The sequence below is a fragment of the Cucumis sativus genome, chromosome 3 (assembly GCF_000004075.3).
Source record: "Cucumis sativus cultivar 9930 chromosome 3, Cucumber_9930_V3, whole genome shotgun sequence".
Classification (NCBI taxonomy): domain Eukaryota; kingdom Viridiplantae; phylum Streptophyta; class Magnoliopsida; order Cucurbitales; family Cucurbitaceae; genus Cucumis; species Cucumis sativus.
Window position 1 is genome coordinate 35,626,440 of NC_026657.2, and position 71,007 is coordinate 35,697,446.

Below are 71,007 nucleotides of genomic sequence, written 5' to 3' on the forward strand. Positions count from 1 at the left end.
CTAATTACACCTCACCTAGAAACAATAAATTTAATATATAATATTTGAATTTAAACATAACTTAAAAAAGTAACAAGGCTTATATATGAAAATGGTCAAGGGACTTAGAAGACCCTCAAAATATTTATAGGCTCAAAAGATAGTCGATACACATTTATGATAAGTGTTGTCCTAAAGATAATTATTCGCTATTCACAAGTTGCAACCAGACTTCAACGATCGTCTCAGCAAGATTCAACGACTAACTTCGATAGATTGCAACTTCAAATTATTAAACTATGACATAACTATTAAATACTTGCTCTCAACTAACTCAAGAACAAAATAAATAAAGAATGACACGACATAACTTTCAATTTGGAGTTGAATGCTACAAATTAATAACTAAGTTGCTATTTATAAACTAGCAACTTAGTAACTCCTCAAGATACAAAATAAAATCAAATAAATACAAAACTTGAACACATTTATCAAATCTAATTCAACTTATTTGTTACTTGATTAAAATCAAAACATAACTCATTCAAATTGAATAAATTTTCATTTCAAATTGAATAAATTTTCATGTTTCAAATATTCACACAACTTTCTTTTCCTATATATATCTATCAAGAAGAAGAATAGAACTTTGACTTTCTTTTCCATTTGCTACATATAGTGTATGTTGATTCCACAATGTCAAATATATTTTTTTTTAAAAAAAGTACAATGAATACGTGCTTTTTGTTAGTTTTAAAAATAGATATGTTTAGTTTTCAGATTTAAAAATATATATATTAATATTGGAGGTTTCAAAATATAACTTTAGTTTATAGTTTCTAAAAATAGGTTTAAAATATATCTCAAATCACTTTATATTTCTAATTTAAAATAATTATGTAACATTTTAAATTAGAAGAATAATTTTTAAAAACCATATCCTCTCTACAATTGTTTTTTTTATTTTATTTTAAATATTATACCATTAATTTAAAAAAAATCAAACATAAAATACTTTTAGGATCTCATAAATCTACTTTTTAAAACTTAGTAACTAAAAAGATACATTTTGAAAACTCAAACACCAAATGAGTCTATTGTTATAGACTTTGGGACTAAAAATATTCATTTTTAAAATTCAAGGACTAAAAAGCACATATTCATCAAAATTTGAGAACTAAAAAGATATATTTTTCTATATTTAATTTTTTGTATTGAATTGTGTACAATTCTTAAATTCTTTCACCAACCATGTATAATATGAAACGGGAATGAAAATTATTTCCTACTGAAATTTATCCATCGTAGGAAAAGAATAAAACAAATCTGTTTTTTATGTTTTGATTATTCTATTTTTAGAATTTATTAGATGTCCGTAACCTCCTTAGTTACACCTTACAAATTCATTCACTAACCTCTTCATTCAATCTCCATAACTTTCTTGTCCATCTCTGTGTTTGATTGTGTAACCATTATTCTCGTAACCCTCTAAATAGAAGGTTTGGAGATCATTTGTAGACACATCAGAATTGAGGTAACTCATTATTCCTTCTTTTCTCTCCTATCTTATTTTACTTTATTGTTATTTTTGTTCATTATTTTATAACATTTTTTATTATTTTAGGATTTATATGTGAACTTTTTTTAGGAGTGTGCAATCCAAACAAGCAGCTAAAATAATTTTTGTTCATTTAAAGAAAAACTAAAACAAATTTTAGATAAAATAATAACGTAAGCCCCAAATTGTTTGAATCTATATTTAAATATTCCAACTTTAAACTATTAATTTAAAATTTAAAATTTTACAAATGTATTATACTCTCGATTGTATTTTCGACTAAATAGCACGTTAGACTTATACATTTTTATCCCATTAATTCGTTAACTTTTAATAACCAAATTAATTTAAACTCTTAATTAAAATTTTTCAAAATTATCCATACATATCAGATTTGAAACACATTTTGGAAGCATGAACCATTTTTAAATCAAGTTTAATAAAGAGTTGAAATTGATTTTCTTATAATAAATTTAGAGCTTTATAATTTTCATGGTGAAAATAACTTTTATTTCATAAAATGATTGAAAGGGTCAAAGAATTTAGACAATGAGAAAATGAAAATGGTAGGGTATGTCATCGTCCAGAAGGGATAACAATTATTTGGCTCACCGATGCTGTGAAATGTGAAGGATAATAAAATGTAAAAGTATATTTCAAATGTATTTTTTAAGAAAATATTAAATATTTCTCAAAATATTTGTTTGTAACTTTGACAACAAAAACTTAATTCAACTTTGAAGAAAGTTTAAATTCAAATTATCTTATCTTCCATTTATACTAACAAAAACAAATAATCATTAAAATTTTGAACTATTATTATATTAATTTAAATGAATTTGTGATAAAATTGATTTTATTTAATTTAAAGGAGCCAATTTTGTTAATTTTAATATTTCGTTATTTTAAAGAATGTGTCCAGCATTGTAGTTAAATTCGAAAAATAAAATAAAATAAAATTGTAAAAATATTTTAATTTTTTTTAGAACAGATAAAATAAATCATGGAAATAAGAAAAAAAAAAGATACACGGATTCTTTTACCTAAGAATTCAAGAAATTGTACATAAAAGAAAATACAAATCTAGAGATGAGCTTAATTAACTAACATTTGTACATTTCTAAAAACAAAAAAGTTATTCAAATTCAAATCTTCCCGTGAAAGTTTTACATTTTTAAAAGGAAAGTATGTAAAGTTATGAAACGACATGTCGTCAGGCGCTCGGTGGGCTACACGTCGTGTGGAACAGCTTGAAGACACCGGTCGGCTACGGCGGCGCCAAAAACAGAACGTTTCCGAAATTTTAGCTTTCAAATCCTTTAGAAGCGGCATTTAAGCGATGGAAATCACCGGCGAAGACGGTTCAAAGTTAGTTCTACGAGAGCCAGTGACAGTATTCGGAAGAGGCTCAGGATTTGCTTCCAAAGATCGAACAATATCTCGTCGTCACATTTTAATTGAAGCTAAAACCTCAGAGAACACTAATGGAGCTCCCATGGAGCCTAAAGTTTCCTTCGAGGTCATCGGTAGGAACCCTATCTGGGTTCGGAGCAGCAAAAATGGCGAAATCAGAACATTTAAAAGATCGGAAAAGGGCGAGATGGCGCCTGGTGAGTCGTTCTGCGTGGGTGGGCAAGAACCAATTTGGTTCGAATTAAACAAGATCGCTGAATTCGAAGAAGGGAAGCAAGTTTTTTCGCGTTCTTCTGATTCAGATGATATCGATGTTTCTGGCATTGATCCCGTCAAAGGTTTTTTCCCGAAAACCTATATAATTTTCCTTATTAACTTTGGAGAAAAGTAATCGAAATCGTCACTTTTCCAGGTTGTTACCAAATTACGCCTAGGATTTTGATATCGAAAAGTAAAATTAGGCGATACTACTAAGTAAACAAACGATATAACTGTTTTAGGAGTTTCAAATTGCGAGTCAATGATACTGATTGTTCTTACTTTGGTTTTCTTGTAATGGGACACGAATTTGAATCCTGACTAATGTTTGCTCTCGAAAATCTTTCTAGTTTTCCTTAGAGAATTTAGAGAAAAATAATTGGAATCATCACTTTTCCAGATTGTTGCATATCCTGCGTAGGATTTTAATAGAATTAGCAGATACTTTAGAGAACAAACGAAACATTGTTTTCGAAGTTCCAAATTTTGAATCAATGATACTGATTGTTCTTACTGTTCTCATGTCAGAATTTGGTTTTCTTGTCATGGGACACGAGTTTGAATGTTATGGCAATCGGGTGATTCGTGATGTGAAAAAATGGGACTGGTTTCTGGATGGGCCGAGTAAAGACAGTGATGATGACAATGAAGATTATGAGAGGAAAAAGAAGAGAGGAGTAATCGGAAAGAGAAAAAAAGGAACAAACAGTGACGATGAAGATTGGACAGATGAGAATGAAGATGCTGTTGAAATGATTACGAAAGTACAAAAGTCTCAAAGACCCAAATACTCCACAAGATCAAAAGATCGCAATAAGATTTCTAATGATCAAAGAAAGGCTGCTAAATCTAATAAGAACTATAATGGAGAAGTTGAAGAAGATGAAGATGATGAAACTTTAGGAGGCTTTATTGTAGATGATGAAGTAGATAATGTAGAACAGATGGACGAAGATGAAGAAGAAGAAGAATTTTTAGATGATGAGGAAGATGAGGAAGATTGATGAAGCTAATTGTTATTGGCTGCTCTAACTTAGGCTTGTTCTAGAGAGTTTTGTCTTTGTACATTATTTACCTTTAGTTTCATGTTTGTGAAATATACAAGGATCAGTTTTGTGTTGTATCTCAAATTGTAGTTTGATAATCATCTTCAGAGGCCTTCTTGTAAGTTGTAGTACTCTTTTGTCTCGTGTTGTTAAGAAATTATTCGAGGAGGCCATGCGAGAGAAACCGTGAAAGTATCTTAAATTTATACTCAATAGTTAAGTATTAGCATGCAGATTTTCTTCATCAGACTTCATATTCCCAAACTCCCATTTATCTGAATTCTTGTTGTTTGCCCCTAAACTTTGATTGTATTTCTTTTTAGCTTCCATTATGTGCATTAGTTCTGGGAAATGGAGGGAAGGTATGCATAATTCGGATGTTTTAGGACTATTCATTTTTTTGGCATCTACTCTTCCTTGACCCTAGTTTACCCACATGGATCACTGGGGCGTGTGCCATTTGGGAAAGAGGAATGATCCGGTGTTTTGTGGTAGGGGAATGGATCATAGTAAGGTTTGGTCTTTGATTAGATTTCATGTTTCCTTTTAGACTTTAATTTCGAAGACCTTTTGTAATTATTCCATTGGAGGCAATCTTCTCATTGGTCCCCTTTCCTTTAGTTGGGGGTGTTTTTGTGGGTCGGTTTTTTTAGGTTTTTTCATTAAAAATAAAGTTCACCAACATGAGTACAACTTACCAGTAATTGACATCTACTCTTCTCTTGATTGGTGATTATTGGTCATGGCTCATCCATTGTTTATTAACATGAGTTGGATGTCGGTAGTCGTATTAAATGTTGAAATCGCTAGCTCCCTAATTTGCCAATATGAGTATAAGTTAGCCGTAATTGATAGGCATGACAACTATTGTTCCTTGAGGTGGTTGAAAGTTCAAATTTTTATTCTTTCACGTTCATATTAATCGTCTGAGATTTAAACTTAGAAGTGGTGGCTTTAATTCCATGTTGAAGTTGGTATGTTAGTGTTTGTTAAAATGAAAGGCTATAAATTTGTATAGCCTTTTTTGCCCTACATATTTTCATATTTGAATTCATGTGACACAAAGAACTTTTAGGCTTTTGAGCAATTATTTAATGATTTGAATCATGAACATCCTCTTTTCTGACCATAGTTAGAAGCATCTTGAGTGGAGTCAGTAACTTCTATTTAGAGATTCTGCATAAGCATGACAAGCTTTTTTGACTGGTTTGAATCCATTATGTCACCAACTGTAGAGTGCTCCGTTGAAATAATTGCTATAACTTTTGTGTAAATAGGAAAGGTGGTGACTCAAGCACAGGTTAAAGACCTTTCCTAGGAAACACTCTTGAATTTGAAAACAAACAAATGATGATAATTCACATTCAGAAGTTGATCAATTATTTTACTACAACACTACCAAATAATAGCACCTGCATCTTTTAGGATCTTTTCATAGTTACATGTGAAATATGAGAAGGGTCTTTTTCAATTTTCGTCCCTCTTTCCATTTCCTTCTACTTTTTTTTTTTTTTTTAATGTTTTGACTTTGATTGAATTGTAAGTAACTTCATATTTGTATTAGGTCATTAAATTTTTCATAAACTTTCATTTGTACTTTTGTATGTCCTTCAACTTTACAATAGTGTTCTTGCGAGAAAAAAAATGGTAACATAATATAGATAAATAATTATCATTAAGACAATTTTAAAGTAGCAAAATATATTAAAATATTTATCAGTAAAATTTTAAATTTTAATATAAACTAATAAACTTTTATTAACGTCTATCAACACTTATAAAAGCATTAGAGTGTCTATCAATATTTATTAACAGTAAAATCTGAAAATTTTGTTATATGTTACAAATATTTTGTCAAATTTGTTATTTTTGACAATTTCTCTAATTATAAAGTTAAAATATTGATTTATTGAAATTAATTTTCATAAATATAACCAACCGTCAAAATATGTATGACCCGTGTAACAGAATGAAAAGTCGATTAAGCTAGCCATTCTTTTAAAAGATTTCTCATTCCTTTTGTCTTTTTTCTCCTCTTTAGCGATTTTCTCTCTCTTCATTGTGTTTCTTCTCTTCTTGTGTCATTTTTCTTTTATTTTTTCCAATCAAACTGTTGTTCAAGATCATGTACACAATTTTTTTTCAATTGGTTGATTGTTCAAGATCGTCCCCCAAATCTAAACGATTGTATAAAAAATAGCCAAATCTAACATCTTGTACCAAATTTTTTTGAAAAATGTGTACAAAAAAAATATTGAGATTTAGTTAGTCAAATTTAAACGATCAAATCTAAATACCAAATATAAAAAATTAATATATCAAATATAAACTATCGTATATCCAAATTTAAATGATTAAATCTAAAAGATCATGTACAGACAATTCTAAAGATTCATATGAAAAAATTGTCGTATAAAAAGATTAAAAATAGTAGTCCAATCTAAACGATCGTATATATTATGGACTAAATGTCAACTAATCACGCATTTTTTGTATTTTTCATTGCAGGTGTACGAGTTTTTTTTTCATCTTTGAAATTGTTCTAAATATTTTAGTTTTGTTATATTTTTGAATGACCCTATTTATTAATTTTAATAGATTTTTACTATTTTGTTTTTCCAATATATATTTTTAAAAGAACACCCACCCACATTTTATTGATCTTTTCATAAAATTAGGAATTGGACCGTTTTGTGAATGTTATAAATAATTTTGTAGTTATGAAAACAATGAAGAGATAAGAGAGACGAAGTTTTCTTTAGAAAAGTTACCTTATCCCAAACGAATCAAAGACGTGTAAGAAATAAACTCAAGTAAGGGAGTGTTGAAAAATGGGTGAAGCGATTTGGTCATCTAGCTCAAACACTAACCAAACTTGCTCATCTTCTAGGGGTTGCCTTTTACAAGCATGTAGCATGAGGTAATTGAGTCATTTTTTACTTAAAAATGTTAGCCTTTGACCTTGAAATTGAGGTCGAGAATAACCGATCCAACTTTACCTAAGTTTATTTGTAAAAAGATGGAGGAACCCCTATGGTTAGTCCTGCTGTTTGTCTGTCTATATATATATATAAGCTTTCATTTTTCTTAAAATCTTACTTTGACTCTTGTGTCGAAAGTTCATTTAATAGTATTTGGGATATGAATGGTCATTGGTGTGTTGTTATTGTTTTACGAGCAACTTTATCTCTAAAATTTTTGTTTTTGCAAAGATGGTGTAAGTTATTACCGACTCACTCGGGTGTAAGTCACTATTAGTAACGCACCGTTAATTAGTATGGGTGATATTCGTCGAGCCCAACGGATCATGTCATGGACATGGAACGGATAGCGGCTTCGTGCTCATGCTTCACCATTTTTATTTCTTTTATCTTTATCTTCTGATACGCTCCAAAAATTTCACCTAGAAGAGCGTGCTTCTTCTCAGCCATCGAATTAGCACACTATAGCACTGAGTTCTCTGTTCCCCTGAGATGACATTCTTGGTCAGAGCTCCCTATAGTCATCATCTCTCTTCAACTGCCATCGCAATGTCCTCGAGCTTTTGCCCTCACCTTCCACTCCATTTTGGAACCAGACCCATTTTCTACTTCCCCACCAAACCCTCCTTTTCTCTCTCTTTCAAGCCTTTCTCTGTTCAAGCAACCAATGCTTCTTCTGGTAAAGGTAATAGTATGCCCAATCTTCTTTTTATACTTTCTTTGTTTAGTACTTTTAGCACATTGGTTTCTTTTTGGTTCCGCATTAGTAGAATTCTCTGATTTTCTTATGAATCGACCTGTCTGGTTTCAATTACCAAAGAATGTTGATGTAGTTTTCTTTGAAGAGGCTAGGGATAGGAGACTATTGAACTAAAAATGGAGGTAGCTATGCAAGGTAGAAGAAATGTACTGCAATTCAATCTGAGATATTCACTATATAAAATTTGTTTAATTTCTAGTAAATTAACTTCTGACTATCTTTAAAGACATGTTTAAATTTTCATTGTGTATATAAGGTTGAAAAACTTAATTTGGTTCTAGTACTTCATTATGGTAACAATTTAGAGTTTGAAAAGAATTAGTTCATGGAATTGTAAATTTACTCCCTTTACTTTCTAAATTTGTAATGATCTATCTCAATCATTAGAAATATTGTTAAGATTTAATGGAGATTGCTTACACGTGATTCATATACTAATTAAGGACTAAATATGTTTATAAAACTGCATAATGAAAATTGAACTTCATTTTGATGAGATTTGTTACGGTAGGACTAATTTGTTCATAACTTAAAATTATAGTGAGTAAATTGTTGTTTGTACTCATGAATTGGCTATGAGTATATTTTCTGTTGCCTATTAGATAATCCTTGCATTACTTCTTAGTTCTTAAGTATAAATGTTTGATGGTATGAGGTTCCATCTCCAAATCAATTGACAATGAGAGGAGTAGTCCATCTATATTATATTGAGTGTGAGTCTCTTTGGTATTTTCAATGTGAGACTCTTAACATCTCCAACATGCCACCTCAAGATGGTGCCTCTTTGTGTTCACCTATCTTGGACTGAATACCCGTTTGGGTTTAATGAGCTCGGTACCATATTGAAAATAGACACAAAGAATACACAAATTTACGTGAAAACCAGAGTACCGGGAGAAAAACCATAATATTTTTCTTCTTATTATTTTATGATAACTTTTACAATAGGTATAATAATGAGAATAAATAGAATACACAAGGGAATAAAAAAGGGAAAAGATTTAGGAATTAGGGTAAGTATTTCCATAAATTTTCCATAAATACCCTAAGGGCCAATCCCATTAGTTCCAACAATAACTTCAAAATCAAATGTCTCCAGAGAAAGCTATACTCGAGTTGACGTTTTTTTTACTGGACACGAGCCTTGTGTTTCTTTAGGAATCTCACATGTAACTTCAGAATTGAGTAATTGGTTTAAAAAATGCTACAAAAATTCTTGATTTATAACATCAACGAAAAACATCTAATAAAGTAGCTACAGTTGAATTCATGGATAATGTCTAGACATCCTGTTAGCCTATTGTACAAGTGTATGGCTCTCACATGAAGTTCTTGTAATACCTCATACATTTTCTTAGTGAACTATTTGCTATTATCTAAACACATGCTTCTACTTCTTCCTCTTCCTTTTCTTTCTTTATTATTTATTTCTTTTATTTATCAACAGAAGAGCTGCGTGTTGGCTTCCTGGGTCTTGGAATCATGGGTACACCAATGGCACAAAACCTTATAAAATCTGGGTACTATGGTGTTACTTGATTTTGTTTTATTAATAGTGGTCATCTGTAGCAGTTAGAATTTGTATGATCCAAAATCAATACTGATTTTATTAATGAAAATTGGCTCAAAACTTTTTCCATGTATTTTCTGATAAAAATTCAAAATGTTACTACTGACCACTGAGTTTTAATTAACTTTGGTCTCATTGTAGTTTCAAGGAACTGGCAGGAAATATTGTATGTTTTGAGTTGGCTGTTTCTGTTGCTAATACCTGCTAACGGCTAACCTACTACTTGTTCTTACTTTTTATCAAACTAGTTACTTGAAGAAGCTAATATTTTTATATTATATGTGAATCCCTTACTGGTTTATGGCAGCTGTGATGTGACTGTTTGGAATAGGACCAAGAGCAAATGTGATCCTCTCATCAATTTGGGAGCAAAGTAAGTTTCTGGTGTCCTTGGTGTGAGGTTAATGATATTTTCTTCTGTTTCTGATATTTTTCTTATTGGAATTCATGAGTGAATGAGAGCCATTTGAAGTACACTTCAAAATTAGTTTTTTTCCCCTTGTACATCTCAATGAAAGAGGGCCAGATATTTCCTCAAAGCTACAGGGTGTCTGGCTTTCCCCTCCCACTCCCCCAGCTATAGGAGGTGATAAAGGTCTAGATGGTCAAGAACTTTTTCTCGACTCTACTCTTTGGTGGTTTGTATAGTAGATAAAATGTAATCTAAAAATCTAATCTTATGCATCTCTACTTACTGGTCTGTGATGTGTTAACAAGTTAGTGGAATGGTGAATCATCCCTTCATTTGGTGCCCTTTCATTATGGCTCCTTGGTGTAAATTTTTCTAACCCTTAACTTGACAAGGCCGATGTGTGTTGGAAGTAGAGACTAATTGTGGTCTTTTTGTGGAATTTTTGTGCCACTTCCACAAAAAGAAGGCAATATTTTTAGAGCTGAACGGTATTAAGGGCATCTTGTGGAAAGTTTAGCTAGAGGAATAAGAGGCTTTCGATATCAAGAAAAAAAGGAGACGGGATAGAATATTTTGGACAACTTTGTTTTTGTTTATTGTCCAGTTGTCCTTGGAGCGTCTTATGCAAGTCTCAATTTTGGTTTGCTTTTCATTCTTTAAATGAAAATATAGTATATAAAAACAAATTGGAAATTTCCCAGTAATATTCAAATACATTGGGTTATACAGATATCAGTCTTCTCCTCAGGAAGTAGCAGCATCCTGTGATGTCACATTTGCAATGCTTGCTGATCCGAACAGTGCAGTGAGTATGTTACCTCTTTTGTATCTAAATTGGGATGGTGTCTCAATTTTAACCAGCTTCTATTTGTGTTCTTTTCGTTTTTTTTTTCTCAGCTGGAAGTTGCGTGTGGGGAAAATGGAGCTGCAAGTGGAATGTCTCCAGGAAAAGGGTATTGCTTTTTCTCGTTTATAGTCTGACCTTTAGGATATTTTTTTCTTGCAACTACTCTAAACCATGAAGTTGTTTTATTCTTCATTGATCCTCAAAGCTCGTGTTGTAGATGAAAAACATAATTTTCTTCAAGGCAAAGGAAAGAGCATTAATGGGTCGTACATGATACAAAAAAGCAGAAAATCTCACATCAAAAGGGTCTTCAGTGAAAACAAACTAGAAATTGAAAAAAAAAAATAGAAGCTCAAGTTGTCGAGGACTCGAGATTAAGAATCAAAGGGTAGTTACAAAAATCCTTAGAATCGATAGACAGAGAAAGACATAAAACCTAATCATAGACTACACGTCCCAGTTTCCTCAATGGCTCTCAGCTTCTCTAAAAAATTCTCTCATTTTCTCTCTGTTATAGCATATATGTAGAAGCTTATTAGTCTTTTGTTCTTTATTGTAATTTACTAGTTTTTAGTTAGGGTTTCCATGTATACCTATATATATTGAACTCTATTGTACATAATGATGTAAGGAGTTCTCTCATACTTTACTCTTAACTTTCACATGGTATTGGAGCTCTAGGTATTTCCTAGGGCAATGATGAAGGTTTTGTGAGTAATTTGGAGATTTGTGAACCTTAGGGTTTTAGGCTTAGGGCATCTCTTTTTTTGTGGAGAGTTGGGTCTCCTACTTTTGTTTGGAGTATTTCCTTTGTAGTTTAGACCCGTTGCCGTTGTCATCAGCTCATCGAAATTCCACCGTCGTCAGCCAGTGTTGTTTTCTTTCTCTTTTTTTCCATCACTGCCCAACTCAGAAGAAAGCCCCTTGCCGATCTGTAGGAATCCAAAATTTGGCCGAAAAATAGTTTGTGCGTGAGTCACATGTGCAGCCAGAAACTGCTGCCTTCCGTCACACGTGCTGGTGTTTCTGATCAGACATATAGGGTTGACTATTTTGATGCATTCTCTCTTGTTGCTAAGCTCCCACTTATGTCAGGTTATTCAATTCTGTGGCAACATCTCAAGATTGGCCTTTATACCAGCTTGACATTAAAAATGACTCTCCACTGTGATCTTCAGGAGGAAGTTTATAAGGAGCAACCACCTGGGTTTGTTGCTCAAGGGGTGTGACTGATTAAGTATGTCACTTTCGTAAATCCTTGTATGAATTGAAATAGGGTCCATGCGCATGGTTTGGAAAATTTAGTCAAGAACTTGAGCAGTTTGGAATGAAGAAAAGCAAATCGGATCACTCAATTTTCTACCAAAGATCTACACGGGCAACTATTCTACTTGTTGTATATGTTGATGATATTGTTATAATCGTCAGTGATACATCAGATATATTGTCTCTTAAGTCTTTCCTCCAAAGTCAATTTCATACAAAAGAATTGGGAGTGCTAACATATATTTTGGGTACTGAAGCAATGAGAGACAAGAAGGGTATTTTTATGTCATCGAGAAAATATGTGCTTGATTTGTCACGTGAGACAGGAAAATTGGGAGCCAAGCCATGCGATACTCTAATGATGCCTAGTCTACAACCTTATAAAGATGGAGAACCATTTAAGGATCATGTGAGATATAGAAGACTGGTTGGGAAGTTGATTTACCTTACAGTAACACGTCCAGACATAGCTTATTCGGTAAGCATGGGGAGTCAGTTTATGACTTCACTCACAATGGAACATTGGGATGCAATACAACAAATTCTATGTTACCTTAAGGTTGCACCTGGATGTGTGATCCTATATGAAGATCATGGTCATATGAATATTGAAGGATAAAAAAGACAGAAGATCGACTTTTGGGTATTGTGGTTTTGTTGGAGGCAATTTGATTTCGTCGAAGAGTAAGAAGCAAAACGTAGTTTCACGATCAATTGCTCAGTCAGAATATAGAGCGATGACACAATCAATGTGAAATAATGTGGTTAGATCAACTATTAATTGAGTTGGGGTTTAACACTAAGTTATGGTGTGACAATCAAGCTGCCCTTCATGTTGCATATGACCTAGTATTTCATGACCGTATTAAAATATTGAAATTGATTGTCATTTTGTTCGGGAAAGAATACAACAAGGTTTGGTGTCTACTGGATATGCGAAGAAAATTGGAGAACAATTTGGAGAAATCTTTATAAAAGCTTTGATGGAGTTCGAATAGAGTGCCTATGTAACAAGTTGGACATGATTAATATATATGCTTCAGCTTGAGTGGGAGTGTGATAGTATATGTGTAGAAGCTTATTAGTCTTTTGTCCTTTATTGTAATTTACTAGTTTTAGTTGAGGTTTTCATGTATTCCTATATATATTGAACCTTGTATAGAATGAAGTAAGGAGTTTTCTCATATTTTGCTCTAACTTTCACCCTGTCAAGCGAAATGATCGTTAAATAGCCAACAAGCCACTCACTAAAGGGTCCCTCCTTTGTCCCAGTCAGGCAGGTGATCCTTCCTTCATCATGATGTAAGACTCTTTGTTAGGATTATGTGGGGATAATTAGTATGTTTAGTAGGAAGAGCATTTTAGTAATTAGATATTAAGTTGGTTAGGTTATTTTGCTATAAGTAGAAGGAGAGGGGCTAGGGAATGGTATGAAGAGTTTTGTAGTAAATTCCTTGAGTGGGAATTTGGGGAGGGTCTGACCCTCTTGAAAGGCTAGGGGTTATTTGTTCTTGCGATATTAATTCATAGGTTACATTTCAATATTTTTTCATATATTTCCATATTTGATTGTTCTTGTGACATATTTCCATTTTTTATTGTTCTTGAGTTGTTGTGTGTTCTTGAGTATTTCTTGTTAAGTTAGTGTTGGTGATATATAATTAAACTTGCCTTCAACCACTAGCTTAAGGATGAATTGGTGGTTCAATATGGTATCAGAGTAGGTGGTCCAGGAAGGTCCTGTGTTCAAGCCCCTGCATTGTCGTTTCCTCCCCAATTAAAATCAATTTCCACTTGTTGGGCCTTTCAAATATTTCCAACCCAAAAGTGAGGTAAAATTGATTCCACTTGTTGGGCCTTTCAAATATTTCAAGCCCACAAGTGAGGGGGAGTGTTGGTGATATATAATTAAATTTGCCTTCAACCACTAGCTAAAGCTTTTGGATGAATTGATGGTTTAATAGTTGGGATCCTAACAGATGAGTGACATAATCATTACAACTCACACACATGCCAAAAGTCTTGGAAAGACTACTAAATTGAGTTACCAAAACAAACAAAAGAAGTAAAAGATCATAATCCAGTTTTCACTTCCAAACATCATTAACTGTTCTGAATAAAATTTTCTTCCTTGTGTGTGATTGTTTGGATGTATATACTATCATCATTTAATTTAGGTTTCATTCATATAGCTTCATCTGTCGTCTATGGCAGATATGTGGATGTTTCAACGGTTGATGATACTACTTCCAAGTTGATCAGTGCACGTATAAAAGATACTGGGGCTTTGTTTTTGGAGGTTGGGCAATTCAATATTGATTGTAAGATAGCAATTATAACGTATATAAAGGCTGTTAGAGAAATTTAACCCAGCTCTTGGAATTTCTCCCTAGGCTCCTGTTTCGGGTTCCAAAAAGCCAGCAGAAGATGGACAGCTGATATTTCTTACTGCAGGTCAGAACTTTGCTCATATTCTTTAGTGTTACCTAGTCGGTTGAAATATAAACTGAGATGATAGAGTTGTTAATATTGAGTTGTTTAAATAATAGGATCATTCTCTTAAATTTCTTATATGTTTTCATTTTGTTTCCTGTATCATAAGGTATTTCTTTATCCCTCAGAGCTAGTGTTTATGATCCTATTATAGGAGGATTACAATTTTGATGTAGTAGCTGCATATTCAGGTGACAAATCTCTCTACGAAACTGTTGCTCCTTTTCTGGACATCATGGGGAAGGTATTGTTATAAGTTTTTTTTTTCTTCACCATTTATGTATGTCTCAAGCATAACACTATGAACTTAAACATTTGTATATATACTGTCAGTCGAGATTTTATCTTGGTGATGTCGGAAATGGAGCTGCCATGAAACTAGTAGTCAACATGATCATGGGAAGGTTTGCTCCAAATTTGACCATCAGTCTTTTTTGTACCAAACTTTTAACTAATATGGCGGTTCTTGACAATTACTCCCGTTCTTGTTTTCCAAATTGTAGCATGATGGCGGCTTTTTCTGAAGGACTGCTTCTCAGTGAGAAAGTAGGACTCGACCCAAATGACGTTGTGGAGGTATGTTAGCAAAGCACATACATTACCTTGCATTCCATGTCCAAAACTATTCAAACTCTCAGAACTTTACTACAATGATTCTGTTCCTTTCACTTTGAGTTTTGGTCTTATCACAGGCGAGAAAGGTCACTAACTGCGTTTTCTTTCACTTTCTGTTCCTTTCACTAACTGCGTTTGTCAAGTGAGTGGTCGAGAATAATCCCAATACATTTGAATTACAGGTAGTTTCTCAGGGGGCGATTAGTGCACCAATGTACAAACTCAAAGGACCAGCAATGATCAAATCCCAGTATCCCACCGCCTTCCCCTTGAAACATCAGCAGAAGGTTATTAATAATCTTGTTCTTGTTTAATAATATGTTGAAACCTCATTATAAATAGAAGTTTTTCTCTAAAGAGTGAGGGGTTCTGTGGCAGGATTTAAGGCTTGCTCTAGGTTTGGCAGAATCTGTATCTCAATCCACTCCTATTGCTGCTGCTGCTAATGAACTGTACAAGGTAGCCAAATCTCGTGGACTCAGTGATCAAGATTTTTCAGCTGTCATTGAAGCTTTAAAAGTCAAGTTGCAGAATTGATTGCAAAATCTACTAGTTCAACCTCTTCTTTCTTCTTCTTTTCTTTCCCCAATTGTATTTGTATTTGTATTTTCTTTTTCTTTTGCCTAGTGATTTGAGAAATGACCTTTGGCTCATAATATTTTATTTGTTCATTGTCACCATTATATATGAAGAAAATCTAGCCCCATTAACTTGAGTGGAAGGGAAATAAAATGTAATGAGAATGTAATAGTGAAAAAAATGACTACTGTCACTGAGTTGAGATAGGATGTTTGGAGTTCGCTTGTATTTGTAGTTCAAATATTTGTGTTTGGAGTATAGAGTTGTCCCAATCTTATGGTATTTGACATTGGGGGTTCCTGGTTTTGCAAATGTTGGTAGGAGTGACTATACTCTAAATACTACCGATAATGTTTTTGCTTTAGGTCCACTTAATTCTGATTATGTTTGTTCTCCATCAAATTCTGCCTCCTTGGTTTTAAATATTGATGAGAATGTATCTGATTCCTTTGGTGATAATGTTGTTCTTACTTAACTAGTTAAGTGTCTTGAATTTACCGTTGCCTTCTAACCTACTACTAATCTCTCTAAAAGTTCAAGTGACAAACAACCATGTCCTACTAAAAAATCTCCCACGGTGAACTCCAATGAGACTTCATCTACTCACCTACTCTTCTTGAAGTGTCTTCAAATCAGCACTAGAGTAGAGCATAAAAAACATTCTTCAAATATGTCCTTTGTACCTATTGATGACATCTTTCCATCGTAAAGAGAATGTGACAAAATATAAATATGTTGTCGAGGATTGCATGGTTTATGAACATAGTCTTGTTTGGCTATCATGGACCTTATTCATCAAGTCGATCTCTTTAAGACTCCTTTTTAAGTTGGTCCATTTTATCTTCTTATTTGAGAGCTCATTGTCAACCTTCTTGTTTCTTTAAATGATCCTAGTACTAGTAGTGATGAGTATGGAAAAGTGCATGCTCGTGGTGTTTGTTTCACCCTATCCTCATATATCATAAAAAAAATTATTGGTTGTGAAGTTTCTAATGCCTCATCTATTATCCTATCACTTAAAGAAGTTTTAGTATCTGATTTGACCAGTGGGATTGTTTCTTCTTGGCCTAAGTCTGGTGCGTCTTCTACTTCGGCACATCTATTTTACTTAATTGGAAGTGACAATTATGTTGACGTTGGACATAAGATTAATAAGCTCCTATAGTTACATATATATTATTGTACTCCCCTCAAGCTAGAGCATATATGTAGGAATTCAGATCCCCGACATTCTCCACATTCTGTCAACATTATCCTTACTTTTTAGAATGTTGTATCCTCACTCACATGCATCTTAGAAAAATTTCCAAGAAGTCACCTAACATAGGATTGCTCCAAGCTAAGCTTATTTAACTTTAAATTTTCTATGATCGAGCTATCAAAAAGGAAGGTGCACCTTATTGGTATATGTAATAACTTTTAATTCTTTCGAAGTTTTTATTAACTTCATGATCCCTCTCATTCAGATGTGGTACTTTCAAGTTTTTATTAACCTTTTCATATCTTCAAGACCCCTCTCATTCAGATGCGGTACTGGTTCATTCATGTCTCTCCTCTAAACTCAAAGAGTTACATTTGAATTTTGGCAAAATAAATGCAGTTTCATGCTTGAGAGATCGTAATTAGTCTAATCCTAATTTATGTAATTTAGGGTTATACATGTTAATTTATAAGAAGCAATAAGAGTAATCTTAGATCTGAATTCATGATGCGCATGCCTAATTTTCCATTTGAAATTTGATAAGTTGACATGGGTCACAATTAAATGAAAGACAGGTTATGAAACTAAGGACAAAGCTTCTTACCGTTGAGAGAGATGGATGATTAAGACACAATGGGCATCAAAAGGAGAAACAACTCCGGAACAAGCAACAATCGTTAATATCAACTCTGTAAAGTCCTCCCAAATCATATCATTTCCCAATGTTCTTCTTTGTTACATGATCACCAAACAAGTAATAGCCAATGTAGATTAAGATACGACAATGAAAGTCACAAGTGGTTTGACTAAGTTAAATGACAATTGAGGTAAATGTAGGAAAAATGATAAAGAAAGGGATGAGATGAGATTTAAATCCAATAAGAGAAGACTTTGATCTATATTAAATTTTATTAAAAGATAAAAAAGGACCCTAAAGGAAAAAGATTTTAAAAAAAAAGTAAAAGAAAAAGACAATTAAATAACAATAATGTAAGAACTTGAAAAAAAAGAAAACAATTAATTTGCAGGAAAAAAGTGGAGAACCATTGAATAAAAGAAGCCAGAAAAAATAATAAAGAAAATGAACATTCAGTGGGAATAAAACATGAAAGCAACCCTGCTTTTACAAATAATTTGCAAATCACCTCATCTTTTTTAAAACTACCCTAAAAAGACACTAAATTCGAGAACGGAGTATGCAACGCCATCGTTTTGTCATTTCTCTTAAAAAAAGTTCCAATTCCGCTGAAATGGGAACCTAACCACTAAACGACACCGTATCAAGCTCTTTAATGGCCTACCAACTGCCTGCCGTCGCCAATCAAATGCTCTCTCTTTTCGCTGCATTCTGTCAGTGAATTTTTTTCATTTCCATAACACTCAAATATCTGAATCACAGTTCGAAGTAACGCTGATTGCAGTCGCCCGGTTCTTTCCTTCAATCTTTCGCTTTCCATTTTCCACGATCTTCGTCTTCTAGCATACCCAAAACACATCAACTCCAATATGTCAAACCTTGGCTCTTCTCTTCCCGATGCGACTGCGGCGGCCGGTAATTTTCTCGCCTGCATTTTATACCTCATAACTTCTAGAACGTAATTGGATTTCTTTTTTTGTGTCGTTAGCTCGGTTTATATGTTGTTTGGAGGTGCATTGTCTTACTTGTCGTTCCGATCGTTGAGTTGAGTTTGCGGTGTGGATGATTATGATCATTTTATAAATAGATTCATCTTTGTTACAAATAATTGATAATTCTTGGTCTACGGAATATTGTATTGATCGGCGGCTTTTAGAGGTCTTAGTAATGTTTTTTTTTTCCTCTCTTGTAACTGTAGTACTTCGGTTTACAATTACAAGTAGTTGTTATGTTTGTTTGTTGTGGATGCGGTGGAGATGATTAGAATCGTTTTCTGCTTTGCTTGAGCTGTGAGATTGAAGATATAGAATTGATACACTTGTCCATACCCTTGGAAATATAATAGTGATCCGTAGCTGTTGTAGTTCTGACCTACGTTTTTCTAGTTGTGGCAATTTTTTACTTTCTGTACCAAAATGCATTACGTAATCTGACGGCTTTTGAAGCTAGTTTAGCTTACATGTAACTGTTGAAAGGAACCACGTTTACTTGTTGCGATTTTAGATCATTTTTCAGGTTTGATAGAGTTTTGATATTAGATGAGATTTGGTAATATATATCCATCCAAATTAGAAAGAAATTGTTCACGTTTTTTGTTCTGGAAAATAAAGTAGTGAACAGCAGAGCTGGAGTTCTTATCTCTGATTCTCTGTCGTTGTGACAATCTTTGTGATGAAGCAAATTTCATGGCCGGAGGTAAATAGGAAGTGGAAGCTGCCAGTGCATGATATTGGAGTTAGTTTTCATAATAATTAGGAAAGGCCAGGATCAGTAGATCGTGGAAGGTGAAGATGTTGGTGAAAGCATGTTCTTGATCATTATTGAGAAATGGTCTCAACGAGTGATCAAATAGAGAGATTTTACGGCTATGCTTTGACGAGCGTGACTACATGAATACGCCTTTCCCCTGCATTTTTTGGAGTTGAGTTCTGTTTTTAGTTGAATTTGAATCCTTTTTTAGGGCTTCTGTCAAAGCTTTGGTGTACCTTCACTGATGTTCAACCTTCATATTAGGACCAAACAATTTGCAAATAAAGGTATAGAAGTGCTGAAAATGTCTGGGTTGAGACATAGCAGTCCAATTAAATTGTACTAAAACGATGAAAAGGATTTGATTTTCGCTGAAATAAGAAAGCAACAAGACTCGCAATGCAGTGATATCTAATTTTGGAGGTTTGACTTATTAGTTTCACCCTTTCGCTTTGCTGTCCACTTGGTGTATTTGTTCTCGTTTTTCTGGAAAATTCACTGGCTAGCAAACTTGACAGATCTCACTCACTTATTATAGAGTTGGAGCATTTTGCTGGAACATTTGGTAAGATAGGAGTGGAAGGAACTTCCATGAAAAAGAACTCTTATATAGATTTCTTTATGCAGTAGTTAATAAGTTTGTGAAATGGTGTAAATGTTCCCCTTATTCCACCACTATATCTTTTCCACTCTCCTTTTTCAGTTAGAAAGTTCTTTTGTAATTTCTCTATTTGGGCTTCCTATTCTATTGTAATTTCATACTATCATTAAAATATTATCAAGAAAAACAGATCTCTCACTTGTTGTATATGCAGAAACGCTGCGCGTTGGCTTCGTAGGTCTTGGAATCATGGGTTCACCAATGGCGCAGAATCTTATAAAATCTGGGTATGATTTATGAGAACGCTTTTTCCTTTGACTGTTTCCTTCTCGATTCTCCTTTTAAATCTGTATCATTAACTTACAAACGTTTCTATACTATAGGTTGACTAAGATAAGTACAATGTTATGACATTTTATTTTAAACATTATAGAATTTGTGTCTCAAGTACTTTGACTATTCCAGTTGAAGAAAACCGATAGTTTATGCGTTTAATATGTGGTCTCCTCTTGCTTGTAGATACGATGTGACAGTCTGGAATAGGACCAAGAGCAAATGCGATCCTCTCATCAACTTGGGTGCAAAGTAAGTTCTGGATGTCCCAATATATAATATATACACTGCATACTTAATGTCATTATGCAAGCAAAGCCCACACCTTTTGAGGTTTTGAGGACTTAGTGTCCAAAATACATCTGTGGTATGGTTAGACAGTCTTAGGGCACAGGGTAGTGGTAAGACTTTTATGTAGTGCTCGGTAAAATAGGATTTGAGAGGGAAGGAAAAGGAGAATTAGGGGAGAAACTGGGAGAATAACTTTCTCAATCTCACAAAGTAATCTTTTTCAGCAAACAAGGAAAGGAAACATATATTTCATTGGAGTGAATGAGGTATCCAAAAACTTAAAACGAAATTCTGAAAAGAAAGTGCCAGTTATATCTTGATAGAGAGAATAATTGGAAAAGGAAAAAAGAATAGAGTTGCACTCCAATGAGAAGCAAAAGTGAATTCAAGTTCAAATAATCTTGGGAACTCCTAAGCTAAACAGAGACTTTCTCTAAGTGAGAAAGGAACCATAGAAATCAGTTTGAAACGCCAAGTTTTATTGGAATACATGAGAGTTGAGTAACATGTGACTCGTATAATCTTGGGAAACTTTGGAAAGTACTAGTTCCGCTAGAGAAACATTTGGATTCCTCTCCTGTACTTGTTATCATTAAGATTTATTCTAGGAAAATTGACCAGAGAAATTTTGTCTTCGAGCTACATGATATGATCTGAATAAATGGAGCGATTAGTTTTGTGAATGGTCCCCCATCCGACTAAAATCGTTCGTTCTCAATAGAAGAGGAGGTCTAGATGTAGCAATCTTTTCTACTTCGAATTTCGCATTTTAAAAGATAGATCGAAGGATTACAGGTCTTGCACATCTTTGGGTTTCTTCTTTCTTTTTCAAAAATATATTATCATATGTATGGTGAAGATTATAAAATGGTTGCTAATATTTTAACTAATAAAACTGTAATATGCCGTGGTTGATATTTTAACAAATGAAACGATACTATATTTTTCTTTGAAAAAATAGAAACTATACTTTAGTAGGAAATATATATTTGGGTTATTTTTAGGGGTGTTTGCAAAAATGGGTGCATTTTCTAAATTGTAAGAGTAGTAAATGTAAAAGTTGACAGTCCCCTGAAAATAAATTGTACTAAAAAGCGGTGCTATAGACTCTTTTTTTTTAATTTTTTATTATTTAATGTAATTTACCTTATTTTCAAGTATAGTAAAATAAATAAAAATATTTATAAAATATAACAAAATATCACCATTTATCTAAGATTTGATGTGATAGACTAAATAAACTACTATATGTAGTTATTTATAGTCTATCACAAATAAATTGTATAAATATTTTCAGAAGTTATTACATACAAAATAATGTTTCAATATTTTTAATTACATTTATTTGATTTATTTATGTATTTATTAGATTACAAAAGCTTATCACAATTCACATTAAAATGAAAAGAATTTTTTTAAGAGAAACAGAACATATTCTATTAATGAATAATAAAAGCAGTTTTGATAAAAAATAAAAAGGAATTTCAATTTTGTTTTAATAACGAACAAAATATCATCTCTTAATAATTTAGTCAGATTGACAATTTTTCTAATACTAAACTAAAAGCAGGCACGTATTTGAAACGACTTCTCGTATAGTATGCTTTAATGAGAAATTGTCGTGGATGACTATTTTAGTAATAATAATTAAGGATATAGCAACATTTTAAAAAATTTGCAAATATAGCAAAAATATCACTAATAGACTTGTATCGCTGATAGACTTCATATGGTATATCAGTGATAGACCAATATTTGCAACATAGTCTATCAATGATAGACTTATATTATTGATAGAATTTGACAAATTTTACTATATTTACAAATTTTTAAAAATTGTGCTATATACTTAATTAATTTAAATTTAATTGCTAAATTTGCTACTAATGCTTGGATAGGATGGACAAGTTTTCTATGTAGAACATAAAAGGGGAGGATATCAGATATCTCTAATGCCAGAAGCCATCGAATGGTCAATACCTTGAAGTTACGAAAAAGGAAAATCGGCCATTTAACTGAAGTGCAAATGATTTATTTCACCGGACGACTCATAAATAACTCAAAAGAGAAATTAGAATCAAGAATATGATGTCTGTAAATTCGCAAGATAAATAACATTTAATTTTGGAGAATATTCGTCACGATCTGGATAAACTGTCTAGTTCATTCTGAAACGATTTAGAATATATGTTCATTGAGAGGGCTAGAGTAGATAGTCCATCGAGTAGAATGATCGGAGGAAGTTCTTAGTTATGAGTTGCTCGATAGGCCTTTACTAGTTTGATATAATAATTAGTGTTGGTTTTCTTCAAACTTAAAAACTACCCCATACTACCCCATACGCGTTATGCCCATTAATGGGCTATTTTAATGAATTGTTTTTCAACTGTTAATAGTCCTTGATGTGCTGCATTTGTCTCCCATATGATTGTTACTGAAACAGTGGGTGGTTTTACACTCTTGGTCCTCTAAGAAACTCCTTTTTTTTATTATTATTATTCTCAACCAATCCTTTCGATTAACGTAATTTATATGCTAAAAATCTCGATTCGTTTGAGTTTTAATTTGATATTTTACTCCAACGCTTCAATTATTACTGAACAAGTCCACTGCTGCAGATACCAGCCTTCTCCTCAGGAAGTGGCAGCATGTTGTGATGTCACATTTGCTATGCTTGCTGACCCTGAAAGTGCAGTGAGTATATTTTATCTTCAATTTTTTGGCTATTTAACTTCAATTCTTTGACTGTTTATTACTTTTTTTCTTTTTCTTTTTTAATAGTAAACAATTTAATTTATAGTATGAAATTTACAGAAGGGAAAAATTCAATCCAAATAAAGATACAAAAACCTTCTGAAGAATACATATGTGGTTTATTTCAGCTTAACTTTTTTTGGAGGAAGGTTTGGTTCGGTTCAATTCAATCTATTCTAAAGGGAATCCTGATGTATTTCCTCGTTTAGGATCTCTGTTTCCATTAGTAATGCTTTGTAGAAAAGTATGAGAGACTTCTTTGGAGAGAGTAGGTAAAAGGTCGAGGGTTTCATCTTATGAATTGGAGTGTGGTATCCAAGCCAGTGGAGCATTAAAGTTTAGGGATTAGTAACGTTAGGTATGTGTAATAAAGCATTTTTTTTTGGGGGTAAATTGATGTGGCACTTCCCCCCAGAATCTTAACAGCCTTTGGCACAAGGTTATTGCGATTATACGGTCTTTATCATTTCAAGTGAATTTCAAGTGGGAGTATGAAAGGCACTTCCACACACTTGTGGGAAGCTATTTCTTAGGTGTTTCCCTTTTTACTTTTGTTTTTTTGTTGTTTAATTTTTTTCAGAGCTGGCGGGGATTCGGCAATGGAGTGAGTACTTACTTTTAGGAGGGCAGTTTGTTGGGTGACAAATCCCTCTACTTTTTATTCCCTCGCTTATACCTCCTTTCCTTTAGGAGACTTCATTTGGCGACTTCTGTCTTTTCCTCCTTTTGGTCATCTTATCTACAAGGAGATTTCTTTGTTTTTCCTGGGAAGAGGGATCTTCGCACTTGGATTTCTAATCCTTCTAAGGGTTAAATGTGTAAATTTTTTTTCATTTCTAAATTTGTTTTGTTTGTACCTCCTCTAGTCTTTCAGTTTTTTTCTTTTCTGTGGGAGGTTAAAATCCACTTGAAGGTTAGAGTTTTGTTTGGCAAGTTCTTCATGACAAAGTTAACCATGGATCTTTGTTGAATTAAGGGGAAGGTCATCCTCATCGATAGGTCTGCTATGCTGTATCATGTGTAAGGCAGCAACGGAGGACCTCGATCAACATTTATAGTCTTGTGATTACACTTTGACTGTTTGGTCTCGTTCCTTTCATGCCTTTGGCATCATTGTTGTTTGGCCTAGAGTTCTATGATTGAGGATTTGTTGCTTCATCTGCCCTTTGGATAGTTGGCATTTGCGCCTTACTTTGGGGTATTTGGAGAGAGATAAACAATAGAGTTTAAAGGTGTGAAACGGTCCAAGAGAAAGTTTGTTCCCTCGTTATGTTTCATACTTTCCTTTCAGCGTGGGTGTATAGGGACTTCAGCGATAATCCATTAAGTTTGATCTTGCCTGATTGGAGCCGTCTTCTTTAGCTTCCCTTCTTTTGGGTTGGTTTGCATGTACTATTTTTATTTTTTCTCTCTTTCTTTGTTCTTATAATAATAATAAAAGAAAAAAAAAAGATTTAATTAACTTATTCTACCATTTTCAGTTGGATGTTGCTACAGGGGAAAATGGAGCTGCGAGTGGGTTGAGCCCAGGAAAAGGGTATAACTTCTATTGTTCCTTCTTTCTTCTTGTTTCACACTATAATCCGATCTCTTCACTGTGTATTACCAAAATTTGTACCTGTAATTTAGTCTGAGCAAATTTTGTTAGTGTTTTTAATTACATCTCTCTCCTGCTGGAACTTCCATTCATTTTTCTATTTCTTTAATTTGAATGCTTTCTCACGATGTCCTGTGATTTAGTTTAGTGATCGTGTAGACATTTTAGCGTATTCTATTCCTCTGGCAGGTATGTGGATGTTTCAACAGTTGATGGTGCTACTTCTAAATTGATTAGTGCACGTATAAAGGATACGGGAGCTCTATTTCTGGAGGTAGGATAATGCTTATATCCACGTGTACAATGAGCAATTACCAATTAGAATGAGCACTCTAGGACTGCTTCCCAATGTTCTTACTGTAATACTTGACATTTGAACTCGCTAATTGGCGATTACAACTTTCCTCTAGGCTCCAGTTTCCGGCTCCAAAAAGCCTGCGGAAGATGGACAACTTATATTTCTTACTGCGGGTCAGTAACTTGTATCATTAAAGAATTAACATTTTATCACGAGTCATACTTTCTGCAAAAGAAATTCTCTTGGTTACATCGTAAACTTTATATAAATGCGTGCATTTAGTTTGTAGCGAGTGCAGAGGAGACTTTCAAGATTCATCAGTTACATTTATCATACTGCCTGTTTTCTGTGCCTACTCCTATGTATCTCATATCTCTATTGTAGAAAGACTACCATATTGATGTAGTGTCTCCAAATTCAGGTGACAAAGCTCTGTATGAAAGAGTTGCTCCGCTTCTGGACATCATGGGGAAGGTAGTTAGAAATTTAAGCTACTTGACGAACAGTTTAGTGAAAATTGCTGCTACTTCACATCTTCCCGCTTGTATATTTTATTTTCATGTAGTCAAAATTTTATCTTGGGGAAGTCGGAAATGGAGCTGCAATGAAGCTTGTTGTCAACATGATCATGGGAAGGTTCTGTCCCATATTTTATCTCTTAATTGCTATTTGGTACTTCAGTCAGTTAGTATTTTGCAAAAATTTTGTATTTATTTTTCTAAATATTTGTATTGTAGCATGATGGCATCATTCTCTGAAGGATTGCTTCTAAGTGAAAAAGTAGGACTTGACCCAAGCATCCTTGTACAGGTATTCCCCAGAATCGTTGTGCTTTAGTTTATTCTCAATGCTTAAACGAGCCTTTGAAAAAAAATCAAATAATTAGACTTCTGCCCCACTTCTCATCGCATGAATCAGTTGCTCAGGCTTGGTTTTGAGGAGTACTAATGAGCCTCCCTTTTTGTCATAGAAGGAGAGCTCTGTCTCAGGCTTGATTTTTTGCCATAGAGCACAGCTTTAGTTGGGAGAAGTTGGATTAGATTTAAATACTATTTTGGTCCTGCCTTTTTTATTGTTTTCTTTTTCATTTTGGTTCTTACCCATCAAAATTTTCATTTTACCCCTGTACTTCCAAATATGTTTGCTTTAGTTTTTATACTTTCAACATTGATTCATTTTGGTCATTGAATTTGAAAAGTGACCGTTTTGATGAAAACTAGGGGACCAAAATGGTCACTTTTAAAAGTACAAAAGCCAAAATGAACATATGAAATTATAAAGATCAAAATGAACTAATGTTAAAAGTGTAGGAACCAAAATGAACAAAAACTAAAAGTACAACGACCCAAGTATTATTGAAACCTTAAATTTATCAATCTTTGTTATAAGCTTCGGAAGTACGTTAATCAGATTTTTGTAATTACCATTTTGGTTTCATTCTTTTAAATTAGGGTGCGTTTTTGTAACTAGCGTTTGAACTTTTTTTTAGATTTTTTTTTTATAATATGACCTAGTACATTTTTTCCTTCATATTTTTCAATAAAAGCTCAGTTTCTTGCTACTTATTATTATTCTTTTAAAAAGTGATGTCTAAACAGATATGGATAAATCATCAAAATAAAAAGAAAAATATTTGAGCATTAAAACTTTGTTTGTGACCCATATTGAACTATAAAATGCTTCGTGTCTCTCATGACAGGTGGTTTCCCAGGGTGCCATCAGTGCACCAATGTATTCACTCAAGGGGCCATCAATGGTTCAATCCCTTTATCCCACTGCCTTTCCTCTAAAGCATCAACAGAAGGTAATTTTGCTTTACATTTTAGCAAACTCCATACCACCATTTTCTCAATTTCTTAATTCTCATGTGGCCAACTGTTTCAGGACTTGAGGCTTGCTCTGGGTTTAGCCGAATCCGTTTCGCAATCGACCCCGATTGCTGCAGCTGCAAATGAGCTCTACAAGGTAGCCAAATCTCATGGCCTCAGTGATCAGGATTTCTCGGCCGTCATTGAATCATTGAAATCAAAGCTACCGCACTCAAAAACCGAGTAATCAAATCCCCCAAAATGTCACTTCTCTTTAGAATTTGTTGCACGCTTTTCAGCTTGAATTATATACGTGATTATAGGGGTCATAGCGAATACTTTCATCGTGAGTTTTGCATTTTTGAATGTTCTGTTCATTCGTGGTAAAACTGATGGTTGAACATTAATTATATCGATTCGCCCAAGATAAGCGATTAGTATTAATAATTTTGGTACGTATTTGATTGGATTCAAATTAATATCTTGAAAAATTCTTGAGCTTTGTGGTTGAAAATTCCTGAAGACGACGGGGGGAGCTAAAGCCAAAAAAGAGTAATAATTTTTAAAAATTGAGTAAGTTTAAGAGAGGGAGAAAGGATAAACGATATAAAGTGAACAAAAAAAAAATTGTGGAGCATATCTCAGGTGGACCTATTGACAAAAATGTCAAAATGTAATCGTTAAGCTCAACTAATTAAGAGTTTATGAGAGTAGAACAGTGAATTTTAAGGTGTTGTAAACTTCGGTTCTAGGAATTCACAATTTTTAAGAATTCACAACTCCACTTCCGATCTTCAACCAAAAGGTCGTTGAATATCTTCAACCAAAAGGTGCAAAAATTTTGAGTCTATACCACATGGTCAGCTAAAAAAAAAAAAGGAAAAGGGTCAATTTATCCCTTGTGAGTGATTTCAAACTATTTTCACTTTAATCTATTTAAAATCTCAAAAAATCATCTAAATTAAGTTTTTATTCTCATAAAATTCAATCAAAGTAGTAAGAAAATTGTTGTTTTTTTTTTCTACACAAGTGCAGAAAAATAGAGAAAGGCGACCAAATGCAAACTTGCCAAAGTTTAATAAAAATTTATATTCAATTTTGACGCTTCAAATCCTTGTATTTAAAGAAATCGTAAAAGTTATTTATTAACAATTTTGCACAAAATATTTATGGAATGTTTATATTGAAATACTTTTAGGGTATAAATAAAAAAATAAAAAGAATTTTAAAAATAAAAAAATAAATTAAAATATTTATAAGGTATTACAAAAATTTTGGATTCTTATTAATCGAAGGATATCACTAGTTATCAAATGTTTGTTGTTGATAGAATATAAATTTTTGCTATAACTTATAAATATCGTCAAATTTGCTATTTTTAACCATTTCTCTAAAATTAACTATTAGTTTGAAATTTTAATTAATACACCCTTTAAAATTTAGTGATATAAAAAGGTTGGGTCTATTGTTAAAAAAAATCAACCCTACAAGGCAATTGCATCTTCAAGTTGCTTCGTTCAGGTTATTTATTTCTAGAGAACATGTTTTGAGAAAAGAAAAAAAATGACAGAAAAAGTAATCAGAATTTTCGATCCTTGGAATGGAAGTGGATAGAATTTCAAACAAAATCTAATTTCAATGTGTATATGCTATAATAAAACGTTACATTCATTGATTATTTGACACATCATTAAAACATTACATTAATTAATTATTTAACCCTACATCATTTTTAATAGATGCTTAAGTGACCAACATCAAATGTAGTATAGAAAATTTTCTATACCATTGTAGAACTAGAAATTTTCTCCTATTAACACTCATTCTATTTTCAATTTTTGTAAACCTGACCTAATGAAAACATTAATAGAAGCCATGTTTATGGTGTAATGCCACGAGCTGAACCGAGTTTCTGATACTTAATTTTTCGTGACAAATACTTTATATGTAGAGAAGATAAGTTTGATGTTTAATGAAGACGAGATAAATACTTGTGGCCTCGGCTAAAATAAATTTACCTCAATTACCGATACAAACATAAAACTATATTCTGCTGAATTAATAACTGATCTCCGGCATTGATATGATAGTTATATATACATAATGGACTGACTCAACTGAATCTTTATAAACTCGGTCGTAGAAGAATATATCCGAGTTTTTACGTGCTACCGTATTCTACACCCTCCATCTTTGTACAATGTATATCAAAATAAAATAAGACTTTCTTTTTGTTACATTCTATGCTGTTGCTAATAAACATGCTTTGTACTTAAAATGTGCAATGATCTTTTAGGACTTGCCTAGCAAGATCAAGAGCTCCACTCTCTTTATAAATAAGATGCAAATTGTAAGCTGCTTCTCTCCGTAGGTCACAATAGACTGAATTCTGATGTTTAATATTTCGATTCTCACCAAAAAGTTCTGGAATGGGGCAATCCTTCTGGTAAGTTGCGAGCACCTTTTCGTAATATGTAACTGCCAGTGTCACCAGTCCAATGTGATGATATGCTCGAGCTATGTTGTACAAGGCTTCCTGCAGATAATTAACGCAAACATCATGTTGCAAGAATGGTGGGAAAATCAGGTTTTGGATCAATATGTTCGAAACTATAAACCCAAAATCACTTAGGTTAGACATGTATAGACCAAAACCAACCACATTTTTTGCTGATAGCCAAATGAGCTATGCCATTTGTTGGTAGCTGCAGCAAAGTTACAGCACTGTCAATACAAGTTACAGGCATTGGCCAACTCCCTCCCTTCTACTTTTCCCAAAACTGTACTATCCGGTTGGTCTTCGCATTCTAATTACCTGCCTACCTACCACCAACCAATTAATGACCCTTTATTTGGGCTATTGGAACATCTAGCTCTCCATCCATGGGAAATACAGCATATCTTTTTGCATCATGACTTTAATAACCATAGCTTGGATATCACAATGTTTATGACCAAAACTTGCGCATTTTCTTAATGCCTTTGTATATTCTTCCATTTTTCTCACTTAGTTTCTTACTTTAAAAAAATAATTAAAGAAACTAGCTTAAATGACACACAGTTCCATTTTCCTGGTTGGCTTGTCCATGCCAAAGTTTTTAACCATATAACATCACGACTTGTGCAATTACACAATAATTATCCAATACCTGGTTGTTATCGCAAAGCTTCAAATTTTTGTAGAGGAATGCCAAGCCCTGCGCAACACACTGATGCTTGTTTTGAAGGCGGAATCCAAGAGCCAAATTGATTAAGGACGATCCTGTTTAGGCCAAGGAAGAAATTGTGGCAAGCATAAAGCAATAAGTATCTCAAATTAAGATTTTTTTATGTAGTTCTTATTATACAAGAGACCTAAAGAACAGGAACCCTACCAACACACAAGTTAATTAGGGGACTATCCGGCATGATTTTATAAGCTTCAAGATATTTCCTTGCAGCATCTTGATGATGGCTAATGGTGGTAAACTGATGCCCCGCAATGATATAGGGTGGTGCACAATCTTTGTATTTGGATTGCATGCTATTCAGAAGCTTGCAATGCCTTGAATCCCGGTTCGTCAAACTAGAATACAGGAAAGCCACAAGTATATAGTAATTTGTTCATTAAGAAGAAAAAGAGGAAGAAAAAAAGAAAAAACCACCATGCTCCTATGGAAGTACTAATTTGTTAGAAAGAAAAGATGTGGTCCATGTGGAGTAAATAATAGTCTTCCTTTTTCCAAACTAATAGATCAAAACTCTGACTAAAGGATAAAATGGTTTCAATGATGTTAATTTATTAGAAAGGAAGGATCTCTAACTTCCTTAGGATCATAGGTTTGAATCCTCACCTCGCATTTTTCATATACATTCTAACAAAATAGAAACAAATGGTTTAATGTGATGGAATTAAAGCAAATTTGATAGGAAATTGGGGTGGGGTGAAATTTGCGAGAAAGAAAATTTGAGGGCCGACTCTTGTGACCAAGCGAGAACACACTCCCCCCCCCCAAAAAAAAAAAAAAGAATGAGGACTTGCAAAGTATGGAGAGTAGAGAGCCAGGAGCCGGGAGCTGTCGGGAACTTTCAGGTATAAATTGGCCGCCCTTTGTTTCTCCAATAACAAATTAAGGTTTGAAATACCAAGGTTCACAAAAAAAAATTGAAATTTTCTAAATGTTCCTTGCTACCAGAGTATTAATACTCAAGACAGAATCTAAACGAGGAACCCATACTATTCTCTCCTTCCCCCAACCAAATCCAAACTGTGTGTGCAAGAAAGAAACCGTAGACTGCCCTAATCCGCTGAAACTCATTGAAACACTCTGCCTAAGTAGCTATAATTAACGGAATAAAAGGTATCCTCCATGTTCGGGAGAAAATCCTCCTTATCTCCCTGCAATTTTTATATCCTTTGTGTTTCGGAATAAAGTATGTCTCAAATGCAGATAGATATCTTAATTTAGTACAACATGAACACATGCAGATAGATATTTGTTCAAAGCCAGATAAAATATCAAAGACTGAAATACCATGAAGCTACTTTATAATAGCAGTTCCAAGCCGAGATGCTGTAAGGGTACTGCTTAACAACGTGCTTTGCAAAGTTGAAACCATGCATGGTACCAGTTGAGCTGAAAGCTAATTCTGTGAACATGAAGTTAACAATGAGAGAATAAGGCAGATATATGCCTCAAGTTCAGAGATTAAAACAATGCAATTTGAGAGGTATGATGAGAGAATATAATTCAAGGCCTTCACCCAACAAAGTGGCCAACAGGAAAAATAGATGTAATAAAGTGATGTAACTTGAGAAAAATACTTACGAGCTCCAAGTAACTGGAGTTCTTCCTTCCTTTCCATCGATAATGAGTTAAAAGCCAACTTTAAAGTTAGGCTTATAATCTCTAAAGCTTCAGAACATCTTCCTAAGGAAGCCAATGCCTTGCACAACTATGAAAAATCACAAGGAAAGCATTAGGTATTTGATTAAAAGGTAGGTAGGTAATGAGACTGCATAAAGATAGATACGTGATCAATGTTTATTTGGCGTGATGGAATGATAAACAAAGAGGAAAGTATAAAGATTAAGAAAAAACAGAGGTACTAACATCGACAATAAGAATATGGTATTCTTCTTCTTTCAGAAGGTTAGGCAGGGGGGATTCTCGGTGCATCCGTAGCTAGAGACATCACAGAGAAAAGAAAAGCATTCTTCGTTGAATTTTTGCTAGCATATGCAATAAAAATGAGCAAACAATAAAAAAAGTTACCGCTGGTTCATCATCTAAATCATCATAGCTCAAATTGACTCCTGCAGCCAGTGCTTTAGCCTTCTTTTCTTCCTTGATTCTTTCCCTTTTTTGAAGTAATCTCTTTGCTCTGGATGCTTTTGTTCTAATTCAAATAAAGACAGAAGTTTTTATATGCTCCTTCAAAGCAAGTATGTTTTTTTAAGAAGAGACAAGCCTCTTAAATTATTATTAAGCTCAAAGTACAAGAATATTGTACTAAGAGCAATATAAAAGAGAAAATTCAGTCTATCTCTACAACAAAAGCTACAAAACAATTTCCAAATAGAAGAAATCAAGCTAAACAATGAAGAGATCAAGCTAAACAAAACCATATCTCAAGAAATCTAATTACAAAGCATAATGCAAAATCCTCTCATAAAGAACTAAATTTAAACTAAAAACTTTCCAGAAGATGCAACTGGCTGCCTTGAAACTGCCTAACCAAATTAATCCATAATCCAGAGGAAGCTCGAAGAAGTCTTCCACTATTCAGCAGCGGCGTGAAGGATTTACTTGCCACCCATATAAAGGGAAACCCAAGAATGACTAAAGTTGGTCTTACATCGAGGAAAATACATTAAACTGCTGAAGAATTAAATTAGAATAATTCCACAATAAGAACCTATTGACTTTAAATGATCTAGTATTTCGCAAGATCGAGGACAAGAACGAGTAGCAGACGGCAACTTTGCGGATCCTGGCTCTTCCTTGCATTGAAATAGGGAATTGAGATCGGTTTCTAGAGGCTCAAAACGTTTCTGACTTTCAAGTTCAATTGACCTATCCAAAGGCTCCAATTCCTCACTACTAACGCTGAAAGGAGAGTCAAAAAAAGGCTCATACTTCTTGTTGGATTGATTGAAAGGGGTTTTGCTTGGAGAGCCCTTCGGAAATTTTACCTTCGAGTTAGGCAAAGAGAACTTAGAGTACTTAAACTGGGTAGAGTTAGGATGATAAGAAAAAGACTTAGAAAAATGGGCTGGAGCTTGAATTTGGGTGCAACTGACTTCCAATAAATCAGGATTAGCCTCTACAAATAGCTTGGAGCTGCTGGAAAAGCTGATGAATGAGAACGGGCAGTATTTTTCTTAAGCAAAACGGGTACTTGATCATGTAAAATCTGGGCTTTTAAGTACTGTTCTGCCAAAATTTTCTTTGATTTCTTCTTCCGGATAAAATACTTCGGAAATGGCTTGAGGTAATGTGGGAAGATCTTGGAAAAAATCTTCTTTTCAAATTTCCTCAGGAGCCTTATGATAAGGAAAAGAGGGAAGAAGAGGAGATTGGAGCTGAAGATGAAGATGAAGGGTTGAAAAGAGGGGCAGCAGCTGTTGGTTTCTTTTGGAATATAGCAGCTGAAATAATTCCAGCTTTTAGCTTTTTGTTCATAGGATTGGAGGAAGGAGGATCACCAAACAGAGGGCTGTTGGCTGGTTGAGGTGACTTTCCAGCTGTAAAAGAAGACAGTCATATTTTTCTCTTTCTTCATTAAGGGGGCGTTTGGGGCGTGGAGTGAGTTATTATAGTCTGTGGGTTATAATAGTTTATGGGTTATTATAATATGGGTTTGGGGTGCAGATTATTATAGTTTGGGTCATTATAATCTATGTCTGGGAAAGTAAGGAATAATGACATATATGAGAGATGAGGGGTGAGGGGTGAGGAATAGGAGAAATAAGAAAAAAAGTAGAATAGTCCTAATCCTAGGATTGTGATAATCCTTGGGACAAACATGGAGTGGACTAAAAACTGCTTCATAATCTGAGGGCCAAACGGCCCCTAAAAGTGACTCTTCAACACTTTTTTCTTGTTCCTTTCAAAACTAAATTTCTTACTCTCTCTCCTTAAGTGTGGCTCTTCAAATCCAACCAAGTTCACACTATTTTCTTTGAAATCCAAATTTAAAATCACCATTGCTTCAAGGAAGGTAATCAGCGCCGGCGCCAGCAAGGTTAAAAGTTTGTGAGTTCCATGTTTCAAAGCTTCAAAAGGATTCCTTGTATATGAAGGAATTTTTTGGATTGATTTGAGATATTCCACCCCCTCCGAGAAGAATGAATCATCAACAACTCCTTCATCCTTTAAAACCTGGTTTAATCTTTGCAAGTCAAATGGGTTTGAAAAATCCTCAAATGATAAATGGCCCTTGGTTAAAGGAGGAGGTTCAAGCTGTTCAAAATCACCAACGTGTAAGAAAAAATTATCTCAGTTAAAGTCTGTTGTTTCTAATGTAGCTGGTACAAAACCACATTGGTTTCTTTTTACTTGAATCTTTGCTTCGGAAACATTTAGAAGGTTGTTCGTTTCAGAAGCGATATTTTCCAAACCTCCAAAATGATCTCCTATAATTTTGAGCGTTTGATTGCTCCAATAATCAAGAGGGAGGTTTTTTATTTTAATCCATCCTCCATAGCCTCCAATTACTGATGGTCTGCTATGTTTACTTTTACTCAATTTCTCAAACTTTAAATGAAAATGACCCATTACTTGCCATACCTCTTCTTTTCCAACAAACTCTTCTAGAGATCCTTTAGCCAATTTAATCAAAGCATTCTCTGCAAACAATAGATTAATGATCATTTTTTATTGAAAAGATCCTCCAAGGTTCTAATTTCCCTCCAATCATCAAACGCAAATAATCATGAAATAATCCATCGATTATTGAAATCTTCTTTTAAAACTTCCGAATTTTTAATGACCCAATACTGAGTTGCACTTTGAAAATCTGAGGTGGGAAGAAATGCTCTGGTTTACCAAATCTTGAACAAAGGGTCCATTAAGCCTAATCTTTTCTGCATAACTTGCTCTTAATGACTCGGAAGGAGGCTGCAAAGAGGTCGGGAGATGATTGTTGTACCAAATCGAATAATCATGCTTCATCAAGAATCTTTCCAACATTTTGTGAAAGGATTTCCAGCCCTGTCAAGAGACACTAGAACAAATATGGATGAAGGATAAATTTTTGTTCCTCTTCCAAGCTACACACCTGATAACCCAACCTATTTTGACCTAAATTTTAAGAGCCTTGTACTTCCAAAATCATCAAAACCGTTTCGAAGAAGAAAACCATTATTAGGGTCACACAAGAATTCAGAAATTTCCTTCAAGAGACATCTAAATTGAGTGTCTGATAATGACAAGATCTTCCGAGCTTCCACGTCTTCTATATGGAAGTAATCTTTGTCGAACCAAATACATTAAGGGGCGTTCTCTACTTTGCATCTTTGTCGAACCAAATACATTAAGGGGCGTTCTCTACTTTGCATCTTTCTACTTCCATTTTCACCAAAATCAAACTGTCGTTGAAACAGAGATGGACAAGAAGATTTGGGCTCTAGGGTACTTACCGGAGAAGAAGGATGACAAACGCCGGAGGAGAAAAAGGGAGCCGGAGTGTGGTTAGGGACGAAAAGAAGGAAAGGAGGAGAGAGACATCCTTTCCTTCAAAGCAAGGATGTTGAAATAGTATATAGAGGAAAGAAATGGGATTTATAGAAAGACAAGTACCAGGAAGCAAAGGTTATGGAAACTGAAATCTTAATTGAATCATTGCCTTTTGATGCCATAAAAAGGACTTCTTTCTTTTATTTTGGGTTGATTTAAATAGGAGCTGTTTTTAGTCAGGACCAAATATTGACAAACCTTTCAGGCTTATTTCTTGATACATAAAGAACAAATGAAGTACTTCAGATGTGAAATTGGAGATGCTAGTCACGAAATAAGAGTATAAACCATTTTAACATTGCAAATATGACCAAGAGATTTCATTTTCTTGACAAAATGGAGAAAGGGCAGGAACTAAAAGTCTAGAACTGGTGACCACAAGTTTAGTAAAAACTCAAGTCAACGATCAGCATCCAGACCTATTTATAGCCAACAGGGAAAGAGCCTGACAGTACTAACCATAGTAGTAATATTACTATGTGCATGTTTGGGAGTAACTTTAAAATTGTTAAAACCATTTTTTTTCATGTTTAAAGTTAAGCTCACTTTCAAACATGTCTTTATTCTTTTTTTTTTTAAAGGGAAACAAGTCTCTTTTATTGATTAAAAATGCAACTAAAGCTCATAGTACAAGAGAATTATACAAATGAGCAAAAAATCTAAAGATTAGTAGGTGCACTCACACACCTCAACTAGGTTGACACCCCTAGCTCATCGTATCCAACAAACTAAGACAAACAAGGCTAACATAAAGCCTTTACAGCTTATGATATTAAAACATGGAAAACAAATGAGACAATTCTTGATAAACCAAAACAATCTAATTCAACAAGGAACAAAACAAAACAGAAAAAGAAGACCATTCAACTAAATGCCCTAATTATGCATAGGAAACAAAAGCACTCCAATTCAGATTGAACTCCGAGATGTTGTAACTATAAAAAAGAATTAAATTAATATTTAACTTTGAAACATGTCTTTGATCACTCAAAAAATTAATTTAATATTTAAGTTTGCACTTCTAAATGCAATCTTCATAGCACCAAAATTGGTTTTGAATAATTTAAAACATGTTAGTGATTTTGAAATTGGCAAAAGTTATTTGAAATTTTTTTAATACCCATAAGTGTCCAAGCTACGCACACCTTGATTAATCTCAAGGGACAACATGTCTGGCCTTAGAACAATTGAGTGTAAAGGAAATTCGTAGGAAATTAATTCATGGTTAATTGAACTATTCTTGAACCACTCCCAAACATGCCTTACATTCCAACAATCTCATCAAGAATTCCAGGTGATTTAGAAAGTTAAAATTACTCTAATGTCCAAAAAAATCAATGTTAGTTCACCATAGGCACTAGGAGCCATATCCCCATTCAAGGACATTGTTCATAAATCAGTCTTGTTGAGGAAAGTAAGAAAATTTGTGTTAAAAGTTATATTCCTACAATATAGTGCCAAGACCTTCAGTACTTACAAATCTGATTTCGGAGCTACAGGTTTGAATCCACGAAATAGGTTGCCAGTTTCACGTCCATCTAGTACTTTGACTCTCTCGAGCAAAACCCTCCTTGGAAGCTTCTTCTTGTTCACTTTAATCTAAAACCCAAACAAGTTATTGTTACAGAAATGACATGGATCTAGAATTGGAAAAGGTTTAAAAAAATAAAAATAAACAAATGCAGTGAAGAAATTTGAGAGAGAGAGACTCTAAAGAGTTTTTAATGGCTACAATATCTTAAATTATTAAATAATAGCCCTAACTATTACATGCTAATAAGGAAAATCACTCTGGGTATATCTAAGAAACAAAAAACGACAGTGAATCAAGTAACTGTAAGAAATAGGACATGCAAAATATAAGATTTTTGCTATTAATTTCTCTTAAACTACCAATTCACCCAAAAGCTTAAGCCGGTGGTTGAAGGCAAATTTAATTATGTATCACTAACGCCCCCTCACCTGTGGGCTTGAAATGTTTGGAAGGCCTAATAAGTGGAAATCAATTTTGATTGGGGAGAAAACAACAATGCAGGGGCTTGAACAAAGGACCTCCCTAGACCACCTACTCTGATAACATCTTAAACTACCAATTCACTCAAAAGCTTAAGCTGGTGGCTGAAGGCAAATTTAATTATATATCACTAACAGTTTCTTTTCTAAGGTACATACTTTTCAAGTAAAAACAAAGGCAATAGGCCTTCGCTATCAATTGCTTTTCTAATAAATTCTGAATCTGACAGAGCAAGGACAAGGTTTTTTTTCTTTTCTTTTCTTTTCTTTTTTAATGAGAAACCTAAATCAAATTTCATTGATGGAATGAAACTACAAGAGGGCAACAAAGGCCACGTGAGATTAAGATGGGGTTATTTAAGAATTTAAGATACTAAGAATTTACCTTTTCTTGAAGAGTCTCGATATATAAGGACTCTCGGACCAAAGGAAAGATCACCTCAACGAAGTTCTCAAGCAATCCTCTAGTTCTGTATATGTGGCAAAGCTTCAGTTTTACTTTCTCATTGAGCCACCAAGGTTTTAATTTGCTGGAAGATGAGCTAGTTGGGTCTGCATAAAGTCATAAGTACCCAAAATCGTTTAATAAGCATTGCAAGAAACACCTGCTAACTTCATCCATCTTTTAACCTGCAAGTGATAAAGCACATGGTAGTTATTTAACGAACACATACTTGAATCTTTTGGAGGAGATAGTAATGAAATGGCTTCTTTGTCTCTAGCTTCCTCAAGAAGGAGGGAGGCCAAAGTTAATCGAGCATTAATGTTATCTTCAACATGTTGAAGCACTGCAAAGGAACAATTGTCAAGTACTTGAGAAACTTAAAATTTGGTATCAACTGCCATAAATTTTGAGGTTATCTTGGAGTTAAAACTGTTCTTTGGAGGAAAATGTGGATTATTTTCTCTGTGGCTATCGCTTATAAAGCAACAAAAAATAAAAATAGATAAATAAATAAAAGAGAAAAAAGAAGAAGAAAAAGATGATGATGATGATGAAGAAGAAGAAGAAGAAACTACAAAGAGATAGAGGTAAGAGTTCTCTTATGGGCCAGTGTCGTCCAATCTTCCATGTGGAATGTTTGGCATTTTACCAAAAGGGCAAAAAATCGGTGGGAGGTGCTTGATTTAGCAAAGTTTCATGCCTCTTCTAGAGTTTTTATTGAAAGGAGCTGAAGGTTTTGCTATTATTTTTATAAATCAATCCTAATTAACACAAGTCGGGAACTTTTGTAAGGTTTGAATCATGATTCTTTAAGATATAATTTCATGTTTTACTTGGTTCAATTCCAGACATTAATGGTAACTTTCAACATGTAAAGTTCATTTTTTGTTTCAGAAAAACAAGAAAAGGAAAGAAAAGGAAAAAGACAAGTGAATTCAGTAAAGTATATCATCCTCCTTACAAGTAACCGAGAATGACATGGATAAAAGAAAAAATTACAGAGAGAAATATCAATTTGAAATCAACAATGAGATGATGTTGGACTACCAAAAAATAAAAAAGAAGCTTTAGCTGCCATTAATCAAATCATTCTGAGAATTTTGCCTCACCTTTGTAAAAGAAAACAATTGCCTGTTCTCTTTCATTAGTTGATAAGTAACACTCGGCAATTTTTAGGTATAAAATCCCCTGTTACAAAAGTAAAGCCTTGTTAATCATGGTAAAATATAAAAGAAAACTAAAGGAACAATGTTCAGACAAATTAAAAAAATAAATCTTAACATCCTAACCCTTTCAAAGATCAAAAAACATAACTAGATAAAATTAATTGAATTAAGCTAATTGAAACTACAAAATTAATGAGGTTCAATCCTCAATTTTATCATTAAACCAAAATAAAGCAAAACCAAGAGAAGGAAACGAAACAAGAATTACTGGTTGTATTTTGATGATAAATTACAAATATATAGTTTAGTAGTAAGAAATGTAATGCAGAAACATGGCAAAGTATGAAAATTGGGTTGAACCAATTATGCAGGGGGAAAAGGAAGATTACTGGTGGGAAAAAAATTATTGATTGAAGAAAATCCAGCATACATAATAAGGCAAATAGTAATTTGAGAATTTCTTATTACATAGCCTAAGACATGCATGCTTAGTGGATATAGCAATCATAAACTTACAAGAAGATCTATTAGAATTATGTAAAACGTCATCTAATACTACCCTAAAAATGCAAGCAGTTCAACCTGAAAGTCAAAACATCACCCCACCCTTACAAAACCCACTTTAAAGGAAAAACTGAAAACCATAATCAGCTTACCATGTTCTCTCCAGCATTTACTTCTTCGGACATCAGATAATATTTCAATGCCCAGCTATAGTGCTTAAGACTCATCAATGAGTCTGCAACTTCAATCATCAAATTTGAGTGATCATAGGTAGTTTCCCGTCTCAAATTAGCAAAGAGGCACTAGAAGTAATATAAAGTGGTAAGTACAATATTTTCAAACTCAAGCTAGATGCAGACATATTATCACTCCCACCCAAGTGATCCCAGTATACAGAGCAAGCTATAGAAATTATCATTTTACATAAAAATCGCAACCTACCATAATAGAGCAGGCCCCACCTATGGTGTAACATGCCATACATACAATGTTGCATCACCATAAGAAACTTAGAAAACACATAAAGCCCTCAAAGGGCATTACTTTATTGACTATAATTTCTAAGTGTATCATAAATCAGATATAGATAAACAGAATTAAATTAAAAAGATTTAGAAAAAATTAACATAATTTTTTTCACAGCCAGAAATAAGTACAAACCTAGACGTAAAATGGCTTACAGCCTTTAACTAAATTATTTCAGCTTCCCACCAATAAAGAAGGCTAACTATGTCTCCAGTTATTTATCTAATCTAAATCCGGCCATCGTTGGCATCCAAGCATACTATTTTTTTTTTCTTTTCTGATGAAAATAACGGCTTTCATTGAGAAAAATAAACAAAATAATACATGAGCATACAAAAAACCAAGCCCACATAAATAAAACATACCACAAAAAACATCTCGTAGTGAAGAAATTATTGTTTGTTATACTTCTAAACGGTGAGCTAGGATGTTTTGTTTTGTTTCTGTGTTTATACCATCTATCTATATATAAAGTGTTCTATGAAGACTGCCTGAAGAATCAGCCCATGGACAACTTAAAACAACTAAATAAAGATATTATAGCTTAACTTCCAATGAATGAACTATCATACTAACATTGCTCACTATGGATATATAAATATTAACCGCTTAAGGTAGTCATGCATTGAAGACTACACTGACCTCTGCCTTCTCCAAATCTCCAAGATGAGCATGGCAGATTCCTGCTTTAGTTGTCAAGTTTAAAGGTAGCTCATTTCCTGCACAGTACACCCTATCTGCATGTTCAATGCGCTCAAGAGCTTTGCTGAATTCTTTACTTCCCATGTATAAAGAAGCTAAAAGATCAACCACATCTAAATCAGCTTCAGATGGATGCCCTTTGATGTAGTCCTCAAGAATGCAAATTGCGCGTTCAAGATGACCACATTTTTGGTACAGCTAGCAAGGGAAAGCAGGACACAGTCAGAAAAAAGAGAGAGAACAGGGAGGAGGGGATAGATTTTAGTCACAATTAGAGCCAGCTAACTGGGCATCAGAAACAATTCCTTATCAAGAATATTTAAAGCTCAAAAGTAAAGAAACAATTAACCCATTCTATGAAATTACGAAACGACAACACGAGTGGACTTGTATTCTGATGAAATAAACAATAGACAACAGCAAAACACATCCTCAGACTTTCTAGGTTCCAACAAAACTTGTAAGAAGTCAAATATCACTAGGAAGTAGAATTTTAGATCAAAACTACTTGGCGTTGTGTTTCATTGGATTGAATAACATTGGTAACTTAATTAATTTACATAAAAGTAAAATTTATTGAATTGTGGCTAATGAGAAGATTGGAACTACAAAGTCTTGATTGCAATATTTTCTGTAAATATATATTTGTTTACAAGGCTTCACTTGAGAAGAGAAAATAGTTTAAGAAATTTTATCCACCAAAGACAAACCATGCAGAAAACAAGTAGCAGTTTCTTAAAACTAAGAGAAACGTGTACAAATTAATGCAATAATAATCTTGGAATCTTTAATGCTAAAGACCAAGGAAGTCAAACCCAATGGAAAATTAGGAGATAAAACATCAAACCTTTGCTCCTGTCATGAGTGCTTCAACGTTACCAAGGCATTGTTGATGAATCTGATCATATGTTTCAGCTGCTTTCTCACAATCTCCACGCTCAAGGTAGAGTGATGCTCGATGAAATAATAAATTAATATCATCAGGCTCTGCTTTTATTGCTTTAGAAAGACAATAGCTTGCTTGATCAATATCACCACGGTCACTGCACATGTTAAATATCTACAAGCTGTAAATCATATTTCTTCACTTCACATACTAAAACTAAAAGTAATGACTTCAAAGGAACACGGACATATCCGAAATTCCTAAATTAGCTTATACTATACTTCTTAGGTGCATCATGCATGTCACGTAAAATATACAATAGATACATCCTTTAATTCTAATCAAGGATGAAGGGTCTTTAAAATTAAGATGCAATTGGTCAACGACAATGTCCTGACCTCAGGCTTTTGTGTCCATCCTTTACTTCCTTATATCGATAATGTAAAGACAGAACACATGAATATATAGAGATGGCTGCAAAATATATGAAGTAATAAATAAAGTTGATCTTGATTTGACAAAAGCATTATGTCACCTTCTAAAAATATATGCATAGTGGAAGAGGACCTCACATTGACCATGAAAATAGCAGTTTCCAGAGAGATGAATCTTTTGGCATTAAATGTGCAGCAAGCATGTAGAATCCCATGGCCTTTACATCATCACCAATTGCATTGTAAACAAGTCCAAGTGTGTGGTACGAATCAGGTAAATCTGGGGCTCGTAGTACAACTTGGCGCAATAAAGATATAGCCTACAACCATAATGTTTCGAGGAGTAGATTCAGTGATATGAAAAGAAAAAAGATTGCTTCGCTTGTTCTCTTTGTAGGCATTGTGTTGTGAAGACTTAACAAGAAATCTTCAAAGGGAATGAGATCATCTCTAAGATTTTGTACCTTTTCGTGCTCGCCTTGAGCATAACATAAAGTTGCATCACCAAGCAACTTTGTAACATCGCGATTAAGTTTTTTCTTTGATCCTTTTCGTCTACCTCTTTTTTTAGGCTACAAGGACACAGACAAGCTTGCATTTTAGAATAGATAATAGATTAGAGAAAATATAAAAAGATAAAAATAAAAGGCCCAATATAGTGAAGAATTTTGATATGGCAGAGTGAAGGGGATGACAAAATGACTTCTTTCAACAGCCAAAAGCTTCCCTTCCTCTGCTTAATCAAAATAACTAGCATGCACATTACCTCCTTTAACTTCCTCCTAGACCCATAATTCATAGCTTCCAAAATTTCATCAAAGCTAGCACCAGAAATGTCTTCTACCCTGCCTCTCTTTGCAGCTCTCTCACTGTTTTTAGGGGGCAAAGAAAGGAAACTATATGAATTTTATACCATAAGCAATTTAGAATCAGCAAGAACGAGAACATTCAAGAAGGTTAGTTTGAGCTAATATACACAAACAATATCAATTCTGATATATGTTTCTTGTTATATGAGTTTGTTAGTTGGAAGTAGGCACAAGCATAGGCTTTGTTTTAGCTCGTGCATTTGGATGAATGAAAAACTACCCTTTTACTAGCGAAATGCACCACTTCCAAATTGAAATTTTCAAAATGATAAAACAAGGATGAATTAGTAAACCACCATAAAATACAGAAACAAAAATAAATTCTGTACTGACACTGCATCACAACATTCCATCATCTCATCACCAACTTAACAGTAACTAAAATTATTTTTATAAATTTTGCAGGTGCCAGGTAGGACCATGCTGTCAATATAGTTCAATAAAACCTTCGCACGTAGATACTTCCAGTACATTTTTCAAGTGAATCCTGTCTATGGAAGGGAATTGTTCTACCCCCAAAAGAGGGTTAGAGAAAACATTAAGAAAAAAAGGGAGTGAAAGAGCAGAAATAGAAGAAAATTTACCTTTGACCATTTGCAAGAGCTTTTCTCTTTTTCTCAGCAAGGGCTTCATATTCAAGGCGCTCAAATTTTTTATATGGTTGGACACTAAAATCTGTTCCTTCAACAAAATCAAATGGATTTTCTCCGGCCTTAAATTTGAATGTGTATCCATCTTCTTCTTCAATATCATCCTCTCCTTCATCCTCCACTTCTTCCTCTCCTTCTTCCTCTTCCTCCTCCTCCTCCTCCTCCCCCTCTCTATCCTCGACTCCTGTTTCTACAACCTCTTTTTCCGTTCCCAAAACATGCATAACTTCACCAGGAACCTCTTCACAGTCAGAAATTCTACTCCCCTCCTTTTCCATTCAAATGCAGGTTACTGGAAACTCTTGAAAAAAAAATTCTGAGCAAGAAACAATAACAAATTTAAGAACATAAACGTAATGAATGATTCAATAGCATTTAGAAACTACAATAAATTTATGTGAATATGACATCTAACAGTAAAAAGAAGCACTTAAAATTACAAAAATAATCCTGCCGAGCGGTTCTCGGAACAAAATTGAGGAGAAATAGTTCACCAAACAACTGCAGTCAGTGCCTGGAGTTCTTAAACTTTCCCCAACCCAAATGTTTCTTAGGGACGAACGACACAAGCCAAATATGTAATGTAAAAGTAGCCACCATTGGAAAGAAGACACTCAATATTACGAACAAACAAACAAAAAACTACCCAAAATTAAGCTATGAACACGAAATTAGCCAGAATAAAAAACTAAAGGCTGAATTTTTCTGTCACCGCTGCCGATTATTAATCAGACGAGTAGTGGAGTTTCGATAACCGCCAAATAAAACTCAAAGAGCTGCTACGCTAACAAACAACTTCTATTCACTTGAAATTTTTTGTTTCAATTTTCTATAATGTTAGGTTACCTGATCGAAGGGTGGTGGCAGCCCAATGGATGAAAGTGGCGGTGGTGGGGAAACGGCGAAGAGAGGGAAGGGCAGGAGAAATTGTAAATGCTAATCCAATTTTGGAGGGAAAGAATAGTTTAATCACAAATTCGTTCAACCTTCGAACTCAAAACAGCTTACAAACGTTTATGAACGGCGAGTGGCGTGAGGGAAACGGCGGGGGCGGCGGTCGGTGTGGCGGGTGAAAGTGGCTAGTAAATTGGAGGAAGGGGCTATGATGGCTACAGAATTTTGAAACAAATATTCAAATAAAACAAAATTGAATTTGTCACTATCCGATTCTGTTTTTAAAACTGTTCTTCGATTCTATAAAGTTCGAAAACAAACATTTTTGTGTTTTTATTGGAGGTATTATCTAATACTATAACAAAACTTCCTGCTCAATCAATATTATGAATACTAAATATTTGATAACTAGTATTGTAAGAGGATATCAAATCCACAGAATTCAAACATTTTCTAATATAACTGGTAAATATTTTACCATTTTTATTATATACATAATTGAAATTTTATATTTTAAAAAACAAAATTATATTAAATACATATACAAATATTTTAAAAACATGTTATTAACTCAAATATAACAACAATATACCAAAATATTTACGATTCCTGTAACAGTAAAAAAAACTATAGGTTTGCCCTTCATTTCCTTCTTTCTTCTCTTAGATTTTTCTTTCCCTCTGTCATCTTTCTTTCATTTTTCTTTTACATTTTTTTAAATTACAGATCATGCATCAAATAATCTTGAAAAAAAATCATGAATCTAAAAAAAAAAACTTTTAGATTTTGATCTAAAGAATCATGTAGCCAAAGATACTTGAAAAAAAAAAGTTAGATATTGGTACGCGATCATCCAAATCTAAACCATTGTATACAACCGAAACGCGCACCTTGCCGCTCAACTGTGTCATGATCTTATCATGTGCATGCAACCTAACCCAAAATAACCTTTCGTCCATACATGCGTGTCACTACATTCAATATTTAATTTATAAAATCATGTCCCATATTTGAAAAGTCATAACTTAAAATCCATAACTCAATTATATATATATATATATACAAACCTAAAATTTAAAAGTAAACCTTTTTTTTTAATGAATTTTGTTATATATATATATATATGTCACCTTGCACATCAAATGACAATTTGTTCACCTTAGATATTAAAAAATAATATGAAAATTTGTCTAAATCATAGAGAGATTTAAAAAAAACCCTAAACCCAATCCGGATTTTTTTGGGTTGGATTAACATTTGCATATTGAATGGATATGATTAACTTTTTGTCAACTCATATGTTTTGGGTTGGTCCATAATTTTTCTCCATTTTGGCTCGTGTACACTCCTGGAGGCATAAAAAACATGCATAACAAATACAAAACTAGTAATATGTTTTAAAACTCGAGGCAATCTCGAGCCAATCATGATCAAGAATAACATTAATTAACCATGAAACTCGAGCCACGTTGCACCTGGATGCTATGCGATTAATGTTTTACCTGCATTATGTGATGTATCTTGGGTTAATTTCAATTGAAATTGACATCGAGAATCTCACATAATGCAAATGAAATGCAGCAAATATTGGGACTCGTTCAACACATTTCGAGGCACTTTCATCAATCTCCACTATTACCTCTTCATATTTAAGTTTGGGATACACTTCATAAGGTCTGCCATGCAAAAATCAATCAATCTTGAAAGTAAAATGTTCAAATTCGGTCAGAATGAGATGCTTGTTTGGCAAAAGTGAATATCAAACATTAGAAAAAACAAGAGCACTTTGATAATTTGAACATATTCTTTATTTTGAATTTTGAAAACAAAACAAAAAATCTCGAAAACGATCTCGACAAAAGAGAAACGTAAGCTTTAAAATGTAAAACCTAAACTTAAGAATTTGTCATTTTCCATTAGAACTCAACAAAAATATCTTTAGCCTATCCATTTTGTCTTATTTTTGTTAATTTTCCTATGTAGTTGTCTACGAAAATCCATAAAACTATATTTACATATATTTTAATTAATTTTGATATAGTTAGAAACCATACATTTTTAAAAATAGTTAAATAAATTAAAATATTAACAAATATAATAAATTTTTGATTCTATCAACGTAGAAATGGACCAATATCACTATCATACACTTATATAAATGTCTATTATTTATAGAATATAAAAATTTTTGCTAATTTTTTTTTATCAAATTTGCTATTTCTTATAATTTTTTATGAAAAATAGATAATTTATTTCCATGAACGTAGCTAGCAATATATCGTAGACTCGCATTAGAAGTTGCGGCTTCCCGGTCGGAGACTGCGAGAGGAATTTCCGGCAAGCTTTATAATCTCTGATGAACTTTTCTTGGGGCCCGCTGTAGTCCGCTTACAAGAAAAGCTTTTCAATTTAATCAGAAAGTGCCTTTTTAACGATTTGGAAACCCAATTCTTTTCGATGGTTTTGTTTGTGGGTACGACTCTTCCACCCACTTCTATGGCCTGTCTTGCTGCTCTCAGAACCCAAGTTCAACTTCGAAGCTCTGCATTTTCGATTGCTCGAAAAGGGTTTTCCTCCTTTCAACGCATTGCCCAATCTCGCCTTCAATCCGGTGAGCTACATTTCTCGCTGTTTGCTTTGATGGTATTCATTTCTGCTGTAAAATCTCCTGGCCCTTTTCTATTTCGATTCGATTCATTCTCTATGTTTATTTTACTCTTCAACTGTTCTGTATTTCGTGAGTAATCAGAATGCCTGCTGTTGCGGATTTGCATTTCTCACTATACTCGCTATACTCTTAATACTTTTATACTTTTCACATTGTTCTAGCTATATCTTACACGGCAATATCGTTTATAAGTTTTCAAGAGGAAAATTGTACGAGATTTTCTTGATTACTTTGTTATGTTGTATTTTCAATCAACTGCAGGAACTGAAATTAGGCAGAATGTAGAGGGTTGGTCGTTCATCTCTAACTACCAAAACGTGAACATTTCGTGGGTTTGGATGTGTGTGTGGTAATTCTTACTTTGTATCTACAGTTTCTGGTGGTGAGATTGGAGGGACGATATCTGCCAATGAATCAGAAATAATATTTATAGGTACGGGTACCAGCGAAGGAATCCCACGAGTGAGCTGCCTGACTGATCCTGTAAAGAAATGTCCGGTACGGATTTCGAAATTCTGAGCATGAATTTGCTGATTGATGTCAAAATGTTTAACCGTGGTTTAAATTCCTTCGGAATGAAACGATTGTCAGAACTAAGAAGGAAACTAATGGTATCTACTAGTAGTGGACTTGTAGTGTAGGTTATAGAAATGTGGCTCTATCACATCTGTGTTTATTTTGTAGGTTTTTGACTTTTTAAAGCCAGTGTATAGTTGATGTAATTCAAATAGCTTAAACTTCTATAACCTACTGTCGTAACTAGTTTTCTACTTAGTTTACTGATATATTTGTTAAAACTACTTAGTTACAAATAACCAACTTGTATTAAGTTTTCCTCAATAAATAAAAATCTCTTCTCACATCGAGAGAAGATTTTTCATTCAATCAAAAATAGACATTGGTATTACACCAAATTGGTATTACAGCACCATAAGCTCTTGGGACCATGGCTGTGTGACGAGTGAATCAACCAGCAGCGGTGGACCTGCTCAAAATCAAAGGTAGACGAAAACCCTGTCCTCTCTGCAAGATCTACCATGCGTCGCTTGCTGCCCATGGACGCATCTGTGGAGGAGAGAATTGAAGCAACACTTCAAGAAGTCCTACAACGGCTAGAAACCTTAGCTCCTAAAACATAGTACATGAAGAACATCAAGAATTTGTTCAAAAGAAGAAGACCGATTCAAGATTATCAAGAACTCCCTTCAAGAATCAAAGATTACTATCAAGATCCTCAAGAATGAAGCTCTACTAATGATAAACCTCAAGAAAGGTTAGTAAGTGATGAAGATAGAAGGTTCTGACCATGTTTTGATGAAAGAAGAAGAGATGTGGCCAAATATTGATGAGAATTGACTTGCCTAGCTACGATGGTAAGAGAAATATCAAAATTTTATTAGATTGACTCAAGAATATTGATTTTTTTTTTTTAAATACATGAACACACCCGAGGGAAAAAAAGTGCATTTAGTTGCTTTGAAGTTGAAAGCTAGAGCATTAGCTTGGTGGGAGCAAATTGAAGTCAATAGGAGAAGAAATGGTAAAAGATCTATTGCTTCTTGGGAGAAAATGAAGAAATTGAAGAAAGCTCGATTCCTTCCACCCAACTATGAACAAACCTTCTACAACCAATATCAAAGCTGCTGGCAAGGAACTCAAAGTATAGCAGATTACATTGAAGAATTCCACCAATTAGGGGTAGAATGAATCTTATGGAGAATAACAACACCTTATTGCTTGATTTGTTGGAGGATTAAAGTTTGATATAGAAGAAAAAGTTAAACTTCAACCTTTCCTAACCCTATCTGATGCCATCACTAATGCAGAATCTGTTGAGGAGATTATTGAACCCAGTCAAGAAATACTACCAGAAGAAGCCCGTGGAATGTCACTAATAGCAACAAGGCTATAGCTGCAAACTCTTCTCTTACTTAGGCCACGAAAGAGCAAGACAAAGCAAGACAATTGATCCAAATGGGAAGAAGACTGAAGCAATTCCCAAGAAACAAATAGAGAATCTAATCTGAGTAAATGCTTCCATTGTGGACAAACTAGCCACCTCTCCAATGCTTGCCCTAAAAGGAGGGCTGTAGCTTTTCTAGAAGAAGATGCAGACCTCATTGAGGAGCAAGAAGGAGATTTTGATCAAAATGAAGAGATACTGAAGCCTGATGAAGGGGAAAGACTCTCTTGTGTACTTCAAAGAGTGCTAATTGCACCTAAAAATTATAACTCGCACCAGCATAAGTCTTTTCAAGACCCGTTGCACTATCCAAAATAAGGTAGCAACATGATTATGACAGTGGCAGCAGTGAGAATTTTCTTTCTAAGAAGTTAGTTACTGCCCTTAAACTGAAGGCAGAATCCATTCCAATCCTGACAAAATAGGATGGATCAAGAAAGGTGGAGATACACAGATAAATGGGATTTGCTCGGTGCCTTTGTCAATCGAAGGAAGCTAGAGAGACTAAATCGTCTGTGATTATTAGATATGGATGTTTGCCATATCTTGCTTGGGAGACTGCGGTAGTATGATACCAAGTTGTCCATAGAGGAAGGGAGAATACCTATGAATTTTAGTTGATGAATAAAAAGATTGTCCTAACGCCTTTTAACCAGAAAATGTAGAATGGATTAATTCGAAGCAGTTCAACAACGATCTCTTCATCACTTAAGTGGTAAGAAGTTTATTAAAGACAAAGAATCTGATATCTTAGACCTTGTTGTTGCTGGCCATTCTTCCCCAGATTGCTCCAAACATGTGCCACTGAAAGTTCAAGAATTGTTGGATCAGTTTCCAAGGATCAATGAAGAATCCACTGAACCTCCTTCCCTTTGAGTCATTCAACATAACATTGACTTGATTCCAGGCTCTTCCCTTCCTCATTGTAGGATGAGTCCACAGGAGTACGAAATCTTGCATCAACGTATGGAAAAGCTACTGAAAAAGGGTCATATCCAGCCGAGTATCAACCCTTGTGTAGTTCCAGCCCTATTGACTCCAAAGAAAGATGACAGTTGGAGAATGTGTGTTGATAGCTGAGCCATCAACAAGATAACTATCAAATATCATTTCCTTATCCTTCGAATCAGTGATCTACTTGATCAACTTGGAGGAGCCTTCATTTTTCAAAGGTAGACTTGAAGAGTGGCTACCATCAAATCCAAATAAGGCTGGAAGATGAATGGAAAACGGTTTTCAAGACAAATGAAGGGCCATTTGAGTGGCTAGTGATGCCTTTCGGCTTGTCCAATGCACGAAGCACTTTCATGCATCTAATGCAACAGGTGCTTCATTCTTTCCTAAACAAGTTCGTGGTTGTCTACTTTGATGACATCAATACAACAAAAATGAGGAAGATCATTTACAGCACCTAAAATTGGTTTTTGAAGCCCTAGAAAAGAATGAGATGTATATTAACTTGAAGAAGTGTACTTCCTGCACAGGGAAAGTTTCACTCCTAGGGTTTATTATTTGTGAACACCAAGTAAGGATGGATGAGAGCAACGTTGAAGCTGTGGTAAATTGGCCAACTTCTAATTCAGTGAAGGAAGTCCAAGCCTTCATGGGGCTAGCTTCATTTTACAGGAAATTCATTAGAAATTTCAGCTCCATAAGAGCCCCAATAACTGATTGTTTGGAGAAAGGAGCTTTTACTTGGGGGAAGAATCAACAACAAAGCTTTGATTTAATAAAAAAGAAGCTCAACAGTTAGTTTTATTTAATAAAAAGAAGCTTAGCAGTCAACTAGTGCTTAAACTTCTAGAATTTTGTAGTCCCTTTGAGGTGGCAGCAGTAGATGCCAGTGGAGCTGGAATTGGGGCAGTCCTATCACAAGGGAGGCATCCAATGAAGTTTTTTTAGTGAAAAGTTGAGTTCTTCTAGACAAGCTTGGAGCACTTATGAGCAGGAGCTATATGCTCTCATAAGAGCCTTAAAATAGTGCGAGCACTACCTTTTATCTATAAGGAGTTTATACTCCTTATTGAGCATTTCTCTTTGAAGTATCTACAAACTCAAAAAAGCATCAACATGATGCATGCTCGATGGGTGTCTTATATCTAGCGTTTTGATTTTACAATTAAACATCAGGAAAGAAAATAGGGTTGTCGATGCTCAAAGTAGAAAAAGAACCTTATTGACTGTTCTTTCAGCCGAGATTAGAGCCTTCAATCATGGCGTAAACCAAAGAATACTCTTGATTGAATGTATAATCTGCCTCTCAAGGTGAGAGGAGATGCTTTATATAGGGGAGATTAGTACAAGTAGTTGGTTACATTGTAACTAACTAAGTAATTTTAGTTAACTAATAGTGAGTTAAAACAGAAACTAAAAGACAGTTTACATCATTCCACCCCCCTAGTATCAAACTCGTCTCGAGTTTGTCATGAAAGCTGGAATCCATCCGGTGCATTGTAGCTTTTAAGGTTCGCTACAATGAAGATTTGGGCTGATGTTGAACCCTTCAGGCAGTTCAATCTTGTAGGCATTTGGCTCATATTTGGCAATTATTCTACATGGGCCAATCTGTTTATCTTTCATCTTTCCTTAAGTTTCAGTTGGGAACCTCTTATTCTTCAAGTGGGCCATTACAAGATCTCGAATTTGGAAATGAACCTCCAATTTGATGTGGAACTACAAGAAGAAGTAGAAGCCATGGCTGAAAGAATCCAAAAACTTCACACAAAAGTCATAGAACATCTAACTAAGACTGCAGAATCTTACAAAGAGGAGAAAGACAAAAGGAGAAGGGAAGTCCGTTTTCAAATTGGTGACCTAGTAATGGACCATTTGAAGAAGAAGAGGTTCCTAGCTGGAACCTATGAAAAGTTAAAAGACAGACAAATTGGCCCGTGTAGAATAATAGCTAAATATAAGCCAAACGCCTACAATCTTGATCTGCCTGAAGGGATCAACATTAGCCTAGTTTTCAACATTGCAGATCTGAAAAGGTACGATGCACTTGATGGATTCCATCTTACATGGCAGACCTAACTCGAGGACGAGTTTGATGCTCAGGGGTGGAATGATGTAATTCAAATAGCTTAAACTTCTATAACCTACTGTACTAACTAGTTTTCTAATTAGTTCACTGTTATATTTGTTAAAACTACTTAGTTACAAAATAACCCACTTGTATTAAGTTTTCCTCAATAAATAAAGATATCCTCTCACATTGAAAGAGAAGATTTTTCATTCCATCAAAAATAGACTTTGGTATTACACCAATACTATTAAAGTTGGGTTTCATAAGGGTAAGTTTGTATAATATGTATGTGTTAGGAATTTACGCTAGATATAAATAAATGCGGAATAAATTAAATTATATCTCAAACTCCCAGCTCACAGGTTAGAGTCAAATAAACAATTGACTTAATAAAGCATAGTGATAAAGAAAAACAACACCGAGAATTATATTGGTTTTTTCCAAACTCGGGGCTATGTTCAGTCTTCTGCAACTGTAGATTCTACTAGAATGGAGATTGAAAAAGAACCCCTTGAATGCGCTTACAAATCTCTCTTCCCCAAATAGTCCAACAAGAATTATTTGAATTCAAGTGCCACAACTTTGTAGCTTGAAATAATCTATAAGAGAAACACTCAACCCAGTAAAAATACACACGGTATTAGAGAAACTTCTAAAATTCTTTCTAGCGCACACCTCTCCAGTGGCAAGAAGATTCTCACGGCTTCTGCCTTCTCTTCTTCAGCGGTGCAATTTTCTTCAATTGTGTAAATATATATTTATATAAATGCATTGCTACATAATGAGGTAAGCCTAATAATATTGAAGAAATTAAAGAAATCACAGCCTCAACTTTCCTCCTTCGTTGATAAGTCACCGGAACTTGCTTTCCTTCAATCATAACTTGCCTATCAATTGGTGAATGAGAATATTTGCTTACTGAGGTTGACCAGAAGAAAATTTGGCCAACTATTTCATTTTAATTTTCATCTCTCAGTTGATTCACGACCCCAATTTTTCTTTTTATAGAAAAGCACACCTCCTTCATTAACCAATAAAAAAACTTGTTTATTGGGCTAAGAATTAAGAGAGGGAGTTTTATCTCATTTTTCCTAACATGTAGGTAGACAGTGGCATTGACAAATTTATGAACTGAGTATAGACTTGACTGCTTAATTTCTAGTTATTTTGACTAACATGGATCTAAACAACCCTCAGGAGCATTTTATGGTTTTTTAAAATTGTTTTATTTTAGGTATGCTTCAAAGCTGCAGAACCGGGCAATAAAAACAGGAGGCTTAATACCAGTATCCTAGTTCGATATGTTGGACCTTCTGGAAATCGTAATATTCTTATCGACGTTGGAAAGTTAGTATATTATTACCATATTTTTTTATTTCTTACCCTTTATTCTGTAGGTTATTGCCTTTCTAGATTTTTCCTTAATGGGAAATAGGTAAAAAATTTATCTCCTGTTGCTATTTTTTCTGACGGCTATGTGACATTTATATATATTTCTGCAGGTTTTTCTACCACAGTGCTCTCCGATGGTTTCCAGCATTTGAGTCAGTAATTAGTTCTTTTTTATTAAGTTCTTCCTTTTATATAGAGGAAATTTACGCTACTTGGTTACTCCTATTGCTTGGTTTATATTAGTTTACAGGGTCTAGATGCATTTCTACTGCCGATAGCTTTATAACCTAGTTAATTAGTTCATGTTTACTTGTAAGGCTTCACATTCTTTTTGCATGGTTTTCTTGCCCCTTCTGTTAATTGTTCTGTGCTGTCATTCCTTTGTACTCTCACGTGGTATATTTGAGTTTCTTTTTTGGGACAATTTCTTGTTCTTTTGTACTTCCACAATATACATTTCCCCTCAATTTCTTCTTTTAATAAAATAGTTTTTGAAAGGGCAAGCTCTAAACTCATGCTTCTTATAAGTCTATGAGTTCAATATTATCATTTGTTTGTTACAAACATGGATAAAGAAAGTGAAGGGGTGCACAAATAACAAATGAGGATTCCATTTCCTTCCTTATGGATGTTTCATTAGAAGATACTGGACAAGAAACTTTTTTGTTGCTTGGTGGGGTGTGTGCTGCGATTTGGGATATTTTGAGGGAGAGGAATAATCAGGTGTTTTGTGGTAGGGAAAGAGACTATAACGAGGTTTGGTCCCTTTTAGGTTTCATTTGTCCCTTTGAGCTTTGACTTTGAAGACCTTTTGTAATTATTCCATTGGTAACATTTTACTTAGATGGAATCCCTTTTTTTAGTAGTGGTGTTTTGGTGGGCTTGTTTATCTTCTGTATGCCCTTGGTGGGCTTCTTTCATTATTTCTCAATGAAAGTTGTTTTGCTTAAAGATCTAACATTTATCAAATTAATATATTACAATGTAAGTTCTTGTCTTGTTTATTTTCATTAGTATGTCATAATGTTGCCCTGACATTATCTTGTGCCATACTTTTTTGCGTATGATTTTTGCCTCATCATATTCATAACTAGTTGCATTTATGCCAGGATAAGAACAATTGATGCAGTTATTATTACACATTCTCATGCCGATGCAATTGGAGGTCTCAAACATGAATGCCTTGCAATCTAATCTTATTTTAGATTATAAGAAAAGTTGCAATTCTAGAGTACATTCTTTTTCTTCATTCCTTTATTTCTATATAGCCTTGAAACTAACCTTCGACCACTATTTCTCTTTTCCTTCTTTTTTTTTTTTCTTTTCACTATCAGGTCTTGATGATCTTCGCGATTGGACAAACAATGTCCAGCCTTCAGTCCCAATTTATGTGGCTCAACGTGATTTTGAGGTTCTAACCTTTTATAGTTTAATTTCATACTTATTTTTTCCAAGTATACATATATTTTTTAGTCCAAATTGTAAAAAATACCCATGGACCCTTCCCATGTTTCGAGGTTACCTTATTCCTTGAAAAATTCAACATTTCTCAAACCTTTTATAAACATTTTAAAAGTACCTTTCGAATTGAAATTTGTTAGAATGTCGAATAAAAACTGTGACTTGTGTTTTGGAACGATGTAATGGTAGAGCGAAAATTTGGAATGCTACACCCTTCTCAAGTCGCTGTCATACCATTCCACGACCCAACTTTCATTCGATATTCTAATGGGTTTCTACTCCAAACGTTTATAAAAGAGGAAGAGTAGTATTCTAACTCTTGAAAGAGTTGGAGTATTTTTTGAAATAAATGACAAAGTTCTGGTATTGTTTGTAATTTAAAACTTCTTTTTTTCTTTCTTTATTTTATTTTTTATTTTTTTAATTTGATATTTGACACAGTGAAATAATTTTAGGTGATGCAGAAGACTCACTATTATTTGGTAGACACAAGTGTAATTTTACCTGGTGCTGCAGTTTCAGAATTGCAGTTCAATATCATACCTGAGGAGCCTTTTGTAGTCAACGATTTGAAGGTAAGAATTTTAAGTTTAAATATATTTGTTCTTTTCCTTTTTTTTCTTTTTTCTCTCTATTTCTTTCTGAAAAGGATATGCCACTTTTCCTTAAAATGATGAAAAGAAACTTATGCTCTAATATATGAAAGAAGAGACTAATCAAAGATTTAAGGATTAACAAAAACAAAACAAAAGACTTAGAACATCAGAACAGCTTAAGGGAAAACGTAATTAAGAAGGAAAAAAATGAAAACAAGCCAACTGCCAAAAATATCTTGAATCAAGAATGACTTTTGTAGTGAGGACTATAAGAGGCTTCCACTTTGAGAATTTGTTGAATGAATTAACCCACCTTCAATACGCGGATGATACTCTTCTCTTTTCTTATTTGGAGGATGGAAATCTGGAGACATGGCGGAGGCCGGAGGGTGGTTTGCCCCTTAACAGTTTCAAAACGTCTTTAATTGGTATTAACCTTAATAGTGATGATTTGGCTTCTTGTACTAATATTTTGGGTTGTTCGGTGGATAGTCTCCCCTTTAATTACCTGGGCTTCTCTACTGGAGAGGGTCGTAATAGAAAAGAGGTATGGAATGCCCTTAAAGAGTGATTCGGATATAAAATTGACAGATGAAGGAATGTATCCCTTTCCAAATAGGGAAGGCTAACTCTTGTGCAATCGGTTCTAAACAACCTTCCTTGTTACTTATTTTCCCTTGCACAAGCTTCAGTTGGTGTTATCAATAGACTGGATAAGATGATTGGGAACTACTAATTCAGTTGCCCACCTTGTCAAATGGGATTGTACCTCTCTCCTGACTTGTCATGGTAGCCTTGGGATTGGCTCGTTTAGGCCAAAGAGCACTGCTCGTCTCTCTAAATGGCTTTGAACGTTTAGTAAGGAAGAAGCTTCTTTATAGAGTCGCTTAATTGTGGCCATTTACGGCTTAGAGGAGAATGGTTAGTTTACTAAAGATCTGAACAGCAGAAGGTCTTATAGATTATGGGCTGGGATCTTGAAACATAAGGAGACCTTTAAATCTCGGCTTTTTTTGTTTGGAGAGGGAACAAAAATCAGATTTTGGAAGGATAGTTGGTTTGATGTGCAACCGTTGGCAGAAAAATTCCCTAACTTGTTCTCCTTGTCATTGAACAAGGATGCTTTTGTGGCTGACTGTTGGTGTAATGTTAGTCAAATGTGCTCGATAATGAGCTTGACAATGTGGCCACAATTCTGGAAAATTTTCATTCTTGGGCTCCTTCAGATGGTGGTGTTAGTCTTAAATGGATTCCTAATGTTAATGGCAGCTTTACTGTGAAGTCTACTTTTCTTTAATTTAACCAAGAGTTCCCCCTCCATTGCTGATCCCTTGATTCACCATATATGGAAGACTAAAATACCGAAAGAGGCGAAATTCTTCTTATGGTCGCTCACTTGTAGAAGTCTTAACAATCATGAGAAACTCCAAAAAGAACTCCAGCACACTATACTTAGCCCCTCAATGTGCTGCCTTTGTTTCGAAGAAGAGGAGACCTTGGACCATTTAGCATTGTCTCTTTACTGGAAAAGCTTGGAACACTTTGTTTAGAATCTTTAATTTGGAGCTCCTAGTATGGTTGATAGTTGGATGCTGGAAGGGCTCAACATTTGAGGTTATAGTTCGAAAGGAAACATCTTGTGGAGATCTGCTACCCGGTCCATTTTGTGGTGCATTTGGAAAGAGAGGAATAGTAGAATTTTTTAAGACAACTATAATTCTTTTGTCTTTTTGGATATGTTGCAACACACAACTTCTTGGTGGAGTATGAATTACACCAAACACTTCTGTAACTACAACCTTTTTATGATTCTCAACAACTGGAAGACCCTTATTCTTTAGTTGCTGTTGGGGAGAGCCCTCTTGTCCGTTGCCCTTAGATTGTTCTCTTTTGTTCTATGAATATACATGTTTCTTATAAAAATAAATAAATAAATAAGCCTTCAAACTTCTTGGATAGGAAACACAATGAAGAGGACTTTAGATGAGCTAAGTCAAAGATAGTACAAATTTTGAGAATAACGCTGAAAAATACGATGATTTCTTTCCATCCAAATCTCATAAAGTAAATCAAAGTTAACCTATAACAAGTAGGCATTAGAATTAATGCCGCCAATGACCCGGTGAATGTTTTCCTTTCAAGAATCCAACTTTTAATGGAATTGAATTATATTCAGCTTGATTGCATGCAGTGTTCAATTAATGAAAGAAGAAGTTTTCATATTGACATTTTTGTTTTATTCTTGATTATGGTTGATAACTGATTGTCTTTCTTCATTTCTTTTTTAATGAACCTGGCAGTAAACCACACAAGTTTATGATTTTGAACAACTGTCTATAGTATTGTTCATCTGAAAAAGTGGTGATGTTTTGTTTCAGTTTTCACAAAAATGAAAGATGAATAATACATCTGAGTGACAGTCTTAGAGTTTTCAATTTAAGGCATATAAATCTAAGAGTGCAAGTTTGTCAATTCATGTACGTTTTAGGCCAGACTTGACACCTAATTGACATTGATTTAAGGAAATGAAGTCTCTAAACTGTAACTGCAATATCTTACAAGAAAACTGACTAAATTGACCATCATGTTGAACTGAACTGACAAACCAACAAAATCTTTCTAATATTAACAGAGTAATGTCTTTTGATTAGAGGCTGAATTTTTCTATGATTATATGTCTAAGTGATTGAACCAACGGCTTCATCCATTTCAAGTTCCAGTGAAGCAAAGAAGGAAAGAGGATACAAGTTTTTAGCAATTTTTTCCAGTTTTTTGGTGCAAAGCACATATGTAGATTATATGAGCATGCTGACAGTCTTACGTTTTTATCTATCAATTAAAATTTATATGTTATCAAATAGTTCATTGCACGATGAAACAAAAGCTTAGTTATGAGAAGTGGTTACTGGATGCTTTCCAAGTAATGCTTGTTGATCTGAAATGCAGCTGATGGTTTTGATTCAATTTTTTTCTTTCTTTTTCAGGTTACACCTTTACCAGTTTGGCACGGTCGTGGCTATCGTTCATTGGGTTTTCGATTTGGGAATGTTTGTTACATTAGGTAAGTAAAATTTGCTTGTCCATCTCAAAATATCTCAGCATTAAATCAGCTTAGGGTTTACAAACGCTTGTCTGCTTCTCTGGACAGTGATGTTAGTGAAATACCTGAAGAAACTTATCCATTGTTGAAAGATTGTGAAGTTCTCATACTGGTATCTCTCTCTCTCTTCCATTAGAAACAAGCATACAGCTGAAAATAAGATGATAATAGTTGTGGTTTGGTCAACTTTCAGGATGCATTACGGCCTGATCGATCTTCTTCCACCCACTTTGGGCTTCCAAGAGTAATTAGTTCTTCAAATTCATTCTATGTTTCATAAGCATAAACCAAAGAATTGAAAGGATAAAGAATTAAGGTTTCTTCTTCTTTTCTTTTCAGGCTTTAGAGGAAGTAAGGAAAATACAACCAAAGAGAACTCTATTCACTGGTATCAATTCATTAACTTATGCTACCCCCAGTTTTTTAATCACTGTTTTTTTTAACCTTTAACAATTGGATTCATTACTTTTATCTGTTTTAACATTACTATTGGTTTGTACTAAACTGAATTTATGATTGAAAGTAAACTATTTAATACATGAAGGTATGATGCATTTAATGGATCATGAAGAAGTAAACGGTTATCTGTTGAAGCTGAAGGAAACTGAAGGTCTTGATGCTCAACTAAGCTACGATGGGCTTCGAATACCAGTAACCCTCTAACCACATTTTATTACTTTAATGTTTTTCCCCATCCATTCTTTCACTAATTTGAGTTAGATCAATAAAATGTCATACTATATAAATACGCACACACACAAATATTTACATTATTTGGCTCTCAAATGTAAACCCACGATCTCCACTTTGATCTGGCTTTATAGATATCTTTGAGCTCTCTCTTCTGTAACTTTCATTATGTTACCATTGAGATTAGATCACTTTTGTTGAGGGTGAGTTTGGGATCATTTTAAAAGGTTAAAAGGGTTTCACTCTTTAGAAACTTTTAGGGTTTGGGTTCCTTTTTCTTCTATGAATTCGATCCTAGTGTGCTTGAAATGAACTAATTAGCTTTGTTCGCCCACAAAATTCCCTTCAATTCAACTTGCAACTTCAACCTACTTTTCAATTAATGATGAGATGTATTTTTCGTCGATTAAACACTTACAGTAGTCTATTGCGGTTTATCGTAAATAAACCGTAATATTTTTGTTCAGTTTGCTCGATTTGAAAACAACACAAGATTCATACACAATCTAATTAATCTCAATGTTTGTTTTTCCTTTTTCTTTTATAATAAAAGTATATATTTCTATTTAAATATGTTTGTTGGAATTTTGGATTAAATGGTCTGAAAACTTCCTCTTACAACTAAAGCTCTCACTAATTTTAAATTTTGTCAAAGGTCAAAATGAACATAGCTACATGGAACTCAAATATGTAGAATGAGTTATATGTGTTATCTGTTTGAATTTACCAATAAAAAGGATATTTTCATAGCTTTGTCTAATCATTTGGAAATTGGGTAGATATTTTTTACTTAGATAGGTTTAAGTTCAAAAGTCACCTCTCCTAATGCATAGGTTTGTTTGACATTCTTTTGTTTTTTGTTTATTTTTTTGTGGGAGGTTATTGAATCTTATTATATTGTGAAAGAAAGCGATCAATTCATGGTTTGATATGTGAACTGTTGGTTGTTGCCACAACACTCAAATTGGGAGATGTTCCATTTCCAAGTTTATCTTCCATTCGGGGGGTTATGTTTGATGTTTGATGTTTGAATTTGGTCAAGTAATTACAACTCAATTGAGTTATTTTTTTATAAATGTTTTAGTTTTGTATTTAATTTTTTGTTTGGAGAGTTAGTAAAGTTGTTAGTCTAATAAATAACACCTTCTTTCTTTATTTGAAGTATATGTTCTACTATCCTATCTTTCTTTCTTTTTGGGTTGGGAGTGAGTATGAAAGAGTTTTACTAGATTCCATTAGTTGAAGGTTGTTCTACTGTAATTAATTTTTGTATCTTGTCGAGACAAGTTGTAGTCAGCTTGGCATTATTTTCAGTACATCCTTAACAAAAATGTCCTTCAACTACCTATTGATCATAAGATCTTGAGCTTTTATGTTTTCTCAATTTATAGCACTTTGGATTCCATATCTACTAGCTCTTTTGTTATGAAGTATATTCTTATACTCAATAATTATTTGCATCCAGTTAAAAGTATAATGAGCTTGCCTACTATGATTCAATTCTTATTTACATAGTTTTTTCCAACATCAACTAACATTCAAATTAAACGACTTTATAAACTACCTAAAATGATTTCTAAACTTTAAGAACTAAGAATATTATTACTAAAATCTTACTTAAAAATCAAATAGACATCAAATCTTGATTTCTAAGGTGCTGTCATATTTTTTTAATTATAAAACTAAATAGATTTTAAAACGGTGCTTTGAAAGTATACCAACACTTTTATCTTTCTTCATATAACACCACTCAAACTTATAATTAGTTTCACGATATGAGCCAAAAGGATTTACACTCAACAATGGTCTCTTCAATACTATATATATACTAATAACAATAACAGTGATCAATTAAATTGAAGGCAAGATAACAATAATAATGAAAACAATGACCAAATACTTAAATAGTAAAAATCAACGTTAGAAATCAATCTACTTCAACATGACACTTAAACAAGTTATCTTCAAAATAAAGGTTTGATAAATTAATAATAATAAAAGAAAGAAAAAAAAAAATTTTAAATAGCCAACCTACATATATAGTTGTGGTTTTTTTAAATAATTTGTTGGGATTTGGGACCCATTTTCCCTTAACATCGCGATACGCCAATCTTACAAAATATTTTTCTATTAATCCATAAATAGTGACTAAGAGGTAGACCAAAACTTTGTTTATTTATTCTTTAATTTTCTACTTTACCTCCAACTTTCTATCTTAATCTTACTTCAATTTCACTTTGTGAATAAATATTTTGGTCACAATAATATTTTTTTTTCTCAAGATTTCAATTTGATTCTTTCAATACGTTAAATTTTAGGTAAGAATTTGAATGTCATTGTTTCTTTTTTTTAAAAAAAAATTGTATTTACAAATATAAAGAAATATTATTATCTAGGGGTGATAGATTACTATCTAGATCTATTATGACACAGGTAGTTTATCATGATCTATCACTACGTATTTATAATATTTTGATTCATTTTGTAATATTTAAAAATAGGATTTTTTTCAAAAAAAAAAATAAATTATTACACTATTTCCAAAATTTTCAAATGAAGCAAATTTAAAAGTTATGACATTCTGACCGTCCATGATATCCCTAATTTTGTTCTATTTGCAATGTAAAAAAATTGGTGTTGTTTTTCTACTTGTTTTGACTATTTGATGTGATTTTTTTAAAAAAGTAATTTTTTTTTTTAATTTAAAGGAATTGAAGTGTAAATATGGAAGATTTTGAACATTAATGAAAATCTTCCATTATCCCAAAATGGGAAATTATTGTTTTGGAAAGAAAAAAAAGGGAAAACTTTCGTCCCTTCAATTTATAAAAGATGAAGTAAATTAAAATGGGTGGCATATACATTTTTTGTTGTATCAAAAGATTTTTCTATTTTTTATTTTTTAATGTTAAAAAAGAAAAGAAAAGAATAGAAATGTTTGATGCAATAATAGAGAGGGAAATTGTGTAGATGTCATGTGGAGGGGGTCCCATTATAACGAAGCTCTAAATAACAAACAAACCTTCATCCACTTTCCACTCATAAGTTTTGTATTATTTGTGTTCTCAGTTTGGTAGAAAATAAATTTCAAATATTTTTTATTTTTCTTTTTAAATAATAATAAAAGTAGATTTAATTTAAGAATATACCCTAAACTAATTATGTTTGAGAAGAGTAGAAAAAGTTAAAAACTTTTATTTAAGGTTTGGGATAGGATATCAAGCTTGATTGGTGAAATAAAGAAATAGAGGTAGGAGGATTGAGATGATGAGTTGAGAAAGAGGTGGAGGTTGGTAAATAGGTTCAGGGAGATGATGTGAAATGGAATGAGGAAGATAGAAAAGGGAGAAGGGTGGAGTTAGGGGGATGGATGTAAGTTTAGGGTTTGGTAGTAAATAAGAAGAAAAAGGAGAAGGGGAAAGGGAAGAGAATGATTTGAATGGGAATGGTAGATAAAAGCTTTCTTTTCCAAAATCCGAAGGCTCCATATTTGTTGTGCGTCGTATAGTAAATAGCATCCAATCAGTTTCATTCACGCTCTTTTCTTTTTTTCTTTTTTCTTTTTTTAAAATTTAAAATTTAAAATTTAAAAAGGAAGAAGAAAGAAGAAAGAAGAAAGAAAATATATTATATAATGTAGGTGGGGCCCAGGAAGTGTCAATAATTTTAAAGGGAAAGGGAAGGGGAAGGCGGGAGTGGGACCCGCAGTTAGTATGTTAAATATGAAATGCTTTTCTTTCTTTGTGTGAAGGCCTCGTGAACTTTATTAGGCTGTGATTCACAGGAATATTACGCTCACGTGTGGTGATGCTGTGTTACGTGACAGCCCAATCCACTTCCTTTTCTTTTTCTACTAATCCTCACCTTTTACATTCTCTGCCTTCAAACAATCTTTTCCTTCCATTTCATTTTTACTACTTTTAACACTATTACTATTTAACCCTTTTCAATTTTCCTTATCATTACTTCTTTCTATTTTCATTTTCATTTTCACTCATATTTAATTACATTCCACACTAAATTGTTGCATACTAAACCTCATAACTAAATTGTGAACAATTGTAAGGAAATGGAATAAATTGTTACAAATCAAATTTTGGAGAATTAAATATATTTTTTTAAAAACTTAAATCTTTTATTAATCCTCATGTTTTCTTAAATAAACTTTTTTAGATTCATGCACGTGTGTGGATGGATGAATATCGAAAAAGATAAATTTAAAGTCAAAATATGAGCTTTACTTTTTTTTTTTTTTTTTGCTCAATTCGACATATTGAATTAATCAAACTATGAATTTAGTACATAAGTTTGATTTAAATTTGAAATATGAGTTGAAATATGACCCAACTTTAATTTGAGAAAAGTTTAAGTATTATCCGCAATTTAATTTGATTTGAGAATAAAAATCTAAGTTTGATTTTTGGGATAAAATTTGAAGCATAACCAAATTTTAATTTGAAATAAGGATGATGTTTCTACCACGCCCTAATTTGTCTTGGGTATGCACAAGAATTTGAAATGAGCAATTTAATTTAAGATAAAGTTGAATTTATGACTATGATTTAAATTTGAGATAAGAAAGAAGGCTCAATCTTGGAATAAAGTTGGATTTATGACTCACATTTAACTTTGAGATAAAAAAGAAGGTCATATGTGCAAGTTAATTTGACTTGGATTTTGAACCCAAGTTTTAATTTTAAAACTGAGCATAATATTTAAAGATCTTAATTATCTAAAAAAATAAAATTCGAGATTTATCCCAAAAGTGACATTTTAAAATAAGATAAGATAATTGGATTATTTTTTCTTTATTATTAAAAAAGATGGAATATCCTTCAAAATCCTTTTAGGAATTAGACTTATTGGTCTTACAAATAGACTCACATCTTGATCATTCATTCCTCACCAAGCAAAAAAAAGGTATGGAAAAAAAACTTCTCTTCTCCCTTTCTTTTTCTTTTAACTTTCCATCTTTTTCTAAATCTCTTTATAGGAACTAGAATTGTCGCATTTCTCTTCTAAACATACTTTCAAAAGCTGTCTATGTACTCTTTATAATATAGGGATCAAGTCATAACGTAGTTCAATTGATTTTTTTTCCAAGAATTCATGTGTACTTGCATGTCTGTTTTTCTTTTGTTTGCGTAAAAAATGCAACAACCAAACATTATTCCAAAAAGACAAATTGTTGCTACCAACTTCTCCAAACGGCGACAAACTTAAAAGTTGTTATGTTAAATGATGAAGAGTGATTATAAGATGACTTTTTTTAGGGTAAATTTTAGAACTTGACCATATAGTTTGTGAATCCCATAAATCTTTGGTTTGTTTAAGCAATTTATCTTGTTCTACCACTAGCCTCTCCTTCCAGTAATCTTTACACCTTTTTAATAGCATATCTAGTTCAACCATGTACAATGCTTTAGAATATACTCCATCCTCTTTATAAACCAGACATTTAGATTTTTGGCCGGCAGCCTTTGATCCATTGCAAATCATCATTGAATATGCTAAACAAACACATGATTTGCAGAAAAGATGTCCACAACCCAAAAAAGCATATGGATCAAATAATGTTTCAAAGCATATAGAACAAGTAAGATCATATTCCAACTTTATAGAATCTAAAAACATCAATGTCATTGTCGGTGCCGCATCGACATTTAAGGAAAAGTGAGTGGAAAATCCTGAAGAATAATCTCCATCCTCAGATCCTTTAAAATTAAAAAAAAAAACACACACACACAACCAATTCTATAAGCCAAGGGGATTGCAAAAGCTTCAAATGTTCAGCTCACATTTTCAACTTAAAGTTCTTTCCACTTACATAGCTATGGACCTTATCACATTTCTTCAGAATCTTTCTGATAGCAATAACATTCCTTGTAACATATTCAATGAGAATTCAATCATAATCCTTCTTGTATAAACATGGTTTGATCAGTTTTAAAGCAATGAACCAATAGCGTCCTATATCTCTTAATTCCTCCACTGACATGAAGATGAAGAAAATGTCTAACTCACGTGTTGAAACATCCCACAAAATACAATGCTTCCCTCATCAACTCCGAAAAGAACAACTCATCACACAAAGATCAAGATTTTCATTCACATTCTTCGGTACAAGAATCATTAAGCTTGCAAGTCTAGCATCTCATATTTTCATCAAGAATTTGTTCACCTCCTTCGTTTGTGTGATTTGCAATCAACATTCGATCTTCTTGTATCAACTTGGTTTTATAAGTTTTAAAGCAATGAACCAATCACGTCATGTATCTCTCAATTCCTCCAACGATCTAAAGATGAAGAAGATGTCTACCTCTCGTGTTGAAACATCTCGCAATATCCGAGGCTTCCCTTATAAACTTAAAAAAGAACAACGGATCACAAAGAGGGCAAGATTTCCATTCACATTCATCAGTACAAGAATCATTAAGCCTGCAAGTCCGACAACTCATATTTTCATCAAGGATTTATTCAACTCCTTCGTTTGTATGATTTGAAATCAACATTCGATCTTCTTGTATCAATGTGGTTAGATCCGTTTTAAAAGCAATGAACCAATCGCGTCATGTATCTCTCAATTCCTCTAACGACTTGAAGATGTAGAAGATGACTAACTCTCGTGTAAAAACATCTTGCAATATCTAAGGCTGTATTTATTAACTCCAAAAAGAACAAAGTGATCACATAAAGGGCCAGATTTTGATTCACATTCATCAGTACAAGAATCATTAAGCCTGCAAGTCCGGTACCTCATATTTTCATCAAGGATTTGTTCACCTCCTTCGTTTGTATGATTTGAAATCAACATTTGATCTTCTTGTACCAGCGTGGTTTGATTAGTTTTAAAGCAATGACCCAATCGCGTCATGTATCTCTCAATTCCTTCAGCGACTTGAAGATAAAGAAAATGACTAACTCTCGTGTCAAAACATCTCACAATATCTGAGGCTTTATTCATTAACTCTGAAAAGAACAACTGTTCACAGAAAGGGCCAGATTTTCATTCACATTCAGCAGTACAAGAATCATTAAGCTTGCAAGTATGGTACCTCATATTTCCATTAAGGATTTTTTCATCTCCTTCGTTTGTATGATTTGAAATCAGCATTCGATCTTCTTGTACCAACGTAGTTTGATCAGTTTCAAAGCAATGAACCAATCGCGACATGTATCTCTCAATTCCTCCCGTTGTAGCCACCTAATTTTATCCTGCATATTTTTATTATTTTCTAAAGAAAAAAAAAGAATATTTTTTATATAACAATATTTTTTATTTCTTTTAGAAGAAAAAGTAAAATCACTCTAGTAATACCACATTTAACTTATTTGTATTTTTTTAAAAAAAAATAATAAAATCTTCTTTTTAACTCATTTTAGGAAAAAGAGAAATTAATTTGTTTTAAGAAAAATCTTTTATTTTATTTTAGGAAAAAATAAATCATTTTTGTTTTTACAAAATCCATTAATATTTCATTTATTTTATTTTAGGAAAAGTTGACATAATATCAAATTTTGATTTTATTCTTATTATTTTTTCCTAATTTGTGGTACACTCGGGGTTTATAAATAAGAACCTTTATCATTTGGAAAATGGGAAGAAAATTTTCTTACAAAAAGTCTTTAGAGAAATTTTTTTTTAGAGAATCTCTGCAAATTGGAAGAAAAACTTCTGCAAAAGGTAGTTTGATTAGTTTCAAAACAATAGACCAATCGCGTCGTGTATCTCTCAATTCCTCCAACGACTTGAAGACAAAAAAGATGACTAACTCTCGGGTCAAAACATCTCGCAATATCTGAGGCTTCATTCATTAACTCCGAAAAGAACAACTGGTCACATAAAGGGCCACATTTTCATTCACATTCATCAGTACAAGAATCATTAAGCTTGCAAGTCTGGTACCTCATATCTTCATCAAGGATTTGTTCAACTCCTTCATTTGTATGATTTGAAATCAACATTCGATCTTCTTGTACCAACGTGGTTTGATTAGTTTTAAAGCAAGGAACCAATCACGTCATTTATCTCTCAATTCCTCCAGCCACCTGAAGATGAAGAAGAAGCCCAACTCTCGTGTTGAAACATCTCATAATATCCAAGGTTGCCTCCATCAACTCCAATGATCAACTAATCAGACAAAAGGTAAGATTTCCATTCACATTCATCAATACAAACATCATTAAGCCTGCAAGTCTGGTAGCTCATATTTTCATCAATGATTTATTCACCTCCTTCGTTTGTATGATTTGAAATCAGCATTTGATCTTCTTGTATCAACGTGGTTTGATCAGTTTTAAAGCAATGAACCAATCGTGTCAGGTATCTCTCAATTCCTCTAGCGACCTGAAGATGAATAAGACGTCTAACTCTCGCGTTGAAACATATCGCAATATTTGAGGCTTCCTTCATCAACTCCGAAAAGAACAACTTATCACACAAAGGATAAGATTTCCATTCACATTCATCAGTACAAGAATCATTAAGCCTGCAAGTCCGGCAACTCATATTTTCATCAAGCATTTATTCACCTCCTTCGTTCGTATGATTTAAAATCAGCATTTGATCATCTTGTATCAACGTGGTTAGATCAGTTTTAAAGCAATGAACCAATCGCGTCAGGTATCTCTCAATTCCTTTAGCGACTTAAAGATGAGGAAGACGTCTAACTCTCGTGTTGAAACATCTCGTAATATCTAAGGTTTCCTTCATCAACTCCGGAAAGAACAACTTATCACACAAAGGACAAAATTTCCATTCACATTCATTAGTACAAGAATCATTAAGCCTGCAAAGTTCAGCTGCTCATATTTTCATCAAGGATTTGTTCACCTCTATTTTTATAATTTGAAATTAGCATTCGATCTTCTTATATCAATGTGGTTTGATCAATTTTAAAGCAATGAACCAATCGCGTCATGTCTCTCTCAAATCCTCCACCGACCAGAAGATGAAGAAGGTGTCTAACTCTCGTGTTGAAACATTTTGTAATATTCGAGGCTTCTTTCATCAACTCCGAAGAACAACTAATCACACAAAGGGCAAGATTTTCATTCACATTCATCAGTACAAGAATCATTAAGCTTGCAACTCTGACAACTCATATTTTCATCTAAGATTTGTTCACCTCCTTCATTTGTAGGATTTGTGAATATAATAAGTCTTGCCTTTAGCATCAAAGAACCTTCTATATTCATGTTTGTTGAATAGGAAATTTTAAGACCAATCATGGAGTCGAACTTGTATTGATGTTGTATTTGTGTTGATTTGATGCGATCTGGTTCGATCTCTAAAATTTGATTCTCTGATTCTCTCTCGGTTGAATGTTTACGCTTGATTTGAGGAAGCGGAGTGCATGATGTTCTTGAAGTTGGAGTTTTGAAAGAAAGTTTGTATCTTTAAAGGAACTTCAATCTTCGAGGGTGGTCAATTTAAGTAGTTAAGGAGTCTTCTAGTTCTTCGGAGAATTCTTTTTAAACCTTTTGGATTAAAAAATTTCCAACCTCCACAAATGAAGAGAACTTCTCTATTTATAGAGTTTTTTGGTAGACTTTATGGACTTGAGCCTCGTTGGTCCATAGACTAGACCTTGGACTCAACCATATGAATTTGAGTCATATTTAGCCTTTTGACTAAATTAAGCTTATTTTTTTGCTAAATTGAACTTTATTCCAAGTAAATAATATTTAACTGTACTAAAATAATCAATTTGATCAAATGGTCATAATGAAAACACGTGGCATGACCAGAATTGGTCAATTTATGTCTTTAATTTTAATTTGGGACATATGTCAATTTTTTATTTGGTCCTAAATTCAGTTATTTGTATTATTTGTCATTAATTTAGTAAATGACTATACAATTTGTGATTGGTCTCAAAAAAATTTTATTAAACAATGTCATTTTGAAAATAAGTGCATAATTATTTCTAGATTTATAATACCCAAATATTTTATTTTCATCATGTCTACAAAATTTCTTCCAAACAAATTATTCATTATCATCAATAACTCAAACCAACAATCCAATTAAAATCATCAACAAATAAATGATTGCTTATAAGTTATACCTTAGAATCTTCAACCGAATTTTAAATTGATTTTTTCATAAAATTTCATTGTCGTCTTCATCCAAATTGACAAAGATGAAAATTTAACATGCTCAATTATTTTTTCTCCAAATCTATTGAACTTTTTTCTCAAATACATTAAAGAAACTATTGACAAAAATAGGATAATTTTCGGTCACACCCCTTCTTTTTAATAATTTATATATATATATATATATATATATATATATATATATATATATGTATATATATATATATATATATATTACTTGTTAAAAGATTTAAAAATTATTAGCAATAACCTATTAAATTGACCACAAAAGAAAGAAAAAATAAAATATTAAATAACATATAAAAGACGAGAATATATTAAAGAAAGAATAATAAAGACAATAACATATTCAAAGAAGCAATAACCAAGATCAGAAAATATTAAAAAGAAATAACCAATGCTATCAAAAGAAAAAAAGAATTAAATAAATAAAAATACTAATTGTATAAATATAAAAATAAAGTAAAGATGCAATATATTGAAAAAGGTAATGATGCAATATATTGAGAATAAAACGTAAAGAAAAATTAACGAATGAAAGACATAATAATAAATAAAAAAGAGATAAACAACATTGAAGAAATATGTAATAAATAATATGTATATATATATATAAATAGGAGAAACTCACGAAGATAATAAATAATTATAAGAGAAATTAACAAGAACAATAATAATAAGCAAACACTACAAAATATATATATATATATTTATGTATTTCCTTACGCATAGATATTGAAAAAAAAACCCTATCCCAACGTTGTAGAAGTTATGTCGGAAAAGGTTGACAATTTCGATGTGACATAAGCCAATGTCGGTATATATAAAGTAATTTTTTTAAAAGAAAATTTACATAAATAGAAGAAAATGGAAAGAATTTATATTCTATAGCAAAAAATAGATAGATACATTGGGCTTGGATTAAAATTTTAGTTATCCATTTTGGGCTTGAATTAATTTTTTGCTATGAGCCGTAAATAGTTTACAAATTCTTCTATTTTTAAAAATCTATCATTTTGTTAATATATTTAACTTCTCTCGACGCATTAGGTCTCCAAGGTGAACAACCTCTGGTCGATGGAACAATGTAGGTAAGGGAAGTCAGCAAAATGGATCCGTAACCTTGGGAAAAGGAT

At 33.3% G+C, this 71,007-nt stretch overlaps 5 protein-coding genes and 1 long non-coding RNA gene across 8 annotated transcripts; 5 read left to right on the plus strand and 1 right to left on the minus strand.

Annotated features, from left to right (window-relative positions):
- Positions 1-2,659: 2,659 nt before the first annotated feature.
- LOC101211610 (nucleolin 1) lies at positions 2,660-4,503 on the plus strand. Its single transcript, XM_004146800.3, has 2 exons — positions 2,660-3,288; positions 3,737-4,503. The coding sequence occupies exons 1-2, from the start codon at positions 2,877-2,879 to the stop codon at positions 4,210-4,212; spliced, it is 888 nt and encodes a 295-aa protein (XP_004146848.1). The 5' UTR covers positions 2,660-2,876; the 3' UTR covers positions 4,213-4,503.
- Positions 4,504-7,555: 3,052 nt separating this feature from the next.
- On the plus strand, positions 7,556-16,147 carry LOC101203992 (glyoxylate/succinic semialdehyde reductase 2, chloroplastic). Of its 2 annotated transcripts, none has more exons than XM_011654043.2 (12): positions 7,556-7,920; positions 9,446-9,515; positions 9,873-9,938; positions 10,707-10,782; positions 10,875-10,930; positions 14,305-14,389; positions 14,484-14,544; positions 14,775-14,827; positions 14,917-14,987; positions 15,087-15,159; positions 15,381-15,485; positions 15,577-16,035. In XM_011654043.2, exons 1-12 carry the CDS (start codon positions 7,728-7,730, stop codon positions 15,733-15,735), a joined length of 1,068 nt encoding a protein of 355 aa, XP_011652345.1. In that variant the 5' UTR covers positions 7,556-7,727; the 3' UTR covers positions 15,736-16,035. The 2 variants fall into 2 exon arrangements, with proteins under 2 accessions (XP_011652345.1, XP_004146816.1); XM_004146768.3 differs by having other exon boundaries at positions 7,643-7,920; positions 9,443-9,515; positions 15,577-16,147.
- Positions 16,148-18,181: 2,034 nt separating this feature from the next.
- LOC101204237 (glyoxylate/succinic semialdehyde reductase 2, chloroplastic) lies at positions 18,182-27,521 on the plus strand. The gene is made up of 12 exons (XM_004146769.3): positions 18,182-18,530; positions 20,180-20,252; positions 20,485-20,550; positions 23,208-23,283; positions 24,825-24,880; positions 25,130-25,214; positions 25,351-25,411; positions 25,660-25,712; positions 25,804-25,874; positions 25,976-26,048; positions 26,938-27,042; positions 27,123-27,521. Exons 1-12 carry the CDS (start codon positions 18,485-18,487, stop codon positions 27,291-27,293), a joined length of 936 nt encoding a protein of 311 aa, XP_004146817.1. The 5' UTR covers positions 18,182-18,484; the 3' UTR covers positions 27,294-27,521.
- Positions 27,522-29,069: 1,548 nt separating this feature from the next.
- Positions 29,070-45,123, minus strand: LOC101211848 (general transcription factor 3C polypeptide 3). Its single transcript, XM_011654044.2, has 19 exons — positions 44,807-45,123; positions 43,895-44,276; positions 43,208-43,310; positions 42,906-43,013; positions 42,580-42,761; positions 41,969-42,164; positions 41,062-41,319; positions 40,047-40,196; positions 39,334-39,412; positions 38,454-38,567; positions 38,165-38,331; positions 37,244-37,365; positions 32,302-32,425; positions 32,140-32,211; positions 31,855-31,981; positions 31,561-31,675; positions 30,421-30,611; positions 30,196-30,308; positions 29,070-29,582 (listed from the first exon to the last, which is right to left on the minus strand). The coding sequence occupies exons 2-19, from the start codon at positions 44,236-44,238 to the stop codon at positions 29,319-29,321; spliced, it is 2,829 nt and encodes a 942-aa protein (XP_011652346.1). The 5' UTR covers positions 44,239-44,276; positions 44,807-45,123; the 3' UTR covers positions 29,070-29,318.
- A 2,004-nt stretch (positions 45,124-47,127) lies between these two features.
- On the plus strand, positions 47,128-60,066 carry LOC101204481 (putative hydrolase C777.06c). Of its 2 annotated transcripts, XM_004146770.3 has the most exons (13): positions 47,128-47,465; positions 47,784-47,810; positions 47,896-48,020; positions 53,745-53,857; positions 54,013-54,054; positions 55,012-55,067; positions 55,237-55,313; positions 55,819-55,938; positions 58,944-59,020; positions 59,108-59,171; positions 59,253-59,303; positions 59,399-59,447; positions 59,604-60,066. In XM_004146770.3, exons 1-13 carry the CDS (start codon positions 47,312-47,314, stop codon positions 59,720-59,722), a joined length of 1,074 nt encoding a protein of 357 aa, XP_004146818.1. In that variant the 5' UTR covers positions 47,128-47,311; the 3' UTR covers positions 59,723-60,066. The 2 variants fall into 2 exon arrangements, with proteins under 2 accessions (XP_004146818.1, XP_011652347.1); XM_011654045.2 differs by lacking the exon at positions 47,784-47,810 and having other exon boundaries at positions 47,135-47,465.
- Positions 48,027-52,719, plus strand: LOC116402777. The gene is made up of 2 exons (XR_004215409.1): positions 48,027-48,895; positions 49,349-52,719. It is a non-coding gene; the product is annotated as an uncharacterized LOC116402777 (long non-coding RNA).
- Positions 60,067-71,007: the final 10,941 nt, after the last annotated feature.

Coding starts and splice junctions, on each gene's coding strand:
- LOC101211610 (XM_004146800.3), top strand. CDS start 2,877: ATGGAAATCACCGGCGAAGACGGTTCAAAGTTAGTTCTACGAGAGCCA. Junction 3,289..3,736: donor TGGCATTGATCCCGTCAAAG/GTTTTTTCCCGA, acceptor TTCTCATGTCAG/AATTTGGTTTTCTTGTCATG.
- LOC101203992 (XM_004146768.3), top strand. CDS start 7,728: ATGACATTCTTGGTCAGAGCTCCCTATAGTCATCATCTCTCTTCAACT. Junction 14,828..14,916: donor TTCTGGACATCATGGGGAAG/GTATTGTTATAA, acceptor ATATACTGTCAG/TCGAGATTTTATCTTGGTGA. Junction 14,988..15,086: donor GTCAACATGATCATGGGAAG/GTTTGCTCCAAA, acceptor TCCAAATTGTAG/CATGATGGCGGCTTTTTCTG.
- LOC101204237 (XM_004146769.3), top strand. CDS start 18,485: ATGTCAAACCTTGGCTCTTCTCTTCCCGATGCGACTGCGGCGGCCG. Junction 20,551..23,207: donor CTCATCAACTTGGGTGCAAA/GTAAGTTCTGGA, acceptor CCACTGCTGCAG/ATACCAGCCTTCTCCTCAGG. Junction 26,049..26,937: donor ACCCAAGCATCCTTGTACAG/GTATTCCCCAGA, acceptor CTCTCATGACAG/GTGGTTTCCCAGGGTGCCAT.
- LOC101211848 (XM_011654044.2), bottom strand. CDS start 44,238: ATGGAAAAGGAGGGGAGTAGAATTTCTGACTGTGAAGAGGTTCCTGGT. Junction 40,197..41,061: donor GAGATTTGGAGAAGGCAGAG/GTCAGTGTAGTC, acceptor TATTACTTCTAG/TGCCTCTTTGCTAATTTGAG. Junction 30,309..30,420: donor CCTAATTAACTTGTGTGTTG/GTAGGGTTCCTG, acceptor TGGCCTAAACAG/GATCGTCCTTAATCAATTTG.
- LOC101204481 (XM_004146770.3), top strand. CDS start 47,312: ATGGTTTTGTTTGTGGGTACGACTCTTCCACCCACTTCTATGGCCTGT. Junction 48,021..53,744: donor ATCCTGTAAAGAAATGTCCG/GTACGGATTTCG, acceptor GTTTTATTTTAG/GTATGCTTCAAAGCTGCAGA. Junction 59,304..59,398: donor CCCACTTTGGGCTTCCAAGA/GTAATTAGTTCT, acceptor TTTTCTTTTCAG/GCTTTAGAGGAAGTAAGGAA.